The sequence below is a fragment of the Lycium barbarum genome, chromosome 5 (genome assembly GCF_019175385.1).
Source record: "Lycium barbarum isolate Lr01 chromosome 5, ASM1917538v2, whole genome shotgun sequence".
In the NCBI taxonomy this organism is placed as follows: domain Eukaryota; kingdom Viridiplantae; phylum Streptophyta; class Magnoliopsida; order Solanales; family Solanaceae; genus Lycium; species Lycium barbarum.
Window position 1 is genome coordinate 75,515,611 of NC_083341.1, and position 72,089 is coordinate 75,587,699.

Here is a 72,089-nt window from a genome sequence, read left to right on the forward strand (position 1 = left end):
ATGCGCCATGATGATACATGTACTATGTATATATATATATTATTATTTTGACGGCCGAAGGGCTTATGTATATATATATATATAAGAGTACTTATGTTTCCAAATGAAAAGTGGTTATCCTATGATTTGAGTATATAATTAATGAATGTACGTTTAATGAGTATGATGAGTAGTAGAATGAGTGGTGCTCGGTGGTTAGCCCCGGGTACCCGTCATGGCCCCTAGCCGGGTCGTGACAAAAGTGATATCAGAGCAGTTCAGTCCTAGGAAGTGTCTATGAGCCGTGTCTAGTAGAGTCTTGTTTATGGTGTGTTGCGCATCACACTAATAAACAAGAGGGTACAGGGCATTTAGGAAAAATGATCATCTTTCATCTTAAGAGATCGTGCGATAGAGTTGTGTTATAAGATTATCTCCTCTTTAATAGTGTGCTATGATTTCAAAAATGCCGCCAAAGGGAAAAGCTACAGCCGCCCACAAGGGCAAGACTACGATGAAAGGCGGGTAGAAAGAGAGCCGCCAATGAATGTAGAAGAGGGCGAGTCACATAATGTGGCCCCATCTAATACTTCCTCTACCCCGCCCAATGTAGAAGAACAAGGAGGAGCTTCAGCTCCAGTTCCTCCACCGGCTGCTTCGGGTCAACAAGTGATCGAGGCTATCCATTTATTGACGCAGTTAGTTGCCGCCCAGGCACAGCGGTAGAATGCGGGTCCAAGTGATGGGGCAGCTAGTACCAGATCCCGTGATTTCATGAGTTTAAATCCTCCAGAGTTTTTCGGGTCGAAACCGAATGAAGACCCACAATGTTTTATTGATGAAATGTTGCGGACGTTAAAGATTATTCATGCCTCCAAAACTGAATTTGTGGAGTTGGAATCTTTATAGACACCGAGATGTGGCGGTATTATGGTACAATAATTGGATATCATCGAGAAAAGAAGATGCGCCTCTTCCCGTTTGGCAAGAATTTATAGATGCCTTCATCCGCCATTATTTGCCAGGTGAGGTCCGCCGAGCTAGAGCGAATAGATTTTTAAATTTGAAATAAGAAAGTATGAATGCCCGGGAGTATAGCCTTCAGTTTAATTCGTTGGATATCTGCTCCGACTATGGTGGCTGACATGGGAGATAGGGTGCACAGGTTTGTGAGTGGCTTAGGGCCACATTTATTTAAGGATTGCTTGACGGCTTCGTTGCAAGATGGGATGGATATTTCCCGAATTCAAGCCCATGCCCAGAATTTAGAAGGACAACAGCATCCGCAAAGGGGTGATCGTGATATTAATAGAAGGCAAAGCAAGAGGGCCAGATCTATGGGGGCAGGTAGTGATTACAGAGGGGGACGAGGCAAACATATCCCAGACACTCACGCCAGTCGGCGACTAGTGCGCCTCCACGATTTGCAGATAGGATATTTGATCGCTCCCTTCTTTAAGGACAGGGTCAGAGTTCGAGAGCTTCAGGTTCTCAGTTTGGGGGTGATTATAGCCAGAGGAGACCACCAGTGTCGCGATGTAGTCAGTGCGGTAAATTACATTCAGGGCTATGTCGCCAGGGCACAGATGCTTGCTATGTTTGTGGAAAGACTGGGCATTTGAATCGAGATTTTCCCTCGAGGTATGGCAGAGGTGGGGTTCAGCCCACAGGATCAGCAGCTGGTTCCTCCTCAATGCGCCCGGTAGGGCAGACTTCCCAGATTCTAGCAGGTCGAGGTAGAGGTAGAGGGGGAGCATCTACTTCAGGTGCCACTCAGCCCCGTATGTATGCATTAGCCGGACGACAAGATCTTGAGTCCTCTCCGGATGTGGTTACAGGTACATTATCCATATTTTCTTGAGTTTTCTTCGGATATAGTTACAGGTACATTATCCATATTTTCCCACGATGTTTATGCATTGATAGATTCAGGTTCTACCCTATCGTATATTACTCCATATGTTGCTGGTCGTATTGGGGTGAGACCTGAGCCAATAAAACCTTTTGAGGTATCTACTCCGGTTGGTGATCCTGTGATATCTAGCCAAGTGTATAACAATTGTGTAATTGTGATATGCGACCGCCAGACTAAAGCTGATTTAGTTGAGCTGGAAATGTTGGATTTCGATGTAATTATGGGTATGGATTGGTTGGCCTCATGTTATGCTAATGTTGACTGCCGAATGAAAGTGGTTTAATTTCAATTTTCGGGAGAGCCCGTGTTTGAATGGAAGGGTAATACAACCTCTCCAAAAGGTAGGTTTATTTCCTACCTTAAGTCAAGGAAGATGATAGCTAAGGGCTATATGTATCATTTAGTCCGAGTTCATGACACCGAAGCAAAGTTTCCAACTTTCCAATCCGTTCTGGTAGTGAATGAATTTCCGAATGTATTTCCAGATGAACTTCCAGGCCTTCCTCTAGAAAGAGAAATTAATTTTTCCATTGATGTGTTGTCGGACACTAAGCCTATCTCTATCCCTCCTTACCGAATGGCTCCGACAGAATCGAAAAAGCTAAAGGTACAGTTGAACGATTTGCTTGAGAAGGGATTTATTAGACCCAGTTCATCACAGTGGGGAGCACCAGTCTTATTTGTGAGAAAGAAAGATGGCTCCCTACGAATGTGCATCGATTATAGGCAGTTGAATAAGGTGACGATAAAGAACAAATATCCTCTCCCAAGGATTGATGATTTGTTTGATCAACTACAGGGTGCCAAGTGGTTTTCCAAAATAGATTTGAGGTTAGGTTATCACCAAGTGAGAATTAAGGAGGAAGATATTCCCAAAACAGCTTTCAAAACGAGGTATAGCCATTATGAATTCCGGGTGATGTCATTTGGGTTAACTAATGCTCCGGCAGTGTTCATGAATTTGATGAATAACATATTCAGGTCACTCTTGGATTTATTTGTAATAGTATTCATTGACGATATTCTGGTATACTCTCGCACAGAATCAGAACATGCCGATCATTTACGTATTGTTCTTGGAATTCTTCGAACCCGAGAATTGTATGCAAAATTTTCAAAGTGCGAGTTTTGACTGAATTCTGTGACAGTTCTGGGTCATGTTATTTCAGATGATGTCATTCGAGTTGATACTAAAAAAATCGAAGCTGTGAAGACTTGGCCTGGCCTACGACGCCTACAGAAGTTCGTAGTTTTCTGGGATTGGCAGGGTACTATAGAAGGTTCGTAGAGGGATTTTCCTCTATTTCAGCCCCATTGACGAAGCTAACCCAAAAGTCAGCTAAGTTTCAGTGGAGTGATGCTTGTGAACGTAGCTTCCAAGAGTTGAAGGACAGATTAACTTCAGCTCCAGTCTTAACGCTCCCAGAAGGGTCAGACGGCTATGTTGTGCACTGTGATGCTTCTGGTGTTAGGTTAGGATATGTGTTAATGCAACACGGTAAAGTCATTGCTTATGCTTCGAGACAGCTGCGGAAACATGAAAAGAACTACCCAACTTATGATCTCGAATTGGCTGCAGTGATTAATGCATTAAAGATATGGAGACATTACTTGTATGGTGTGCATGTCAATATCTACACAGATCACAAGAGTCTTCAATACATTTTCAAACAGAAGGAGTTAAATCTGCGGCAGAGGCGGTGGTTAGAATTATTGAAAGATTATGATGTGAGTATTTTATACCACCCCGGAAAGGCAAATGTAGTAGCTGATTCGCTTAGCCGCCGATCAATGGGCAGCCTATGTGAAGTTCCTTCGGAAAAGAAAGGATTGATTCATGTGCTCCACCAACTAGCTAATCTTGGAGTACGTGTAATTGATTCGAGTAGTGTAGGGATTCGTATTAATGATCCTACAGTTTCATCCCTGAATATGGAAGTAAAAGAGTGTCAATATGAAGATCCTCAGTTGAGCCATTATAGAGACACACTTCATGGAAAAAAGAAGCCTCCATTTGAAATTTCCACGGATGGAATTCTTAAATACCGAGGCAGGCTATGTGTCCCGAATGTTGTAGAATTGCGCCGTCGAATCTTAGAAGAAGCTCATTATTCTCTGTATTCTATTCACCCAGGTGCAACGAAGATGTATCATAATCTTAAATTGATATATTGGTGGGATGGCATGAAGAGAGACATAGCAGAATTTGTAGCTCAATGTCCAAATTGCCAGCAAGTGAAAATCGAACATCAAAAGCCAAGAGGATTATTGCAAGCAATGGAAATTCCTACTTGGAAATGGGAAGTGATCAATATGGATTTTATTGTGGGGTTACCTCGTTCCCGAGGCAAGTATGATTCCATATGGGTGATTGTGGATAGACTCACGAAAGCGGCTCATTTTCTTCCAGTCAGAACCACGTACTCTGCTGAAGATTATGCAAGGTTGTATCTCAAGGAGATTGTGCGACTTCATGGTATTCCGGTATCCATTATCACAGATAGAGGAGCGCAATTTACAGCCACGTTCTGGAAATCCTTCCAAGAAGGTCTAGGTACTCAAGTGAAGCTTAGGACGGCATTTCATGCAGACTGATGGACAAGCCGAATGTACAATTCAAACCTTGGAGGATATGCTAGGAGCATGTGTTCTAGATTTTGGTGGTAGTTGGGATGACCACTTACCTCTAATCGAGTTTGCATACAACAATAGCTACCATTCGAGTATCCAAATGGCTCCGTATGAAGCTTTATATGGAATGAGGTGCAGATCTCTAATTGGATGGTTTGAAATAGGAGAAGTACAACTAATAGGCCCTGATTTGATTCAGCAAGCGGTAGAAAAAGTTAAGGTGATCCGAGATCAATTATTGACAGCCCAAAGTCGCCAAAAATCTTATGCGGACAACCGCCGGCGAGACTTATAATTTCAAATTGATGACTGGGTATTCTTGAAGGTGTCGCCAATGAAAGGGGTAATGATATTTGGCAAGAAAGGGAAGTTAAGTCCTCGATACATTGGACCTTATAAGATTATCCGCAAGGTGGGTCAAGTAGCTTACGAATTGGACTTGCCTTCAGAGCTTGAATTAGTCCATCCAGTCTTTCATGTCTCAATGCTCCGTAAGTGTGTTGGAGATCCTACGAGGATTGTTCCAATAGATCATCGTTCAAGTGACAGAAAAGCTAGCATATGAAGAAGTGCCCATTGCCATAGTAGACAGGCAAGTACGAAGACTTCGAAATAAGGAAGTAGCTTCAGTCAAAGTCTTGTGGCGAAATAACAACCGAGAGGAAATGACTTGGGAGGCGGAAGAGAAAATGAAATCCACATACCCGCACTTGTTTCAACCCCCAGAAAAGATCCAAGATGAAACACCAAGAGTATGAGGTATGTATGCTTTCTTTTTATGTATATGGGTCGTGTGTGGTAATGTTATTGTGGGTTGTTGTGAAAGCATGGTAGTGCCATATTACAGGGGAAACTCTGGCGAAATTTTCGTAGAATTCCTGAGTGTTTAACATTCAAGGATGAATGTTCCAAGAGGGGGGAAGAATGTTACACGTTGGGAAATTTCCTGTTAACGTACAGTGAATAGGCTAGCGAAGGGCACGACGTGATACAAGACGAGTTGCCTCAAGGACACTTAAAGGACCGTCTCGTAGAGCCAAAGTTTGGATGATATCATGGAGAGGACGGATGGGAGATGGAACAACATTAAAGTGGCCACCGAGCAAGGAAGGCTATACGCAAGAGGCCACATCCGCAAATTCAAGATTTCCATCTCCACAAGACTAGCCAAACAAGGCCCTTGCCTCATTAATGGCATTTATGTAATAATAGGGTCTTCTATTATTTAGTTAGTATAAATACATTGTCTTTCATTTCATTAGGGGACTTTTTTTGACATTTGGATGAATTATGAAAATAGATGAGTGAGTTTGAGAGTTGTCTCTAGAAAGAGAAACTTGTGAGAGAGGCCATGGATGGCTCTTGTTGAACCTTTGATTGTGAGAGGATTGGTTGCTTGGGAATTCAATTCCCTTGAGGTCATCCTAAGAGGTTGGTGCTTGTAATGTTGATTAATTGAGGTCTTTAGGTTTGATACACCTTTAGGTTGCTTTTAATTCCATTTTCTTGTGTCAATCTATCTATCATTTACTTTCCTTGTCATTTTATTGCTTCCGCGTATCCGTTATTGTATCAATTGGTATCAGAGCTTAGTTTAGGTTTGTTCTACCAAATCTAATCTTGGGTTTTGATTCAACAAAAAAAAAAAAAAATCCGAAATTCAAAAAAAAAAAATAATAAAAAAAATCGAATTTTCTTGTTGATTTTGTTGAATCTGGTGTTAGATTAGAGTTTCTTAGTGTTTCTAGAGTCTAAATCTTCAATTTCGAATCCATTGGGAGTTAGGGTTTGTGTTCCACCATTGTTGAGCTTCAAAGCTTCAAGAACTTGAAAGTGGGTCTTGTTGAAGAAGGTGAAGTTGAAGGTTGAAACCTATTGGGCTTTGTTCTCTATATTGAAGAGAACGTAAATCCGAAATTTGAGTCAATTTGGAGTTGATTTGAGGGTAGTTGAAATTTTGAAGTGTTCTTGTGTTCTTGAACACCTTCAAATCTTCATAAGAAAGACGACTCTCCAAAGGGCCATTTGATCCAAAAGTTGTCAAATAAAGTTGTGAAAAAGTGTTAGGGGGCCAAAAACAAAAAAATCAGAAATACTTAGTTCATCAAAAGTGTTTGTGGATCTAAATTTCTGAGTTTTGCAAAAAAAAAAAAAAAAAAAAAAAAAAAAAATGTAAGTCCCAACGTTGGCCCAAATGCGACGCCATATGCGACATCTGCGAGTCGCATGTATCACCCGCGAGTCGCAGGTGAAGTCGCGCCTGGTGACAGAGAGTTGAACGTTTTGGGGTGCCTCATCTGCGAGCCGCGGAACACCATCGCGGGTTGCACCTGCGAGTCGCAGGTGGTGTCGCACCTTGTGACAGAGAATTGACATTTTGGCTGCATCAACCGCGAGCCGCGGATCACTATCGCAGGTTGAACCGCGAGTCGCAGGTGCTGCACAGGCGTCGCGGGTTGCACATTTCAGGTTTTTCAACTTTAATTCTCTTTGATTTCAATTCTCAAAACAAAAAATTTCTTGATCCTTAGTTGATGATATTGTGTCCCTAATCCTTTGGTAGGGAACCAAAAAAAAAAAAAAAAAATTCATTATTTCAAATTGATACCTTGGATCAATTGGGGCTTCCTGGTCGTGTTTTCAAGTTATCACCTACCCGGGCCCGAAATTTTAGTTATTTTCCCGATTTTTGCACTCCATTTTCTTGTGTCTCTTAACTAGTAGCCATTTAGTAGTTGTTCCTACTTGTGTTTGCTAGTTCTTGTGTCCGCATTTCTTTCGTGCCAATTCTTTCGTGCTTTGCTTCGCTTTTGCTTCGTTGTTAATTTCTTGGCTCAAGTGCGTTTGTTTTAATTGAGTCGTCCTCGTTCTTCTTGAGTCTACAAGAATCCATTCCGATCTCGAGTAACAATTGTGCACCTTGCAAGCGACCGAATCCGAATCCAATCGAGAATCAACATCGACCAATCCATTTGAGTGGTAAAAGGCAAGAGTGTGTGAGTTCATTTGAGTGGTGCTAGCCGAGCACAAATGAGTGTAAACACGACTGTGGTGAGGTTTCTTTACTACTAACGTGTTTGCTAAGTGTTCTTTGCAGGTACTTCTCCATGGATTCCGATTCATGTGGTGGTGATAATGACTGTTATGACGATGATGGTTGTAGTTATGAAGGGGAGGACTATGGGAGCTATGAAGAGTGTGACGATGGGGAATATGAGACATATATAGGAAATGGTGATTATGAGGAAATTCGAGGGGAGAATTACTATTTTGAAGGAGAATGTGCAGAGAGTGGTACTCATGTGTCTCCCGAGGAAGATGGGGATGAAGACCCTTGTTGTGATTCACATGGTGAAGATAATGAAGCAGAATATTCTTGTGCTATACATCATGAAGATGAAGACGACTCGAGGTATGACTCTCCTTCGCATGTGTCTTATGAGTCTTATGGTGAAAATCTTTATACAAATAGGACTCGTGGAGGGTATGTCTATGGAGGTAGTGGAAGTGCTAATGTTGATTATGGAAGGACTTCTAGTGGGCATGCATATGCTTCTTCTTGTAGTACTTCCTATCCGAAGCAAAGGGGCATGAGTGGGAATGTGAGTACTAGTTGGAGTCGTCCTATGCAAAAGAAGGTGGTTCCAAAGAGGAGATTCATGGAGACCAAGGTGAACCTTTGTGGTAAAGAGGGAATCCTTGTGCTTGATGACGATTGTTACACCAATTTCATCACCCCTCGTGCGGCTGAAGAGTTAAGGCTACCTTGTGTGATTAGGAGAAATCCTTACTATGACGAGGGAGGGTATTGGGTTGATAAGAGAGTGATGGTATTCATTTCACTTGGTGAGTACCAAGAGGAGGTTTGGTGTGATGTGCTTCCAATGGATACTTGTCACGTATGTTTAGGTGGCCCTTGGTTTCAAAGGCATGAGATCCCATATGAGCAAGAGTGGCATCGATTTGTAGTGGACAAGAATGGAAAATTTCTCTTCCCATGCATACTTTCTAGGAAGAGTCCAAGTACAAAAGTGCGAGATACCTATGTGAAATGGCCTACCTTAGCTAAGGAAGCTAGTGGAGAAGAATATGAGAGATGGGAGTCCATAATAGATGAAATTTTCACTAGCTACAACTATTCGCAAGAAATGAAGATGGACTTAGCCGTCCAAACTTTTGACTCAAAGCTTGTCCAATATTGGGAGTATGTGAAATGTTGTGGGAGACGAGTGAGGAGTCCAATCAAGACTTGGGAGGACATGAAAGGGATATTGAGAGGCCAATATCCCAAGCCTCATGTGAGAAGAAATAAATCTTTGAAGGGTACCTCTTTTGAGAGAACCCCATGCTTAAAGGCAAGGACGGCGGCCCCAACTATTCCTTCCATTGGTCAAAGGAGCTTACGTGAACATCAAGGTAAGATCATTCATCCTTATACTCCTATATCTTTGTGTGATTTTAATGCCGAGTCAAGTATGAAAGTTACCTTATCGTGCGTTAAGCCTAAAGCTTCTTTGTCGTCTATTGGTAATGCCATTATTGAAAGTGTCCCCACACTAGTTGATCCTATTGATGACCGAATTTATCCTTCTTGTAAGGCCGATTTGTGTCCACCTAGTGTTGACATTTGTGCTTTGAATGATAATGCATTATCGAATAAAGATGCTCAAACACTAGTTGATCCTTTAGATGACAAAATTGATTCTTCTTGCAAGATCGATTTGTGTCCATCTAGTGTTGACACTTACGAATTGAATGGTAGTTTGTCATGTGGTCACCATGTTAGTAATTCTTGCGAGATTGACATATTACCAACTATTGTTGAAACTTGTGTTGATCAACTTGTTTGTAATGATAATTCACTACTTGAGGATCCTTGTGACGTGCTTAATGTACCTCTAGTTAGTGATGATGTTGATATAGTTGGTCAATTGAAAGAATATGACATCTCACCCTTGCTTGTTTCGTGTCAAAATGAGTCTCTTGATCGTACTTTAGTGTCATGTGATAAGACTCCAACTTGTAGTGGTGATGTGTGTCATGTAGATAGTCATGTGAGCGAAAATGCATTGAAAGATGACATTGGTTCTTTTGAGAGTGAAAAGACATGCTTTGACTCCTCATTGTTTATGGATTACGCTCTTGTAAAGGATAATGTTTTATTTGAGGATGACATGACTGTTGAGAGTGAAATACCTAGTGGGATGTTTGGTAATGTTGAACGTTTAGTTTCCTTTGGAGGCTATAATGTGATATGTAACCCACTATGGAGTGAAGACACTCTTTCCCATGATGGAGATCTTCCTTTGAGGAATTGTGATCCATTTGTTGGGAAGGAAAGTGTTACAAAGGAAGGTAATTCTTGTCTAGAAATTGCAAATTCTTCCTTTCATGTTCAACTTCATAGTAACCCCTTGGATAATCTTGTCCTTGAACCGTATGGTGAGGTTACATTGGGGAGTGATATTGATGAGGAAGTTATTTTACGTGATACCTTCCTTTATTACTTGTTGGCATATGATGACATTCTTGAGCATATAGGGAGTGCTTCTTATGTGGGAGAAGGCTCTCATGATCTAGCCGATTGTGTTCTTGACCATGCTAGATGGATGTTCGTCCCATTTGATCCAGGTGCCACCTTGTGTGATTTGAAAGCACTATCTTGGGGGAGTCCTTGCTTGAAAAATGAGAGTGTTCTTGTTTGGACATTATGCTACATGTCAAATAGAACCAATGTCGAGTTGCATACTTCGTATTTTGAACCCATTGGTTTTATTACTCCCTTATGTCATGAACCTTGGAGGAATCAACTGCTTGATACCTCATGTGTGCAAATGTTAGTCATGATTGTCATAGATGTGTGGTTGTACCACAAGTTTGTTCATCCTTGGCATGAATATGTGATTATTGCATTGTGTGCTAACCCTCAATCCTTGAGGAGTATGTTTTTGTTTGTCTCCCTTATGGTTTTTCAAGGTTTAGATTCGAGGACGAATCCTTTTCAAGAAGGGGAGAATGATACAAGACGAGTTGCCTCAAGGACACTTAAAGGACCGTCTCGTAGAGCCAAAGTTTGGATGATAGCATGGAGAGGACGGATGAGAGATGGAACAACATTAAAGTGGCCACCGAGCAAGGAAGGCTATACGCAAGAGGCCACATCCGCAAATTCAATATTTCCATCTCCACAAGACTAGCCAAACAAGGCCCTTGCCTCATTAATGGCATTTATGTAATAATAGGGTCTTCTATTATTTAGTTAGTATAAATACATTGTCTTTCATTTCATTAGGGGACTTTTTTTGACATTTGGATGAATTATGAAAATAGATGAGTGAGTTTGAGAGTTGTCTCTAGAAAGAGAAACTTGTGAGAGAGGCCATGGATGGCTCTTGTTGAACCTTTGATTGTGAGAGGATTGGTTGCTTGGGAATTCAATTCCCTTGAGGTCATCCTAAGAGGTTGGTGCTTGTAATGTTGATTAATTGAGGTCTTTAGGTTTGATACACCTTTAGGTTGCTTTTAATTCCATTTTCTTGTGTCAATCTATCTATCATTTACTTTCCTTGTCATTTTATTGCTTCCGCGTATCCGTTATTGTATCACGACGTATACGATGTTTTAATAAGTAAGAAATAGCATTTGATGGTCCTAATCGAGATTCAAAGATATTTGACGTAAGGGAAGAAGGTTGTCAAGGAAAGCAAGGGATATGTTGCGTGTCGGGTAAGAATTATGAGCGACAAGTTAATAATGGCTAAAAGATGTTTTGGAGAAGAGTGATAATGTCCCTTAGATTGGTATTGAGGTGTTAATCAAGTGTCAAGAAGGGTCCATAAGGATTGGAGATCAAACGAGGCAACGAGAATGAGTTCGGATGAACTGGGCATTATACGGCCCAACATACTGGCCGTATAAATTATACTGGTCGTATGTCTGGCCGTATAATCAGCCCAGAATAGCACACCTCACTGGACCAGATCTACGGCCAGACATACGGTCAGTATAATTTATACGGACCGTATGTTGGTCCGTAGAATCTGGTCGGGATAGATTTTAAAACGATATAAGGACTCTCTCTCTCATTAATTCATTTCATTTCCACTCTCCACACTTCAAGAACACTCTAGAATCCTCTACACTCTTCACCCACAAGAACCCAACAGAAATCTATGATCAACTTCATCAAACCCACAAAATCAAGTGTATGAAACATGTCAAAGTTCATCTAAGCCAAGAAATCCCAAGGGAAGTGAGCTAGGGTTTTGGTGCAAGAAGAGAATTTCCACTCAAGGCTTATTCCTCCATTATCTAAGGTGAGTTTTATGATCATTCCATGTTATTTAAGATATTGACAAGTTAAAACACTTGGATTGTAGAAATTGGGTCATGAATGTGGGAATAGTGTCATTGTGGAGTAGTAGTTTGGAGTGAATTATGAATATTGATATGTTGTGATTATAAGTATATAAGTGACATTTATAACATGGGATAAGTATTATATGTGAGAAAACATGATAGCGAACTATGACCACGATTATGGAGGAATCGAAGTGAAATTGTGAAATGTGGATAATGTAGACGAATGATGATTTTTGTTTATAATATTGTGAATGTTGTGATGGATGTTGGGAGTTGATATTTAAAGTGAGGAAAGTTTTATAAACAAAGGAAATTCTGCCCAATTTTCTCTAGAAAGATTAACACGTTCTTATAATCGATTAACTAATGTTGATGTGAATCCTCTTGAAGGTAGAAACGCGAGCATCGAAGGAGAACGATCAAGCGATAAAACTGTTAAACGAAAGAGGTATGTAAGGCTAGTCCCTTCTTTCTAAGACATGAATCCTATGATATGATATTTCCTCCTTCTCCATGAATTTCCTACATTCCGGAAAAACTAAGAGTCTATGCTTATGAGTAGCCATATGAGTTAAGATAAGAGATATGCCACGAGCATGATAATGCTGATGATGAGTTAAGTATAAAGAATCCTATGGTAAAGTAAGATGTCCACGAAGCTAATGATTCTAAGTATGGTTCCATTGATGCTCTTCCTTGTGTACACTCACCTTAAAATGCTAGTTCCTTCAAGGTGAGATATGATGTTGATGATTACTCCATAATAAAATCGGGGGTTCACGACCTTATGTCACCCCGACATAGCCATAGTTGCCTTCAAGTTCTAATGTATGTTTTGATTATAAATGTATAATGATGCTAAGTCATGATATGTCTACGAGATGTACAATAATGTAAGTTTATGATATGCCTATGAGACGAGTAATACTAATGAGTATATGATTGATTGTATGACGATACGATTCCACCGTGCCTAATTGGTCGGGCATGTCACCGCTAAGGCGGGCTGCTTTGTTTACACTGAGCCTAGAGGGCCGGGCATGATCACCACTAGTGGGCGGCATATGATGGTTACCCGGACGCAGGTTAACGATGATGATTGTGATGCGATGATATATGCCCTATGATGATACATGTACTATGATTATATATATATATATATATATATATATATATATATATATGATATATGTGTGAAATGTATTCACCCATAAAACTCACGCAGGCTATATCTTCATCCCATGTCTTATGATTCTTCTATTATGTTCATTTCATTCATGTCTTACATACTCAATAAAATATTCGTCTGTTTTCTTTGGACGCTGTGTTCATGCCCACATGTAGACAGGGAGGTAATCCGGACTCGTAGAAGTTATCAGCAGATTTACAGGAGCACTCCATTATTCCGGAGGTGCTATTTGGTTTATTCTTTTGTGTATATATATGTATATGTATTTTGGGCACGACGGGGTCTTGTCCCGTCCATATGTCTAGTACTCTCGTAGAGGCTCGTAGATACGCATGTGTGGGTAGTATGGTCTCACGATGTTACTATTGTATATACATATTATTATTTTGACGGCCGAAGGGCTTATGTATATATATATAAGAGTAATTATGTTTCCAAATGAATAGTGGTTTTCCTATGATTTGAGTATATAATTAATGAATGTACGTTTAATGGGTATGATGAGTAGTAGAATGAGTGGTGCTCGGTGGTTAGCCCCGGGTACCCATCATGGCCCCTACCCGGGTCATGACATCTATGAACATGACTGAGGTATACAGGTCGGGACAGAGCCCCCAACATACCCTTAACACAGTTCATTTATATATATAGACTCCGACTCGGCAATGCTCTAGGAAGAAGTGGAGCTACCACTTGAGGCCAGTACCTGAAGGCAGTCTACGATGAAAGATCGTCGTCTCGTCTATCTACACCTGCGGGCATGAACACAGCGTCCACAAGAAGGGACGTCAGTACGAGCAATGTACTGAGTATGTAAGGCATGAATAGTAACATAGTAAGAGATACCGAACATGGAAAATAGTATAATGAAAGTATGAAGATAAAGTAATATAAAAGAGATCAATCTATGCCTCTGAATGCCCTTTTAAGGCGAATTTCGTGCATGCTTAGCTTTTAAAAAACTTTTCCATACATATCCATATATAAGATCTTGTCCGGCCGTTAAGGCGCTATAATATATATAGCATCTTGCCCTGCCATTAAGGCACGGTAATATGTATAGGATCCTGCCCCGCCATTAAGGCACGGTAAAATATATAGCATCTTGCCCGGCCATTAAGGCACGGTAATATATATAGCATCTTGCCCGGCCATTAAGGCACGGTGTTATCTTGCCCGGCCATATAGGCGCGGTGTTATCTTACCGACCATGTAGGCTCGGTGTTATACCCAATTGATCAGTGGGATGCAATGCATACATACATACACATAAAAATATATAAATGAAATCAACATCATCATTAGCATTACCATTGTCACTATATCATTCCTTGAAGGGTGAACCATCGTAAGATGAAATTGATAATGTCACGGGAGTCTCGACAATCATGGACTTTGGTAGGCACTGAAAATAGAACCATTATCTTCGCTATATCGCACCTCGAAGGAACGAATGACATGAGGTGAGACCATCAACAATATGTAAGATCAAGCGATTCATGGAATGGCTCAATAATCTCATAATGCTCTCAAATCATAGCCTCGGAGTTTCTAGAAGAGAATCATCATCATCGTCACAATCATCATAGAACATTTTTCATTTAACATCATAAGAAGTTTTAAGAGTCATGAACTTCTAGCTTTTGAAAACAAGGAGGTTATGAAAACATTTATGGGATCATAACTTAGGAATCATGCCTTTAAAAGAAAGGGATGAACCTTAACATACCTTTTTGGTCGCCTTAACTTTAACTACTCAACGCTTGTCCTCCCAGGCTCGTAAATATATATTCAAGAAAATTTATAGTATTGTTAGACTCACCTTTATACGCTTGTCTTAGTCCTTCAAATAAATCTTTCTAGAATCTGTCGAAATTTCGGCAGCATCTCCCCTGTTTATATGCCTAGCCCAAAATCTCAATTCAGCAACCAACAACAACAACAATAATACCAACATCAACAACAATATTATCAACACCAAAATATTTCATAAACATCCCACACGATGTTTTATCCAATTTCTCGGCCCATAAATTCCTTATACGCTCATTTAGTAAATTTTCTTTCGTAGATAAGCTTAAATCAATACTAATAAGGAAAGATTCATACCTTTCACCCGCTAGAATTACAGTATCTTCAATTATCACCTTGAATCCGAGACAAGTTTTGCCGCAATTCGATATTATAAACGCAGCTATGAGTTGTCCAAACTTAAATTCGGGGATTTCACTTAATTTGCGTTAAAATCTAGCGGACGGAAGTTGGGAGAGTTTTCTAGAGAATTTGGGAAATATTTGGAGTGTTCTTGGCTGAGAAATGAGGTTTAGGGTCAGATTTGATCCTTAAATAGTGGGTCAAATTCGGGTCTGGTGACTATAGCAGTACTGTTGCAGTACTGTAGCAAGTGGCTACTGTAGCACGCGTTTCTGCTCTATCAGCTGAAATTGTAACGTCCATAATTCTCTACTCCGATATCGTATCGATGAGCGGTTTTTTGCGCTGGAAACTAGACATGATGAACTTTATTTTAGGCTTTTACTTTGCTTCAAAACTCCTCATCTACTAAAAGATACTCTTTCTCCAAGTTTGGCCAAAATTACCCCTCATATTTTCTTCCAAGTTTTACAAATTTAATTTCCTTAATTCACTTGCCCTTCATAGCTTACTATATGCACTTAAACCCTTATAACCATAAGTTAGATATATATAAGCTCACATACCTCCTGAAAGGTAGCCCGAATCTCAACATACGAAACTACGGGGTGTAACACTTGATGACATGTTGGATGAGCTTTGTGGCTCAAGTGCGTTTTCTAAAATTGATCGTAGGAGTGGCTATCACCAAATTCACATGAATCCGGGTGATGAATAAAAAACGACCTTCAAGACCAAGTTTGGTCTTTATGAGTGGCTTGTTATGCCATTCGGCCTAACCAATGCACCTTGCACTTTCATTCGCTTAATGAACCATGTTTTAAAACCCTTTATCAATAAATTTGTTGTTGTCTATTTAGATTATATTCTTGTGTATAGCAAATATATGAAAGAACACGTGAGCCATTTGAGGCAAGTGTTTGATGTCTTATTGACTGAAAAGTTGTTTGCTAATATCAAGAAGTGTGCTTTTGGGGTTGATAAAGTGGTGTTCTTGGGTTTTGTGGTGAGTGTTAACGGTGTTGAGATTGATGAAGAGAAGGTGGAGTCCATTAGAACTTGGCCAACTCCCAAAAATGCATCCGATGTAAGGAGTTTCCATGGGCTGACAAGTTTTTATAGAAGATTTGTGAAGGGCTTTAGTGCAATTTCCTCCCTAATGACCGAATTTATAAAAAAAAATGTTCCTTTTTTTATGGGGAGATGAGCAAGAAAAGGCATTCCAAGAATTGAAGTCTATGTTGAGTTCGGCACCTTTGTTGCAATTGCCGAATTTTGAAAAGATGTTTGAAGTAGAGTGTGATGCTTCCACGGTTGGCATAGGTGGTGTCTTGATGCAAGAAGGAAAACCATTGGCTTATTTTAGTGAGAAGCTTAATGGGGTGTCATTGAACTACTTAACCTATGACAAAGAGTTGTATGCGCTTGTGAGGGTCTTAACCCATTGGCAACACTACGTGTGGCACAAAGAGTTTGTGATTCGTTCGGATCATGAGTCTTTGAATCATTTGAAAGGCCAATCCAAATTCAACAAAAGACTTGACAAGTAGGTAGAATTGATTGAAGCTTTCCCTTATGTGATCCATTACAAAAAGGGTAAAGAAAATGTGGTGGCGGATGCTTTGTCTAGAAGGTATGTCTTTTCAATACAATGACTTCTAGAATGATGAGTTTTGAAAGCCTCAAGGGATTGTATTGTGAAGATCCTGACTTTAAGGCAATTTGTGAAGAGTTGACCCAAGGGAGTAGGGTTGATAGGTTCCAATTTGTAGATGGGTTCCTATTCAAGGATGGAAGAGTCTGCGTTCCAACGAGCTCATGGAGAGAATTGTTGGTCAAGAAACCACATAGTGGTGGAATGATGGGCCATTTTGGAGTGGCCAAGACATTGGACATTTTGAATGAACAATTCTATTGGCCCAAGATGCGGCATGATGTGGAAATCTATGTGTTCAATGTTTGGAATGCAAGAAAGCCAAGTCCAAGACTCAGCCCCAAGGTATGTATACTCCCCTTCCTACTCTTATTGGTCCTTGGATAGACATTTCTCTGGATTTTGTGTTGGGTCTTCCAAGAACCAAAAGGAGTCATGATAACATTTGTGTTGTGGTAGATAGGTTCTCAAAGATGTCTCATTTTATACCATGCCATAAATGTGATGATGCATCTCATGTAGCATCTTTGTTTGTGAATCATGTGCTTAAATTGCATGGAGTTCCTAGAACTATTGTTAGTGATAGGGATTCTAAATTTCTTAGCCATTTTTTGAAAGAGCCTTTGGGGTGCACTTGGCACGAAGCTCATATTTTCTACTTCTTGCCACCCTTAAATGGATGGGCAAACCGAAGTAGTAAATAGGACTCTTGAAAGCATGCTTAGGTGTATGATCAGAAGAAACCCTACTTCTTGGGAGGATTGTTTTCCTATGATTGAATTTTCTTATACTTCTATTGGCATGACTCCATTTGAAGTTTGCTATGGCTTTAACCCTTTGGTTCCCTTAACCTTAACCCCTTTGTCTAGTGATGTTGTTGTGAGTATAGATGCAAAACAAAGGGTGGCCAGAATGTTGAAAATCCATGCTAAGGTCAAGGAGAACATTGACAAAATCAATACCAAGGTAGCAAAGAGGCAAAATCTGTTACACCTCGTAGTTTGGACGTTGAGTTCCGTAGGTGCCAACTGCTTAATTGCGAACACTGGAGTGATATGCGCCTATTTTATGGTTTTAAGGGTTTATGATCATGTATGAGAAGTATTGGAAGGATTGGAGGTCAAATGGGCGGAAAATGAAAAATTGGGCGAACTAGGTAGAATTGCCCTACGCGTTCGCGATATGGACTCGCGTTCGTGATAGCTATGGAAATTCCAGACCATTGCGTTCGCGAGAGGACCTTGCGTTCGCGAAGGTCAATTATTAATTCAGTTTTCACCGACTTCCACACCCTATATAAGGGGCAAGACCACTCTTTTTCACTCATAATATTTTCCAAAAAGCTCAACAACATAGGGTTGTGTGTATGTGCCATAAAAGTGAGGGATTAGAGTGATTTCGAGTGGCGGAGTATTAATTGAGGCTCGGGTAACGAGTAGTTGTGGTTATAGTATTGTTTTGCGGTGGGGTTGGCTTGGATTCAAAGTAGATATTGAAGGTCTTGTTATCCTAGTAAGAATAAGGTATGAATATTTCCCTTTTGATATTTATTTAGGTTTACTTATGAAGATAGAGTTATTAAATGATCGTATGGGTTGGAAAATTTGATAAAACATAATGTGGGATGTTTCTGGAATATATTGGTATTGATTATATTGTTGTTGATGTTGGTATTGTTGTTGTTGTTGTTGTTGTTGGTTGCTGGACTGGGATTTCGGGCTAGGCATATAAACAGGGGAGATGCAGCCCGAATTTCGGCAGATTCTAAAGGGGATTAATTTAAGGGCTTGAGACAAGTATATAATGATAAGACTAACCATAGTATGAATGGTTTTACATGTAATTTATAAGACTATGAACGATCGTAAATAGATTGCAAGACGGGAGGTAGGTTGGAAGGCTGGAGAGTAAGCTTCCAGGTATGTTAAGGTTAAACCTTTCTTTCAAAAGGCATGATTCCTATGTTTTGATTCCATACATGACATCCATAATATTTTTACTCCTAGAAATGCCAGAAGTTTATAATTCTGAAGATTCTTATAACGACTCAAATCCTAGAGATTTCCAATGTCTAAGGTTCTCGATGATTTCATGACGTGACTGAGCGTGCTAGATAATTCTGGGTTATATTCAGGATCTGTGGCCTCAGCTTATGTCTGAGCATGCTACATAATATGTGGCCTCAGCTTATGTCTGAGCATGCTACATAATATGTGGCCTCAGCTTATGTCTGAGCATGCTACATAATTCTTGATTACCTTCAGGATATGTGGCCTCAGCTTATGTAATGGATCATTTAAATTGAGACATGATAGTGATGATGATTATGGTAGTGATGAAGATCCTTATTATCTGAACGAACCCAGCAAATAAACGAATTTCCAAAGACTCTATTCCTAGACAGTGTAGGGATATTCGTATCCTTGACCTCTTAAGTCCCGAAGGGGCATCCCTAAGTTGTACGATTTCATAAGGATGCGTAACTCCCGAAAGGGACATTCATAAGGTTTCCTTATTCTTATGCATTTCACATTTCATTTTTGAGTCTCGAAGGAGGCAAATGAAAAGGGGAAGAAGTTCCCATTTTTGAAAAAGGGGAAGAAGTTCCCGCTTTGAACTGAAGGTTTCTCCGAAGGGAGTCAACTGGTATACGATGATTATGATGCCCGAAGGGGCTATTATGCTATTATGCCCGAAGGGGCTGCGAGCAGGGTGAAGGCATGCATATATATATATATATATATATATATATATATATATATATATATATATATATGTATGTATGTATGTATGTATGTATATATATGTACACTCATGATGCATTAAAGTTCATATGCACGTACATGACTGTAGTGTTGGCCACAAGTACAGATTGAGTCTGTTACCCTTTTAGCAATCGAGTTTAGATATACTGTTTCAGATCCGCCTTACATACTCGGTACATTATCCGTACTGACTCCCCTATCGTTCGGGGGGCTGCGTTCATTCCCGCAGGTACTGATAGACAGGCAGACGATCCAGCTCGGTAGGACTCCCCCCCCCCCCTAGTTGTTGTCGGTGCTCTCTACTTGATCTGGAGCTACGGTTCATTTTGGGTATGCTATGTGAGACGTTTATGCATATATATCATATAGGGGTATGGCGGGGTCCTGTCCCGTCCTTTCTACAGCTTTCTGATCTGTTAGAGGTCTGTAGACAGTGGTACGTAGTTGGTATGTGATGTAGCGGCCTTATCGGCCCGTACTGTTATTTTCTATATATACATATATGCTTATATACACAGATGATTGATAGTCCCTAAAGTTATCCTGATATGAGTTAGCATGGTTCAGCTTTGAGTCTTATGGATCACTCACTTGTCCAGTAAGGTACAAGTATGAGAGTAGGGGTGTTTGGTCAGTAGTGGCCAGGCACTCGTCACGACTCAGCAGATGGGTCGTGACAAAATCATGGGAGGAAGAAGATAGAATTCCAACCCAATGATTGGGTTTGGATCCATTTTCGAAAGGAAAGATTTCCTCAATTGAGGAAAGGCAAGTTGAGCCCAAGAGGAAATGGTCCCTTCAAAGTCCTTGAGAAGATCAATGATAATGCCTGCAAGATCGACTTACCAAGTGAGTATAATATTTACAATATTTTCAATGTAAGTGATCTTTCTTCTTGTGTTGTAGGTGATCCTTTAGATTCAAGGATGAATCTTCTCCAAGAAGGGGAGGATGATATAACCCCACCTAGCTCAAGACCATTCACTAGGAGCCAAGCAAATAAGCTTCAAAACCTTCAAGCTCTATTCATGAAGAAGGAAGCATTTGAGGAGCTAGAAGAGAAGATCTCAAGAGTTTACAACATTGGAAGGTGGCTTGGGAAGATTTGGAGAAGGCATCTCAAAGTGGCTAAAAGTGCAAGAGGGAAATTTATGCAAACTGTGGGCGTTTGATGCAAATCTTGACCAAGAATGCAATTCAAGGTCAAGAGTACAATTGGAGGCCACATTTTCAAGTTTTAGTCACTGAGATGGTTGAAGATCCATGTTGGGGGTATTTTTGCAAAGAGCCACTTTTGGGCCTTTGTTGTGAGCCCTACACTATAAATAGGAGACTTGTCTCATTTTTCATTCCTTAGCTTGAATATTAATGAAACTTGAGTGTAGTAGATTGTTTAGTAGTTTTTAACCTAATATAGATTGTTTGGCTTGATTAACTAAGTGTGATTTCTTAGTTGTGTTGCTTTCCATTGAATTTTCCTAGGATTGCTCATTTGTGGATTCAAAGTTGAGTCAATTCCTTGAAATTCAAATTACTTAGATTTTTAGAATATCATTCCAATTGAAAGGGATTGGGTTTCATATACCCAATCTTATTCATAGAATCTATTATAGAGGTCTAGTATCTATCCAACTATCCTTCTTCCATCTCTATCTTTCATCCATCCTTTATTTTGTTTTTCTTGTTCTTCAAGTTTTCTTTAGAGTTTCTTAGGTAAATCTTATCATTCATCGACAAAAAATAAATGAGTAATATTAGGGCCTGCCCTGTAAGCTTTTATACCAATCCAATCTTTGTTTAAGTTTTTAGCAAACAAACTCTTCATACATAGAACTAGAGTCGTGAAAATGTATTTGACCCATGGGGCCAAGCCAAACAACTCGTCGAGTGGGTGAGGTTGGGTTGAGAATTTCTAGGATATTTTAAACCAGAGGCTATTAAACCAACCCAAGTCAGCCCTCTAACCTCATGAGCCTGAGCTGGACTGACTCTTAACGCCAATAATTAAACTAAATAAATAATTATTTTAACACAAAAAGTGTAGAATAAAAGAAGATGAAGAAAAATTAAAAAAAAAAACATTTTTTTCACAAGTGAGTGGAAATTCTACAGATGATATATTAAAAAAGATAATGATCAATATACCATCAAGATGTTGGTGCTGTGAGGAGCATCAGGAGGAAACTGCAGGCCATTTATTTCTAACATCTTCCATAGCTGTCAAGTTATGGAAGTTCTTTGCTTCTTGTGCAGGTATCCCCATAGATGGAGTTGGTCTACATCAAATGATCATGGCATAGTGGTCTGCTGAGATAAAGCCAAAATTGTAGCCTATGTATAGAGCGATGCCTGCAGTGATCATGTGGACATTATGGAAGAGAAGAAACTCCATTAAACATGGAGGATCAGTGTCCTTCTACAAACTGAAACAACAAGTACAGCACATACTACATCAACTGACAAGGAAGAGATTCCCATGGCTGCAGAATGTATCTGGTGATTGGGAAACTATACATCACCACCTTAGTAGATATAAACCAAAAGTTTATTATGCTAAGGTGGTTTGGAGAATGCCACTTTCAGGGAGATTAAAATGCAATAAAGAATGGTAAGTAGAGGCAATCCTGGGCTCAGTTCATATGGATTCTGCATCAGAGATAGTAATGGGGATTTGGTCTATGCTGAAGCACAACAAATGGGAATAGCAACAAACATGAAAGCTGAAACTGAGGCTATAAAGCATGCATTGAAGTTCTGTAAAGAACACAACTTTCAACAGGTTCAATTGGAGACTGATTCACTTGTCCTCCTAAACATCTTACAAGATACATGGATCACTCCATGGGAACTGATGAATCAAATTGAACAGATCAAACAGGATATGAGAGCAATGCAGGTACAGATTAATCATATCTTCAGAGAAGGCAACAGTTTGGCAAACTTTCTAGCAAATCAGGCTTTGGATCATGCAGAGATTAAAGTACATGACTTTATACTCATGCCATCAGAAGGAAGAAGAATTCTCAATATGGACAAATTACAATTGCCTCGGCTGAGGATTAGAACAAGGAGGATTCAGCAGTTTGATCATCAACAATGATGCTACATATATGGATAATCATATGGTGTGTGCACAGACATGGGCTATCATCAAAGCTGACTCAACATGATCACAGAGGACATACTAGTTTAGGCATACAGGATAGAACTAGAGAACAGTCTCTTAGTTTTTAAATTTTAGCTAGTTCATATTATAGACATGCTGTAATAGACTGCTTTTTTACATTATTCATTTATCAATAAAAAGTTCTAACAGGCTTGGCCTGGTAGAACACAATTTATAAAAAATAAAAAATAAAAAAGAGTGTAACAAGGTTATAGGATCTTTTGGAATCATTTTTCTCTATTATAAGACTTTAAACTACTATCTAATCCTGCAATCTAACTTTAGGGCTCTTATTCGATCACGTTTGTGCTTTTTATTTAAAAGGTTGGATGTATGCAACTAGCACAACTCTATATATACACTATTTAAACAAACTAGTAATATACAACGACATGAATATCATAATCATTATTTAATATTATGATGAATCAAAATATCTACATTTTTTCTGTGCACCAAATTGTTGTACTTACCTTGAGCTTCTTTGGTAAGTGTGGCAATTGTGTATACACTAAAAATACTAAAATTAATGTATCATCAGAATTTTTAATATTGCAGTATAACTAGAAATCTTTAGGAGGAAATGTAATTGTTACTGTAACACTCCGTAAATTCGGGTTAGGTGTGAATGTGTTAAATGAGTATTAATGTGACATTTTAGCCATATGCAATCCTATATGGATGAGTTTGGTGAAAATAGTCGTTTTAAGATAAAGACAAATAGGGAGGTGCATAAGATTCAATAGAATCGACTAAATTTACGATAGGTCTGACTTCCAGCCCGTATACATGAAAATCTATTGATAATTTAAGAAAACTTAAAACATGAAAGTTTTAACCCTTAAATACCTTTCCAACAATATATGGACCAGATCAATTGGAGTTTTATGTTAACAGTTATGCCCGTTTTACTGAACGCTGTCGGTAGTCGCGACACCGTTGCGTCGCATGGGTGGTGCAAGAAAGCCTGTTTCTGACAGGTTTTTGGCCTTGTGCAATGGGCTAGCGACACAAAGCCACCGCAGGGGAAATTACTATGATTACTACATCAAATAACCATTAACACTAGATCATCCCTTAAACCCTTAGATTCTTGAAAATCGAAGAGAGAGAAATTGAAGGGATGTATGGGATTTCTTAAAAAATATATGACCTTTGATTTTTCTGATGTTATTGAAGGGGTTTAGGCTAGCATAGAGTTTCCTATGGAATTATAATCCACGAATGATCCATAAAGCGTGCAAGAACACTGTCATCACCCAAACTGGAGGGCCGCGACTAACACCCAAGACCCTACTCGGCTGAGTGCCATACTACTATTCCATCCAGGAGTCACAATTTTTTTTGTGAACCTTTAATCAACGAAATGACGCTTCCGTCAAGTAAAAAAAAAACTTTTCAGTAAAACTCTTTTGTCAAATCAGGGACTTCTCCTTTATCGTTAATTCAAAGAAAACCTTTAGTAACAATAAAATCTTTAAAAATAAAGCATAAAAACAATCGACCTATATGGTCGCTTTACACAACTGTCGACATCTCGACGCACTATCCATAAGACACTGTCTGCTAAAGTCTCTAACATACACGAGATACCATAACATAAGTACTCTGACTCGGCAACACTCCGAACTGAGATGGAGCTTACCAATCCAGCTGATAGCCTAGGAACATCCTATAGCCAATGTCTTCTACTCATCTGTATACACCTGCGTGGTATGAAACGCAGCGTCCACAAGAAGGGACGTCAGTACGAACAGTGTACTGAGTATGTAAGGCATGAATAATAACATAATAAGAAATATAGAACATAACAGGGGATAAAGATGACCTGTACATTTGATTGCCTCTTAAGGCGGATACCATACATGCAACTTTAACCTTTTTAAATCAATATGTATATAAAATCATGGAAGACATCTGAGACATTTCAATGAATGTGCGAAGATAAATAAATCATTATGGCTATATCAACAAAACACATATATCTATAGAAATGCCACAACATAGGCCACATCGTCACCCCTAAAAACATCACAACATAGGCCACAACATCTCCCCCTGTCAACTGTGCCTTATATATATAAACATCACATCATAGGCCACAGCGTCACCCCCTGTCAACTGTGCTTTATATATACACATCACAACAAAGGCCACAGCGTCACTCCCTGTCAACTGTGTCTTATATATATATACATCACAACAAAGGCCACAACGTCACCCCCTGTCAACTATGCCTTTTATATGTACATGAAGAATGAGAATGAGTGTAGTGCATGAACAAAATGAAATAATAGAACTTAGTAATGTCACAAAATAACTTTACACACATATTATACTCATAGCATGCATGAGGGTTCAAACATAAGCTACAACTTTAGCGGAGTGACGTAAGGTCGGTAATCTCCGATTTATATTATGGAATACTCATCATCGCTCTATTTCACCTTGAAGGAACAATTATTATAAGTTAAGACCAAAAACAATGAATAAAATCGAGAAAATCATGAAATAGGCTCAATAATCTCATAAAAGCTTTGATCTCATAACTTGAGACTTTTAACCATAAATTTATCATCATCATAATCATCATAGAAAATATTCTCATCTTTGACATCATCATTATCATCGTAAAAAAAACATGTTCATCGCTGTTATCATAAGAGCTCACAGAATCATAAATCTCTCGTTTGGAAAATACAGACATTTTGGAAAACATTTATGGATTATCGGGAAAGGAATCATGCCTTGGAGTCATAAACTTCTATCTTTTGAAAACAAAGAAGTTATGGAAGCATTTATGAAATCGTACCATAGGGACCATGCCTTTGAAAGAAAGGGACGAGCCTTAACATATCTGATTGATCTCCTACGAATTAACGCTTATTCTTCCGAACTTGCAAATCTACACTCAAAAGAAATTATACTACCGTTAGACTTATTGTCATATGCCTATCTCAAGTCCTTAAACCAAACTCTTTTAGAATCTGCCAAAATTCGGGCAACATCTCCCTTGTTTATATGCCCAGCCCGAAATCACAATCCAGCAACCAACAACAACAACAACAATACCAACATAAACAACAATATTATCAATACCAATATATTCCATAAAACATCCCACGCGATGTTATTCAACATACAACAACAATATACACTTCTTTTCTTCCCAATCAAGGAGCAGAATCTCATCAACATACCAACAACATTAGATACCATCTATATACATGTAAATCAGCCTAGACACACGGCCACAACATGCTCAAAACATTGCATAAACATAACAACTACACACGACACTTTATGACCTTTCCTCCATAACTATTTTCACTTTTAAGACTTGCTAAACCTTCAAATCAACTCAACATAAGAGATAGGATGAAGAACATACCATATACTTGAATAAATTCAGCCACACCAACTTTCTTCAAGACTAAACTTACCACAACATCAAGTAGAAGCAAGAACAATCACCTTTCATGGACTAGTTTGGTGTAATCTTGTTAAATTCCTGATTTAATGGGCTATAAATGTTTGGGGGTTGTGTTAAGAAGTTTCTACGACTATTGAGAATGTAAAATTCTGAAAAAAAAAAAGAGTTAATGAGGTATTTATACCCCTCATAAGTCAGTTCCACCGACCTTCTCAAGTGGAACCCGCGGAAGCCATTTGGTAGCTTGGAATCTTTATCTTAAAATGACCTTAATTCTTGATCCTAATATCGTGTGAGGGCCCACAACCTATGGTTGGAAATACCTTTCAATTATCTACAACTTTAATTTTTGGTGCGTTTCCAAATTCCAAATTTATAACAGTGTTTTGGCCCCTCCAAGTCAGATCATCCGAAAACGTATCCTTAAATTATCCTTTTGGAGGGCTTATGCACATATTCGGCTTAAGGGTCCTTCTTAAGACTTGCTCAACTTCTCATGTACTACTCATATCACTTTTCATACGTCCTTTATAAAACCCCGACATGTGGGCCCCACCTTAACCTATGGTTACGAGGGCTATTCATCAAGTAACGTGTTAACTGATTTACTCCATACGGTCTCCAAATGTCATATATATATATATATATATATATATATACTTATACTCAGATCATATAATCTTCATCCCTGATCCTTGTATAACTTTGCCCTCCCTTAAGCTCATACTAAGTCGTCTACAGTCTTGGTAACACGAAATTTTTCGGGGTGTAACAAACACGTTTTGGGGCTTGAAAGTTTTTTAGAATTAAGGATAAAACCCCTAGCATTGAATAAATTTCTAAACTTTATGATTAAAATTGATCGTAGAAATATTGTTGAACGAAGAGGATTACGTTTGCTAGCTTTTAGCGAGAACCATTTTCAAAATGTTTTGATATATTTACATATGCTTTGAAATCATTGTTTGAAACATGTCTACTTTTAAGAATGTTTTGAAATCATGATTTGTTATGAGAATTCTCTTTGGATGTTTGTACAAGCTGAACCCTAGTTTAGTGGTCATTACTTGTTGAACTTATTTTCGAACTATAGATGATATTTGAACAAGGTCATGTGTGTGTAGGGTCAAGCCCGCATCAAACCTCATACAAATTATGCTATGATCGAAACGTGTATTTTCCTATTATGGATGCTTTTGCCTATTTTTGGAAGATCGAAACTTTACACATGTTTTGTTCGTTATATGGGTTTTTTGGAACTTGAATGAAGGATTTGAATAAGATTTTTAAATTGGTTATGACTTAAAATACCTCTATTATGAGAAGATGGCTTAAGAAGTGAATTTGGCTATAAGCCATGATTGATGATTCAGTTAATATGCTATGACTGGTATTTGCTTGTGTTTGGACCTGTATGGGGAAGTTGTGCTAGTCCAGAGGAGGATTAACCGTTATGGATCCTAACGTATCGCTGTTGAGCATTATTGTCTTAGTTCAGACGATGATCGACCTTCGTGGCGTGTATCCCAGTGTATCTATTGTTGTGTTAGTCCAGATGACGATTGACCTCTGAGGCGTGTAGCCCGGTATATCTATTATTGGGCTAGTCTAGAGGACGATTAGCCTCCGTGGGATAATTTCCCGGGTATCGAATGATTGTCGCCCGTGACTTGGCATGTGTTGATATTTTGGTTGCATGTGAGTGACTTATGGTGATCTTGATTTCGTAAGTGAAAGATTTTTTTCGTTAACGTACAGTGAGTAGACTAACGAAGGGCACGACGTACACGATGTTTTAATAAGTAAGAAATGACATTTGATGATTCTAAATGCTCAAAGATATGGAAGGTAGGAGATGAAAGTTGTTAAGGAAAACAAGATATATGTTGTGTACCGGGCAGAATTTATGAGTATCGAATTAATGATGGCTTAATAATATTTTGGAGAAGAGTTATAATATCCCTTAGATTGTTAACGAGGTGTTAAACAAGTATCAAGAAGGTCCCATGAGGATTTGAGATCAAACGAAGTGACGAGAACAAAAATCAGTGAAAGGATGAGTTATACGGTCGATTATACGGTCTGTATAATGTTATACGGTCCGTATAATGGACCGCAGAATCATCACAATGAAGTCCCTCACTGATGGGATTATACGGTCACTTATACGGACCGTATAATGTGCCGTCAAATTGACACATAATGAGATTGTTGATGGAGTGATTTCACGGTCACTTATACGGACCGTATAAAATTATACAGACTGTATAATGTGCCGTCAAATTGACACAGAAAGGGATGCTTGTTGAAGCAGTTTCACGGTCACTTATACGGACCGTATAAGTGTCCGTATAATTACGTCGGGACAAATTTTAAGTTTTTAAATAAGAGACCCAAGTTCATTATTTTCATTTCATTTTCATTCTACACAACTCAAGACTTCTCTAGAAACTTCCACACACTTTATACACAAGAACCCAAGACAAATTGATGATCAACTTCATCAAATCAACAAAACTAAATGTGAGAAACACATCAAAGTTCATCCAAGTTAAGAAAGTCCATGGGAAGTGGAACTAAGGTTTTGCTCAAGTGAAGTATTTCCACTTAAAGTTCATTACCACACCATCTAAGGTAAGTCTTATGGTATTTACATGTTATTTAAGGTGTTGAAAAGTTGAAACACTTGGATTGTGGAAGGGTATAGGAAATGGGTCATGAAAGTGGGAATAGTGTTATTTTTGAGTAGTAGTATGAAATGAATTGTGAATATTGAGATGTTGTGATTGTAATTACGTTATGAATGATGTCAAGAGCATGGTAGAAACATTAGATGAGAATGAATGTAATGTTGTACTATGATCAAGATTATGGATGACCTTGAGAGGAAATTGTGGAGATTGGATAATGATGAATTTGATAAAAGTTATTGATGATGATATTATAAATGTTGTTATTGACGTTTGGGAGTTGATATATGATATGGAGAAAGTAGTATAAATAAAGGAGACACTGCTCAATTTTCTATAGCTTTAGTTCAAACATGCTTATGTTATCGATTATCTAATATGAGTATAAACTCTCTTGAAGGTAGAAACGTGAATATTGGAGAGGAACGTTCAAGCGATAGAGTACCTAAACAAAAAGGTATGTAAGGCTAGTCCCTTCTTCTAAGGCATGATTCTTACGACATGATATTCCCTATCTCTTCATGACTTTCCTACATGCCGAAAATTATGAGTCAATCCTAGTAAAGAGCTTCACAAGAGATAAGATAAGAGATATGTTACAAGTATGATAATGATGAGTCTAAGTCTAAAGAGTCTAAGGCCCATGATACTATGTTTTTACAAAGCTAATGATTCTTATTACGATCCATTGATGTTGTTCATTGTATACACTCACCTTATATGCCAATTCCTTCAAGGTGAGGCAGAATGCTTATGAATGCTCCATAACGGAGTTGGGGGTTCACGACCTTATGTCACCCTGATAGAGTATAGTTGTCTTAAGTCCCCAGTTATGCATTATCATAATAGTATGATGAGAATATGATAAGTCTATGAGATGTACATGATGCTATCACACCGCGCCTACATGGCTGGGCAGACACCGCTAAAGCGGGCAGTGTATACACCATATCTAGATGGCATGGGCAGACACCACTAGTGGGCGGCATGAGATGGTACCCCGGACGCGGTAGGCCTGGACGCAGGCTAATGATTATCACACCATACCTATATGGACGGGCAGCTTATACATATATGCATACATGATATGATGATGATTATGAAGTAAGTTAGCATGCATTATTTTAGTTCTATGTGACAGTCAGTTACAGATTGCTCTTCACTCGATGTCTCTGTATTTCATTGATATATCATTATGTTTTATGCCTTACATACTCAGTATAATATTCGTACTGACGTCCATTTTCTTTGGACGCTGTGTTCATGCCCACAGGTAGACAGGGAGACGGTGCAGATCTATAGGAGCTATCAGCAGATTTACAGGAGCACTCCATTATTCCGGAGGTGCTATTTGGTTTATTCTTTTGTGTACATATACGTATTTTGGGCACGACGGGGTCCTGTCCAGTCCATAGGTCTAGTACTCCAGTAGAGGCTCGTAGATACGCATGTGTGGGTAGTATGGTCTCACAATGGTACTTTTGTGTATATATTATTATTATTTTGATAGCCGAAAGGCTTATGTATATAAAAGTAATTATGTTTCCAAATGAAAAATGGTTTTCCTGTGAATTAAGTATGATGAGTAATAGAATTAGTGGTGCTCAGTGGTTAGCCGCGGATACCCGTCATGGCCCTTAGTCGGGTCGTGACAGACATAATGAGATGAACGGTATAATAAGTTAAAATTGATATATTTATGTGCCTTGACTTTTTACTGGTGATTTTGCTAAGTTTATTGGCTTATTCTATCTCTGGATTTCGAATTGTTCTTCATTGATACTATTTTATTAATTTTACTATATTATTTTGTCAATTTAACTATTACCCCTTTAACACTCAGTGAGTGCCCTTAGGCATATCATTGTTTTTTTTATGGTGTGTCAGGTAACGTTGAAGAGCAAGTTCATGATACGCGTGCATACTAGAACTTGATACTTTCTAGACTTATTGGTGAGCTCACACCCTTGTTCGTGGGACACCCCTATTTATCTAGCTTTATTGTTTTAGTTTTCGGGCTCCGTCCTGATGTGTTAGACTCTGTTTATGTTGCTTAGAAGCTCCATTGTTAGATGTTGTGTTGTGGGTAGATTGTTGAAGGATCGTATGACTTGTTGGTGTGTTTTCCACGTTTTATGACATCTTAGTTCTATTAAACTTCCGCTCATTTTTATAAGTATGACTATGCATTCAGTTAGCCATAAATAAGTGTTTAAAATAAATGTTGAAAGATTGTCAAAAGTGATTACATGTTTATTGATTTTATAAGGTGCTTTCGGTGTTTTTCATGGCATCGGATGCCTGTTGCGCCAGGTTCGGGTTTGGAGTGTGACTGTTACCAATGAGATTAACAACTCAAGTATATAAAATTTTAAACATTTTATTCTTTAAGATTTACCACTTATAAAATAATAAACCTTATTGATATTTAACATTAAAAAACTTCTCGCTCCAAAAAAATTACTATCTCATATTTTTTTAGAAAAATTGCTGCCCGTGGCCCGCTTAGAGCTGAGTTGGACTAGCATTTTCGAGGCCCCTTTTAATAAATGGTTGGGTTGGGTTAAACTTTTGAAGTATCCTTTGGGTTGGTCCAGACTAGCTATGACAAGAAATCAGCCTAAGCTGCGATGACACATATTCATAACCTGTTAGGTGAACCCGCTAACATGCAAAGTCCATTTTCAGTTAAGAAAAGACAAAAATAACTTTTGACCAAGATTTAAATCAAAAACCAAATTATAGAGTCATAAACTGCAGAATTGACATAAACATTTCCCAAAAAAAGGTGATTCATGAGTGGCTAAAAGAATAAATACAATTGGTTTTAAAATACAACATTGTTCAGATGATAGAAACAATAAAATAGAAAATAAAAGGAAACTCCAAGGAATCGCGAAGCGACAATTCACCTCGATAGTCTCCGTACAGCTTCTAAGGCTGGCCATATACTCCACTAGTGAGATATGGTATATCCTAATATTTAGTCCTGGTATCCACATATGTGGTCATCACATCGCATATACATTACCCTCGTATCATAGTATATCACAGTTAAGTAAATCTGGAAAAAATTCCCTCATTAAGGCTAAAGCCTTAACTTACCTCGATGTGAAGTGACTCTAGCCCTCTTGAACTGCCTTTATTTGCCTCGAATCAATGACACATGTTCGATCCATTTAAAACAATATTATACGGGGTTAAATGAGTCCAATAATACTCATATTATAATATTTAACTAAAACAAGGTCAACCAAAAAATTCAAATCTGAGCCCATGATTAAAATCTGAAATTTATTATATTTCTGATTATCCATAGCTAACGAGTCCAAATCTATCACTAGATTTCAAATCCGATGTCAAATTGATCCCTTAATCCCCAATTTTCTTCCTTTAATCTAGGACAAAATCTCCTACTTCTAATTCAAAATCCCATAAACTATGCGTTAAATTAGACAGGAAATCATAATAATTAAAAATCAAGTTAAAATCACTTCCCTAAAATTCGACGATGAAAATCCTCTTTAGAATCATCACAACCCACTACCCCAATGCCCTAAAGTGATGAAATAACCTCAAATCTTGAAATCTGTTACTTATTGATGTGCCGGGAAATTATGGCACATCTAAGGCCTTTTTACGAGAAGTTTTACTTGTTTTTAAGCAAGTTAGTGTCAATTTAATGTTTTTTTAGTGTTTTTCAGGTAATGGAACAATTTTGGGATGAAAACTGTTAAAGTACAGAATTTGGCCTTGATAACAAAATATTGGCCGTATTCTCAAATACAGGCCATATTCCGAGGAGCCAAGTTCTAGCCAAGCTCAGGATCCTGATACACCACCGGAGGGTCGGAAATTAGCCATCCGGACCAAACGATTAGAGAAAGAAAAAACTCAGGCTCTCGGTCAAAGGTTCAAAGGAGTTATATGACCAATGGATGGTCAGGACAAAAAGTGGGGGCAAGCCATAGAGGAACATATTTGAGGACCGGCGGTTGATTTTCGAGGGTATTTCGACATATCCACGGATTGACGAGACCGCCAGGATGTATCAGTTGGATGTCTTCACTCACGAGCCAGGAGAGTATTGTCCTCATGTGGTGAGGGAGTTTTATGCTGCATATGGGGCTGTGATGAATGAGATGAAAAAGTCAAGTCGTGCTTGGAACGAAATTCCTATGTTGGAGACTGTCACCATCCGGAACTCCTGGGTTGATATTTCCTATAAGGCCATCAACAGAGTGTTATTTGGTAATGATTATGTTGCGCCTACCGACTTGAGCATATTCCTAGATAAGAGAAATAGGAAAGACAAGAAGTCTATAAGGCAATGGACTGCAGCTACAATCACATCTCAGCCAGGCAAGCAGAAATGGACAGATGATGGGAGAGTGAAGATTGCTAAAAGTTGCCTGACGACGGAAGCCAAGTTTTGGTGGACGTTGCTTAGGTAGCGGATCACTCCAACTTTGGCTAAAAACACTTTTTTGACCAGTCAGGCAGTCACTATTGCCTCTTTTCTATCAAAGTATCCGATGACTATTAGGGAGATAATTTCTGAGGAGTTGCATGTGAGGGCACACAAGCCCAAGCAATCCATGGTATTCCCGTGTCTTATCACAGAGTTGTGTAAAAGGGCGAGAATATTTGAGCTTCCAGAATGGGAAAACACCATCAAAGTTGTCCATGCGAGAGACTGGAGGAAGAATAAGGTTACGGGTGAGGATGATGATAAGGCAGATCAGTTCGGTGATGACGACGACACTCAGTTCGAGTTGAGTCTGAGCCATGCTTTTGGGACTGATCCAGTCGAGCCTATTTTTGATGCTCCTACCACTGCAACTGATGCCACTGCCGCTGACTCGAGTTCGGTGCCTGTTGAGGCTATAGCTGCAGCTACTGCCATGCCGCCACAACCACCTGCTACTGCGCCTGCAACTTCTGCGGGTGCCACTGCTTCGTCTGTTCCACCACGAGCAGTAGTTTCAGATGTAGAGTTGCTAAATTTCTCCAAAGCCAATTATCATGAGATAGCCTTCAGGACACTAAAGGCGGAGAAGCATATTGGTGTGATTATGGCTTAGATTAAACCTCAGGTGGCAAAACAAATCAGAGAAGCCAAGCAGAAATCAGAGAAGAATATCAATAGTCTCATAAGGTCTTCCAGTCCAGATTAGATGGGTTTGAGACGAGACTTGTTTAGTTAGTGAAGGCCACACCCGGAGGTGGTTCGACAACATTGAGAAATGAATTGGCCAAGTTAAAGGCCGACTTTGAAGCGCTAAAGGCGCAAGAGCGAGTAGAGGAGCTTGTTCTTGTACCACATACTAGCGGGGATATTGATATCCCTATTCAAAACCTGCTTGACTCTGAGGAGAAAGAAGAGGAGTTAGAGAAGGCTCGGGGGAAACGACCACTAGCTGTCGTGGTTGAAGATCCGGGGGAGAGGAACAAGAGGCTGTGCCAAGTGGAGGAGGAGATAGTGCAGGAAGTTGCACTGAACTCTCTGCGCGAGAACTATCCAGACCCATGGATGCGTCAGGCAGCCAGCCCCGAGAGGCAACCTCTGATGTTATTGCGTCTGAGGCAGCACAGGCCCGAGCCGATGAGCATAGCGCCTAGAGCGTCTAGGTATCCCTTCCCTTTTTCTACTTACTGTTGATGCAGTGGGGACACTGCATGATTTTCAGCTGGGGTGGGGGTACTTGATCATGTTAATAGTGTAAATAGGTGTCTAAGTATCGCTTTAACTCTTGCAAAGCTCTTTGACACTCTGGTGTCCAAACGATATCGTTTTTCTTCCTCAATAAGGAGAAGAAACGATGACTCTTATCCGAGGACCTTGATATGAAGCGACTCAACGCCGCTATCCTTCCGGTGAGCCTCTGCACTCCTTTGACATTATTGACTACCTCAATGTCCTCGATGGCCTTGATCTTGTCCGGGTTGATTTCGATCCCCGGGTTTGACACCATGAAACCCAAAAAATTGCCAGACCGGACACCGAAGGCACATTTTTCTGGATTGAGCTTCATGTTATACTTGCGGAGTACATCGAAGGTTTCTTGCAAATGTTTCAAATGGTCCTCTGTTTCCAGGGACTTGACTACCATGTCGTCAATATAAACTTCTATTGTTTTCCCTATTTGTTCTTCGAACAACCCATTAACTAGGCGTTAGTAAGTAGCACCGGCATTTTTAGTCCAAAAGGCATGACATTATAACAGTATGTCCCATATCGGGTAACAAAAGATGTTTTCTCTTGATCCTCCGGGTGCATCTGAATTTGGTTATACCCGGAGTAGGCATCGAGAAAACTTAACATCTTATGCCCGGCCGTCGCATCGATCATTCTATCGATGTGAGGCAACGAAAATGAATCCTTCGGGCATGCTTTGTTTAGATCCTTGTAATCAACACACATTCAAAATTTATTGCCTTTCTTCGGCACCACTACTACGTTAGCTAGCCAGTCCGGGTACTTTACCTCCCGGATAGAGCCTATGTTCAAAAGCTTTGTTACCTCGTCTTTCACGAAGGCGTGTTTTGCTTCTGCCATGGGCCTTCTCTTCTGCTTTACCGGGGGGAACCTCCCGTCCAAACTGAGCTTGTGAGTTGTTACTTCCGGTGGTATACCTGTCATATCTATGTGGGACTAAGCAAAGCAATCAGCATTAGCTCGAAGAAATTCAATTAACTTGTTCCTGAGCTCCGAGGTTAATCCCGTGCCCAGGTATACCTTTCTATCCGGTAAATACTCGAACAAGATGATCTGCTCCAGCTCCTCTACTGTTGACTTGGTTGCATCTGAGTCATCTGGTGACGAATGATCTGCTTACACCAAAATCATCCTCTTCATACCCCGGATCTGACCCCGACTGCTTTGATTGCTATTTGGTGTCCTTTTCCCCAGTTGAATCTTCTTTCTTTTGATCCGATTTTTTGGGCTGAGGTGTCGCTTCGTCGATCGCGAACATCTCCCTTGCAGCGGGTTGTTCACCTCGGATGGTTTTTATCCCTTCCAGAGTCGGGAATTTTAGCAGCTGATGCAATGTCGACGGCACGACCCTCATGCTATGTATCCAGGGTCTTCCCAGTAATGCGTTATACTTCATATCTCCTTCGATTACATAGAACACCGTTTGCTGGATAGTGCCATCGATGTTTACCGGCAATGAGATCTCCCCCTTCATGGTTTCGCTCGCCATGTTGAACCCGCTGAGTACCTGGGCTACCGGGACAATATGATCGAGTAGCCTTAGTTGTTCGACCACTCTCCACCGGATGATGTTGGCCGAGCTACCTGGGTCAATCAAAATACGTTTAATTTGAGTTTTAAAGATGAGAACAAAGATTACCAATGCATCATTGTGCGGTTGAATGATGCCTTCTGCGTCTTCGTTGCTGAAAGAGATGGAACCCTCGGGTATGTAATCCCGGCAGCGTTTTTCACGCACAGCAGAGACCTTGGTTCGTTTCATCACCGGCCCTCGTGGGGTATCGGTGCCCCCAATTATCATGTTTTATTATATGCTGCGGTTCTACTGGCTCGGCCCTTTTAGGGGTCTCCCTTTCCTTGTAGTGACCTTTGGCTCTTTCACTCAGCAATTCTCGGAGATGGCCATTCTTCAGTAACCGAGCTACCTCCTCTCTTAACTGGCGACAATCCTCAGTTCTGTGTCCATGGGTTCCATGATATTCACACATCATGTTCGGGTCCCGCTGGCCCGGATCCGACCTTAGAGATCTCGGCCATTTTACATCCGGAATACGGCCAATGGCCGATACGAGGTCCGAGGTGTTGACGTTGAAGTTGTACTCTGATATCCTCGGTGAATCTTTGTTGCCGGCAGAGCTTCCGGTCTCACTCCTGAATGAGAGACCTCGACTGTTCGACGGGCGCTCGACCCGTTTATCACCCCGACCGGAGAAATGGCTTTGGCCAACCCTGGATGTCTCCGACCTGAAGCTTGGTTTCTCCGAATGAGAATATGGCCGATACCTTTCCCTCGATGACCTCGCCTCCGGTTCGTAATTTTTTCTTAGTCTCTCAAAATTTTTACTCATGTTTACTGGCCCAGAGGGAAGCTCGAGTTGGTCATCCTCCACCCGAATCTTCGACTCGTATTGGTTATGGACATCTGCCCATGTCACAGCCTCGTATTCCAGCAAGCTTTCCTTTAATTCGAACGAAGCCGTCGAGCTCCGAACATTGAGCCCCTTTGTGAAAGCTTGTGCAGCCCATTCCTCCGGAACCGGGGGGAGCTCCATTCGTTCCCTTTGGAACCGGTTGAAAAATTCACACAGTAACTCATCGTCTCTTTGGGCTATACGGAAAATATCCGCCTTCGGAGCCTGCACCTTTTTGGCTCCGGCGTGTGCTTTTATGAACGCATCGGCGAGCATTTCGAAAGAAGTGATTGAATGCTCGGGCAGATGGTCATACCAAGTCAATGCCTTTTTTGACAGAGTTTCCCCGAACTTTTTCAGCAACACGGATTCGATTTCATCCTCTTCCATATCATTGCCTTTTATAGCGCAGGCGTATGAGGTCACGTGTTCGTGAGGGTCCGTTGTGCTATCATATTTTTGGATATCCGGCATTTTGAACCTCTTCGGGATCAATTTCGGAGCCGCACTCGGAGGAAAAGGCCTTTGGATGTACCTCTTTGAATCCGACCCTTTAAAAATAGGCGGAGCCCCCGGGATTTGATCCACCCGAGAGTTGTAGGTCTCCACCCTTTTTTCGATCGAGTCTACCCGCTTCGCCAACGTTTCGAGCATTCTCAGGACCTCGGTGGATGAACCAACTCCGGACCTGTTGCTTTCAACCATCCGTGCCTCTTCTCTTCTAGGTTCAGCAACACCCTTCGCCTTCTCCGGGGTCGTTTTATCTCTTCCGTTTTGCAACTGGGCTATTGCGATTCCCTGTTCGGCAATCGCCGCTCTCTGTCCCTACGATATTTCAAAAATTAAACGTAAGTTAATATTATCATTCGGGGTATCCGGTTCTTTCCGGCCCTACGTCCAGGACAAAGTAATTGAATTGTGAGTATTTAAAGGGTCAGTGGCCGGCTGGGCGGCATTCTCCTGGTCCACGGTGTTTTGTCGGTTGAGGCCCTCCCACGAATTAACGGGGTTAGGGTCAGCGGGGTTTGGTAATCCTCGTGGCCTGCTGTCTTCATTTTCGGCTACGATCTCGTTATTGTTGACGTGACCAGATTGCCCACTGTTAGCCATTTGGTCCGTTTTTTCAGAGACGAATAGAGGATGTTTTTGGTTTTGAAGGGTAAGGTAGAGATCAAGATCAAAGACCACTATTATCCTAGCCCCACGGTGGGCGCCAAACTGTTTACCCCGAATTTGGATAATCAATTAAATTTATGAGTGAGGTATAGGATATGTGGTTGTGCCGTAATCTATTTGATAGAGAAAAGAAATATACAAATATGCTATGAAGGAGCAACTGATAATTTGCGGTGTACTATAGGCTTTGTATCTACTAATATATGAATATTGTTTGATCAAGCGGATTTAAAAGATGAACACGATGATCTGAGCCAAAATCAGATGTTAGAGAGAGAAATTTTATATATCTTGCTATTACAAAATGTTCTTGGTATGAGAAAAACCAACCCCTCAAAAGTAGGGCAATGAGCCCTATTTATAGTATTGCCCCATGGGCTTCATACAACATGAGAAACTAAAAAATAAAGAAAAAACTCTGAAATGGGTTAGGTTGGGTTAGGTTGGCCGTACGGTCTGACACTCGTACGATTGACAGTTGAGCATGGCAGGACGTTATCGACGCGTGGCAACCGCGTAACGGATCTCCCGGCCCAACGGCCACGATCAAACGGACTAACGGCCACGATCAAACGGACTAACGGCCACGATCAAACGGAGGAACGGCCATGATCAACTTGGCTATGGGAAAATCGGACCAAACAATGTTCTTCCCTTTTCTCGGTTCGAGCACTCCTCCGATCCAGAAAGTAAATCTCCATACCCGTGTTGATCTCTTTCTTTTCTCGGTCACCGGTCTCACCGGTCTAACATATATTCGATTCTTACCGTATACAAATATAGCCTTCACTTGGACAACAACAGTTGAAATAAATCAACCTCATAATTAAAAGTGCTAGACAACAATATAATTATCCTAATGGCTGGGAGAAGTTAACGGGATAAAGACACATTGCAAGTGTAAAAGTCAAATGTATTTCAGGAATGAGTGACTAAGTGGTAACTAGTGTCAGAAGTGATCTTAAAATCGAGTAAGAAAATACAACAAGATAGTGCATATGAATCGAGTAAGAAAATATAACAAGATAGTGCATATGAAATGGAGTACTGTTTAAGAAGGTATCAAAATTCATTCTAGTTTCCTGTTTTGGGAAGAGAACACTAGTTTTGGTAAGCCACAAAAAGGACAAAATGTCCTTTCTTTTACTTTTAGTTAAGTGATCTGAAGGGAACGAGACAAAAATCTGTTTGATTGAGCTCTCTTTTAATTTTATGTCATTTTTTATTTCTTTCTTCTTTTGTATTCCTATTTTGCCCTCATGGTAAATTTATAAAACAAAATGTGGTTTTATTGTTTTGCAAAAGATTGAAGAGGTTAGGGTGCAAGTTATATAAACAAAATAAGATAGGGTGCAAGTCACAAAAGAGGGCACACATTAAGGGTACAAAATGCAATAGACTCGATTTTTCCTAAACTCTATAAATAAATAAAGCAACTCTCATAGAAAATAACACTGTCATAAATAGTATTTTTTTTTAGATGATTGTGTCTGAAACTGATATGACAGAGATTTTCATTGCTCTTACACTTTTTGCCATTCTCCTTCTTTGAATGTATAAAGAAAAGTCAGTGCAAATATTAGTTGAGGTCAGTAAGGAGTAATAGATCCGGAGATTGATGATGAGGTAAATGAAGATTTCATTTTAAAGATTATCTAGGCTATTAACATTTTTTGTGTTGGTACCTTTCTCAAATAATATTTATAATAATTCTTTTTATATTATTGGTAATTTATTACAGAATTCTAGTGAAAACTTTACCTTTGCTTATTTTTTAGTAATAAAATTATAAAATTGAAGATACATGTGACATACACCCCGTAGATCCATGAGACTTACACCCCGTGTCTCGAGACTTACGCCTCGCCCCGTACTGCGTAAACCGCCTCGCGTTACACCCCCGCCTCTTAAAACACTGCTTCCCGCAAGTCCTTTTAGATTCAGGTAGAGGCATCCAAAGCCCCATAAGGTGAAGGATGCCTACTGCTTGCTGAACTTTTGTGATAGTAATACTACATAACTTCTGGGAATTGCCCATTGTTGTTGATTCTGTTGGCAAATCTCGGCCTCCATTCAGTCATTCCCTTCACAACATCTTCACCGCTCTCCAGTCTAAGCAAATGCTGACACTCAACGTTGCTGGAGTTGGCCAAATCACTATCTGCATTTTGCAGTACGGAAGTGAGAGCTTGCAGCACACTCTCCCTTCTGCACTCCCGTCGGTACTCCAATGTCATCCCAGCAAGCTCATAACCCTCCAGTATTTGAATGGGTACGCTCTGCAACAAAACACATTGTCCCAAAATCTGAATGACAATAATCATAAGAACAAAAGATATGTCAACAAGATTCTAACAACTACAGATAGTATTTCTTTGTATATTCACTTAATGACACGTGAAATAAACAACCTAGTTGACACAGTAATCTGGAATTCTCACCAACTATAATCATTTTTTTCAATGGATCAGAACTAGAAAACTGAGAAAAAAATTATTACAGAAATGGAGTACTCTGTTTAATCTCTCTCACCTTTCCTGTTTGATTCAGACCTCCTAGAATTATGACTTGGATTAATAAAACTTTCATATTTTAGGTGAATGATGAATGATCAAAGAGCAGAGTCATACACAACACTGACATAACTCTTTTTTTGAGGCAAAATGGGGGATGCGTGAAAAGATTGAAGTGCTGAAGGTCTAGCTTGTGAAATTCCTTGCAAATCCAGTGGAGTTCAAAAAATTACAAGGATATTTACGTAATCCAGTTGCGCCATCAAGTCAGTGGAAGGTGTTTCACTTACTAGACTTGACTATCATAGGACATAACCAAAATTAGATAGACATTTTTATTATTTTGATAACCGAGAAATCCATGAGGGATGGGCACACAGTTCGAAGCTTTGTGGATAATGGGTTCATCTCTCTACCCTTGTCTGCATAAATATGTCTGCGGAACCTATCCGAGGCGTGCGCCAGACATTTTTATTTACCAGCAGGAAGATAATAAAGTTAATCATTGAGCTCAGGAAAATGACAAACCCAACATAATTCAGCCACAAACACATGAGTGATGAGCCACAACATGCCCAAAATCACAAAAGGGTCAAAATCCAGTCAAGAAGCTACTTGATATAAAACTTAAAGAATCTCAAGCAATCTGTTCTTAGTGAGCATTAGTCATAACTTGGTGAAAAATTATCCAAGAGACTATCACGTGAGAAAGTACAAGAAGCAAAGTTTTTGCAACAACATTTATCCAGTTATCTTACCTACTTTTATCCTAAATGCACACAAGTCAAAAGAGAAATGAAGGATACCCTGCTACCTGTGCAGATGTATATGTGTAATACTCTACCACTCATTATGTAAGGAAAAGCTCATTCCTCCATATATTTGAAGTATATATTGCTGGTTTGAAACCTAGCAATCTCTAATACCAGCAAAAACTTTGTTGGATTTTTGTCTTTCATTTTACTTTTCTTTTTTCATTTTACCTCCTTCCCAAGATGGTTTAAAAGATGTCTATTACAGTACTTACTCGCGATCTAAATGCAAACTATCATAATTCACTATCAATACCATGTAAAAGGAAAAATAGGTTTTAAATAAAAGTAAGGGGGAAAAGAAAAGGAAGATGTACCTCAAGAATCCAGCCAATGTACTTGACATTATTAACGTGCTGGTTCACATCTAAATCGCTCCATCCTGGCTATGAATTTAAAAAATCGGTAAGTTATTAAAAATGTCACTAGAAAGCCATGAAATCATTCATGTAGGATCTTTTTACTCACAGATAAACCAGTACGAGTGTTGTCTGCTGTCGTCTCATCAAGTTTTGGTAACTTCCTGCTGTCCCCATCAAGAAGCGGAGGCGAATCCACAAAAACACCTTCAATTTCAGTTCGAACCTTATCTGGCATTTTAGATAATTTCCTCGTTTCTTTATTCATCATCACCCATAAGCTGCAACCAACGGAGGCAAAAACAGCCCAAATTATTAAGTGCTTAGATGTTTTCCATATATGGGAAACATACTAGAGACAACAACAGATTGTATCATTTTCCATAAAAAACAGAACCAAAAGTGAAGGCCTCCATCAACAGAGAGTCGAACCTACATGGCTATGATAAGATCCTTCTATTTAAAGACAACCCATAAGCTTCTGAAAGTAAATACAGTCAAAATAAATTCTTCAAACTGTGGGCAGCCAAACAGAAATTAAGCTTAGATGTTTTCCATATTTGCCTACTAAACATACTAGAGACAATAACAGAATTATAGCATTGGCCATTATAAGAAAGATGAATTCAAAGTGAAGGCTTCTATCAACGGAGAGCCAATACATGGTAGCGACACGATACTTTTATTATTTAAAACATCCTCCCTCCGTCGCAATTTAAGTGTCTTACTTTGCTTTTTGGTCTGTCCTAAAAAGAATGTTTCTTTCTATATTTAGTAAGTTGACAATTCAAACATCATGCATGACAAATTTATAATCACAAGATTCAAATGATATTTTAGTACATTATACACATCTTTAATTTAGGGCCATAGGATTAAAAAAATCTCTCTTTATCTCTTAAACTCCATGCCTAGTCAAACTAAGACACTTAAAGTGGGACCAAGGGAGTAACAAAGAAATAAGCTTCAGAATGAACTCAAAATATAATCAAAGTGTGTGGGAAGTCAAAAACTAGTCTCTATGTCTACCTGGAAGCTCTCATCAATATATCCCCAGTATTACTATCACAGACAAGCCAATCACGCCGCATACCATTCTTCCCTGAAGCAGTTACCCAAGTGTCTATTTGAACAACATCGCCCCTGAGCAAAAGAAACCAAAGCAAGAAGACGGATCCCCATGATTAATTTTCTTCGCGATGGAAAAGGAAAATGTGAAATTAGTCTGCGAGGCACAGATCTAGAGATCTGCAGAAACTAGCATAAGACAAATAATCATCATATTCGACTGAGGGCATACATAAGCTATTGCACAAAACATTGTCATAACTTGAAGTACAAAATATAACAAGGCCCTCAATATTTCTCTTCTGAATAGTCAGCACAGATGTGACATAGCAACAGAGGGAGAAACAAAATGTTTATTGATGTTCCTTGGAAGAATATGGATATAGGATCCTACCAGAAAAATAGATAAGCAAAGTTTGTAAAATCTTTATAGAAACTTTACGACTAGAACAGAAAACAGATTTGCAGAATTAAAGCCAAGTGTTGGATGAAGCTTTATTAAGTATTTAACTGCGGTTCAGGATTATCACCCACAGCTTCAAGTTGCATTAGCTAACGATCAACGGGCACAGTTTCCAGAACTGATGTGCTTTGCCTTTGACCAATTAATTTATGCGCAAAGCAGAAATGCTTGAACTTTATCAGATACACTACTTCACCTTGTTATTGGTGTAAAAAGAGGAAGAGAGGAAGTTTAAAGGAGGATGATTATGTGTTGAGTTGTTAGGTAAAGATGTAGTGGAGGCGAACGATACATCTCACATTATCTTAAGGAACTAAAACCGTCAACTCAAGAGCAGAAAAATACCAAGTAGGATAGCGATCCACCAAAACCTGCATCTTTGCTACAACCCAAATCAAATTTCTCTTGGACATTTCTGGAGTTGAACCAAATCCAGCATCCATGAGTACTATACACTTTGCGTGGCTTAGAGCGGTTTCCTGCAGAACCCACTCAACTGAGTTCATCAAGTCAAGTATAAGACACATCACAGCTTCAAGACAATTTCAAAAAGTACCTGCAAATGATTCATCATGGTTTGTATAGATGCGGCCCTATCAGGTCCTACTTCATAAGACCTGATGATGAAACTTTGACGAAAAACAAAGCCATCTTGGATGAGCTTTCCCAGTCCAAAAGTGTCATTGTGCTTGTGCTTCCAATCAAGCATCATCCGTTGCGCCAAAGAAGCTGTAGTGATGGCAGTGCTCCAATCAGGTAACTGATTCAGAACTGTCCTCCGAGGAGAATTGGAGTTAACTTGTAAGCTACCAAAAGAAGACTTCTTAGAATTGACTCCTCGTGATTCAGGTGAATGATTTGCAACAGAGAAAAATGCACCTGTAGCAGCAGTTACCAACATCATCTAAGATTACAAACTTCTCCAAATTTTCAACAGATCAACAAAATACATCAAAACAGGACTACCTCTCTCTGCACTCCTGTAAAAGCAACAAATCAATATATTTCCAAGTTAGTCTTCAAATTTTCACTGATAATTACAGAAAAACCCGTCTTAATATTTCTTCAAGTCAAAGGGCTAAAGAAAATTTTAACGCTTTAAAACTAGACTAAACTTAAATAGAGAGGGTCCATAGGCTAGTTTGACATTGAGACATATAGTTGACAGTAGTACACAATAAAATCAAACGGAAAAACAATTCCGCTTTGATTGCCATTAAAACAGAATCTTTAATTCTCGACATTCCTCTTACCATTTACAATAAAGAAACAAGTTTCCCTCTCCGGTATTCGTATTTATTTCACTGAATTAACACAACATTGTCGATAGAGAAAACTGGAAAATGGAAGAATGTAAGAAAAAATGTCTTACATACTTTCTTAGCAAGCTCAGAATTACGAACAGGACAAATGTAAAACACTGATATATTCAAACAGTATTACTAAGGAGTTCAGTTTGGATCGGATAACCGTTAAACACTGAATTTTCTGTTTTTTGGAGAGAAGGGACGCAGATGATTTTGGTCTTTGGAATTCGGTATCCTTTTTATACTAACTAACCGTGCCCCCCCCCCCCCCCCCCTCCTAGCGTTTAACTTCGCCTAATCGCCTACGGATTATTTACACAACTGCCCCGCTCTCTCTTAAATGTTCTCCTTTTTGTGTTTGTTTCTTCTTTTCTGTTTGCCTAAATACATTAATTGGTACCTTTACTAGTACGATTCTGTAAAGTCAATCACTTAACTTTATTATTTTCAACTAAATACCTTAAGTTGATTAAGGTACATGTTTAGCGTTGACCATACTTATGTGACACTAGTTTGGTTGAGTTGGACAAATTGATTGCAAATCACGTCGCTAAAGAGGTAAATGTGCAAGAAATACCATCTCACGATAAAAAAGAAGAATTAAAATGATCTTCGTAATTTCTTCTTAGTTTTTTCCTCTATTTATGAAGTTCAAGATCTTTGATTTTTCTTCGCCATCGTTGATCTCAACTAGAACACTCTCTAAAACATTTTCCACAAAGGAATTTCCCACAAACTGTTAAAATCGAGACAGACCACTTGATAAGAATCAGGTTACTTGAATAAAAACAAAAAAAATTAGTGCGAAAGCGAAAATACAAAGATTAAAGAAGGAATCTAAAGATATGCGAAATTTGAGAATAAAATTTCAAATTTCAAGATTAAGTGATAAGAATCTTAATTGATCTTAGTATTCAAAATAGCGCATTAAGACTAATTACGTTACTAGTAGAGACAATTCAAGAACTTACAATAAATGGTGATCTAGACCCCTATTGAGTCAACGGACATCCTGCCCAGTCTGAATCGCACCATCCGTATAACTGGATATCACAATCTTTTCTCATCACAATGCCTTGTCCTGGGTTCTTCTTCAAATGGCGCACCATATGAAAAGTCGCTGTCCAGTGTGCTTCCTTCGATTGTTGCATGATTTGGACTGAACATGCACGCAATATGAAAACTCAGGTCGCGAAAAACTAAGCCACATCGTTCTACCGACCAGACGTCGGTATGGTTCCGGATCTCCAAATTTACTCCTTCAGCCAAGCCAAACCGTGATTCTGTTCCATGGGAATATTGATTAGTTTAGCTCCCAGTAATTCAGATTATATCCAAGGCGTATTTTTGTTGACAGAGAAATAACCCACTTGGTCCACGTGCAACTTCAACTGCTAGACAATACTTCAGAGGGCCCAAATCCTTCATGTGAAATATGCACGGAGATAGTCTTTGAATCATTCAATGGCACTGTGGCCGTTTTCGGAGATAATCAAGTCATCCACATAGAATATGTCACGACCCGACTAGGGGCCGCGACGGGCACCCAGTGCCATCCCACCCGGGCACCCCTTATCATACACTTACTCTTACATCTAGGTGAGCCACATGATAAAACATATATTTCTATTCAAACATCATACTAGTCCCATTGGACAACAACATCTTCATACCATCATAGGCATCCATGCCATATCAACGTATATGAGCCGACAAGGCTAAACAAATTGATATAAAAAATATAGGCCGACAAGGCTAAACATATCTAGCCATATACATATGTCTACGAGCCTCTAAAGAGAGTATAACATATCATATAGGCGGGACAGGACCCACTATGCCCATAATTATGTACACAAAAGAATAAGTACCCAAAAGGTATAGCTCCGAATAAAATGGAGCTCTGCTATGTAGTCCTTGAGAATGTGTCTATGGATCAAGTCTGTCTCCCTGTGCACCTGCGGGCATGACGCAGCGTCCACAAACAAAAGGACGTCAGTACGAAGAATGTACTGAGTATGTAAAGCATGATCAATATCAACATAGAAGCATAATATACGACATAAGAAATAGTATAAGATGGGAGGTAGTAATATCATCGTCATAGGCACTTACTTGCCTTTCATAGGAACTTCCCATTTCGATTGTGTGATTGGGTACATACATCCGTATCCGTATCCATATTCATATCCGCACTTATTTACGTATCTTTATTCATATTCACATCATGTACATATTCTATTTCGTAATCATATCATATTCGTATTCATACTTATGTCTATTTCATATATCTATCCATAGCATATACATATTCATATCATACACATATCATTTACATAGCATACCCGACCGCGAAGGTTCGGTGTTTCACGTACCCAACCATGCTAGGCTCGGTGATCATACATACCTGGCCAACCAAGGCTTAGTGTTACACATACCTGGCTAAGACCAAGGCTCAGTGTTGTCCGTACCCAACTGCAGTGGTGCGCGCATGTTCATACATGCATATTCTACCCGGCCTTATAAGCTCGGGGTTTCATAATAGTCATACATAGACACATATACATAATAGCTCATAATCATCTTTACCATTATCATCTCTATCATCATCGTCATCGCTATTACCATTATAGTCATCATCAATATCATTATCACTATTATCGTCATTCATTACATCTATCTTTATAGGCTTACTCGTCATATGAGGAACTTAGTACAATCGTAATACGTATCGAGGATCATGAGCTCAATAGCTCGAAAGATAGAATCATTTGAAGGATATCATAGTCTTATAGAAGATTTAGATGGTTGTCCAAAGAACCATGCCTTATGAAAGAAGGGTTAACCTTACATACCTTTCCGTTACTATTTACCACTTTCACGTTCTCCTTCGAAGCTCACGTTTCTACCTTCATTAAAGTCATACTATCATTAGAAATCGATAGCTAGCATACATAACTAAAACTAGAGAAAATCGGACAACATCTCCTTTATTCATACGACATTCCTCCATAGCGTATATCAACTCCCAAACGTCAATAATACATTCACTATATCATAATAATAGTCCTTATTCTTCCACATTATCCACATTTCTCAATTCACTTTCAATCACCCATATCCATGGTCATAACTGTCACGACCCAGCTAGGGGCCACGACGGGTACCCGGAACTAGTTACCGAGCACCACTCACTCTACTACTTATCTTGCTCATTTAATACTTTTTTTTTATTAATTTTACATACCAATTGTAGGAAAATCATATTTAATCGAAACATAAATACTTTATATATATTTGCCTCTCGGCCATCAAAATAATATACATACATATGAAAACCTCTTGTGAGACCATCTAACCCACACTGCGTATCTACGAGCCTCTACTAACATAATGAATACATGGACGGAACAAGACTCCGTCATGCCCAAAATATGCATGTGTGAATGTACATCAAAAGAATAGTCATAAGCACCTCCGAACAATGGAGTGCTATCTATCAGCTGGCAGCTACTGAGGACCTGGGCCAAGCTCTCCTCCCTGTCTACCTGTGGGCATGAACACAGCGTCCGAAGAAAGGACGTCAGTACGAATATTGTACCGAGTATGAGAGGCATACATAATGAAAAGAAACATCAATAATATGAGGATAACATCAACATGAGACATCTGGATCTGACTGATAATCATAAATGAAGTAATGCATGCTATCTTACTCGTACTCATCATCATTGTTATAGCCCGTATATTGTGCGTTTGGAAATTCTAAAGTCGCCGTGGAAAGTTGAGGACGAGACTATCTTCAAAAAGGGTTGTAATGTGCAAATTGGTTATAAATATTATTCATGAATATTATTGCATGGAAATGTTGAGAAGGGTTGAGGGTGAAAAAGGAAATTCGTAAAATGGTTTATGGAAATATTGCGGAAAGAATAAGGGCAAAAGGAGAAAATCTGCAAAACGATCAATGGAAATAATGTGGGAACTTAGGGGCAACATGGTAATTTCACAAGGCATGCATAAAAGGCCACATTGGCCGAAAATGGAAGGGAAATTGTGCATGTGGTCAAAGCTTGCATGGCAAGACTAATTAAGTCATCTTTTTTAAAAAAAAAATTCAAGAAAGCTCTAGAACAAAAAAATGGAAAAAGAAGAGAAAACTCTAGAGAGGGGCATGTGCCCCTCACATGCCTCTATAATTATATATATATATATATATATATATACATGTAAGTCTTGAAAGAACAAGACAATCCATCATTTTAAGCTCTAGAAAATTCAAGAGAAAAGGAGAGCATAAGAGAGGGAGAGAAACGGCCAAGAGGGGCTGGCCGAGCCAGCCCCTAGTTGTGATCATTGAGAAATTATTTTCTTCATGCTTTCATACTAATTGGAGGGTCCTCTTCGACGTGGAGTAGTTGTTGGAGTGAGAAAACCATTCGTTTTGCAAAGAGATGCTCCTAGCCGTATGGAAGAATAGAGTGGAGAAGGTAAGATTCAATCCTTTCTTGTATGTTTTATGGGTGTTGAAACATGTTGTTATGTGTTGGAATAGATGAAACTCATGAAAATAAGGATGTTATGTGTGTTGGCCGAATGCATGGGAATATGTAGAAAGATGAAATGATTTTTACTTAGTAGTTTGATTATTGTTGTGTGCAAAGTAGAGAAATGGATGAACTATATGAAAGTATGTGTGTTGGATGTGTGGCCGTGAAATATATATAGTTTATGGCCGTGTATGGTATGTGTAATGTTGTGTGGAAGATTGAATTAATGTAGCATGTTGTTGTTGTTATAATGTGTAGAGATGGATGAAATTGTATGAAAATATGTAAGAAGTTGTTGTGGCCGAGAATGGCATTGTTTGGTAAGTTGTAGTAAATTGATGTAATTTGATATTATGGTTGCCGTTGCTATAGATTATGCGACCTAGAATGAATGGTGTGGTTGAAGTTAAAGGTTTCGGATGAAATAGTATGTTGATTAAGTCGTTGGAATATTGTGTGAAATAAATTGAATGTTGGAATGTATGTCGAATGGAATGTTAATGTTGTTGATAAGAATTGTTGGTATTGTTGATAGTTTGGCCGGGTTGAATTCCTGGGATTGTTGTTGATTAGAATTGGCCATGTTGAACTTGGTGGGATGGCATATTTACAGGGGAAATGCTGCCGAAATTTCGGCAGACAAAGTGTTACTTCAAAGAATTTACTTCTAAAGGCTCGAATCAAGTTTTGGTAAACATGACCAATTTGTAGATTTTGGCGGATTTGGAACGTGAATTTGGAGTCGCATAAGAAGCAGAAAAGGTATGTAAGGCTTCACCCTTCCTTCTATGGCATGTCTTAGACGTAATATGTTGGATAAGAACCTCGGGGACTCTTCTACCCTCCAGAATCCGCACTTAAAGTTTCCCCTTTTTCCTTCAGTAGGATTGAATTGAAAATGTTACCAAATGTTTGAAAACTCCCTAACAGCTAGAAATTGCACCAATGAGACCCGACTACCATAAAACCCTCACAAGTAACGCCATGACATGTAATATATGTAAATTTGGTACGCCGCCTCATTTGATCCGAGGTGGGCCCACGGTTTCCCGGATTTACCTTTTTACTCCGCTTGACTTACTTTGATGCTGAAACCAAAAGAAACCTTCGATCCTTATTCCATTACCAAACGACAAGTACTGTACAGCCCAACGAGACTACTTCCATGATAATAATGATAACGATGATGTCAGAAAGGAGGATATGTCTAAGATAAGTACGACAATAATGATCCCACGACTAAGAGTCTTGAGCTAAGAATCCAATGTGAATATGGAAGTGTTATACTAGTTTCTAAAAGACTTCAAAGCATATGGATTAATGGTTATAATGCCTATGATCTTGTTCTATGTCTCCTCTTAAAGCTATTTTCCGTTGGTAGTCTCGCCTCAATTATCGTTCTTTCAAGGTGAGACAAGTGACCCGATTATTCCATAATGTAATTGGAGGATTTCGACCTTACGTCACTCCGATGGACACACGACTTTCTTTGGGATCTCATGCATGCCAATTGTATGATATATGAATATGAATGTGAATATGTATATATGTATATGCATATGTATATGGGGAAGGGGAAGGGCCACTGTTATATATCACCACCTGATTCAGCTGGATTTCATCCCGGACGCGGGATTATGGGAGAGCCGGATACGGCGTCTGTATTTGTGATATATATATAATATGTTGGGACACTGTTGGGGAGGGGGGTGGGAGAGCCGATGTACTCGGCGTCTGTGAATGTAAATAAAGGACACCGTTTTCTGAAATGTTCTGTTTTCTGTAAATGTAACTAAGAAGCACCGTTTTTCTGAAAGAAAAAAAAAACTAAGCATGCATGGCATCCGCAGAAAGGCATTCATTTGTACAGGTTACTTCTGTTCCAAGATAAGCTCCATATGTCTATTCCGTTATTATTCATACTGCATATTCCTTTATTATGTCACTATTCATGCCTTACATACTCAGTACATTACTCGTACTGACCCCTCTTCTTCGGGGGCTGCGTTCATGCCGCGCAGGTACACCAGATGAGCCACAGCTATCATAGAAGATGTTCTAGCGGAGTTGGCAGGCTCCACTTGTTCTGGAGTGCTGCCGAGTCAGAGTATCCGAGCCATGATGTTTGTTTGATGTTAGAGACTTTGCAGACAGAGTCGTGGGTATAGAGTGTCGATAATATGTTATATCATAAAGTCCATGTGATTACAGATTCTGTTTGATTTGAATACGATGGAAAAAAAAAAGAAAAAAAAATCTCTTGAAAGTTTTACTATGTTTTCCATTTTTATTGATATAAGAGTCTAAGGAAGTTAAGTATGTAACAAGAGTCAGCGGGTTCGCTCGGCTCCGGATATGGGGTCGGGTGCCCATCACACCCTAGTAAAGTCGGGGTGTGACAAAGTGGTATCAGAGCAGGTCGGTCTAAGGGTTGTCTGCAAAGTCGTGTCCAGTAGAGTCCTGTTTATGGGTGTGAAGCCGGCCACATTTATAAACAGGAGGCTGCGGGGCATCTAGGAAATGTTGACCTTCTTTCTGTCTCAGATCGTGCGATAGAGCCAAGCCATAGGAAATGAGATTCCTGGTACTAATCGTTAATTTTCGCAGATGCCCAATAGCGACGGAAAAAGGCGAATGGCGCTATGGTAAGACACAGAGGTAAGTTGGGGTATTTGTTCTGTTACTTGGGACAGGAAGTTCTGAATGGCTGGAATTTGTCATACAACCGTATGTTCTGTAAAGTATCATCGATAATTGTTACGTACAGCCCGTGAAGAGTAGGAATGGTAAAGGAGATTCCGTAAGAATGGATACACCTGACAGGAAGGCGCGTGGAAAGGAAATATTGCAAACCGGCAACAGGTGAGATGCGTTGTTCCAGAAAGGTCATGGATTTGGTATGGCAATGGAGGTGTGAACGTTACTATTGGGAGTCTGGAGGTCCAGGACAGGGGGTAGCCATACACACGGGCGGAAGATGAACATCGGAAGCCAAAAGGGTAAAACGATAATTATAAAAGAAAGGACGTGTTACGAAAATGTTTCGGAGCCTGTAAGACTTCGACTTGCCCCAGAACAGGTAATAGAGGTCATGTGAGGGAGCTGACGCGAAAATATCAGCATTAAGACAACAGATTCCAGCAAAGTTTTTGGGTTAAGCGTGCTCAGGTGGGAGCAATTCCATGATGAGTGTGACCCCCTGGGAAGTTTATAAGGAATTTTACATATTCTGACATAAAAGACAAATGGAAAGCTAGAATAGCCTAAATGAAACTACGGCACATAAGATGGCTGGAGACTATAAGAAGACACGTAGAACAGGGCAGACTAGCCCGGTAAAGAGACAGAAAAGGCATCATAGCCCTGGAATTAGGATAGGCTTGAACAGCGCCTGGAAGTAAGTTGTGGGCTAGTTGATAGTAAAAATATATGTATATGTATAAAGGCGTAGTGTGTCCTATATATGATTGTATAAGTGGGCATGTGAGCTTCAGCAACCGAAGCTGCGGTATAAAAAGTGTTAATAGAGTAAAGGAATCGAAGCTCGAGGGATAGCAAGAGTAAATGGTACAAGTGCGGCGTGTGAGCCGTTATTATTTTACTATAGGTTGAGGTCGAAAATTTTAGCATAACGATACTCGGAAAAGAAATAAAGTGTGAGTAAATGGAAGATAGGAAGCTTAAATGTTGGAAAAGGGTGAAAGTTAAGAAAACCTTAGTGGGTGAAACCCCCTCAAGAAATTAATGGTAAAAGTACGAGACCACTAGGATGAAGATTCAATAAGGCATGTGAGACGAGATAGAGTGAGGAAAAAGGAAACAAGGAGGAATGTGGAGAGGTTGAGAGCTGATTTCAATAAGTAGGTCTAAGAGAATGGTGACCAGGGTAGAGGAATGTGAAGTAAGAGAAGGAATACTCAGGATGGTGACAGTGTCAAGGTGAAAGATCTGAAAAAGGACAAGTATGTAGCTATAGTAATATGCTTAGAGGTTTAAGAAAGTAACGGGGCGCTGAAGAAATATGGACGCACGGTTACCTCACGAACATGTAGTTAAGAAAGAATTACGAGCAAGAGAGCTAAGCAAGTGAAAGGACGAATAAAGGATAGAAAGGTATGGACATGAGGACAAATGAGGACCTAGACAGAAAGTAAAAGAAAAGCTTAAGATAAGAAGTTTTGATATGTTAGGCACAAAGCTGGAAAAGAAGGTGAGGGATAAAGGTAAGCAAAGACTTCATAAAGGACTATGAGCATATAAGGAACCCCTTAAAGGGGGGGGGGGGGGGGGGGGAGGGGGGAGGCCATATTAGGCTTACAAGGAATGACGATAAACGAAACGAGCACCAACACATGAAGTCAAAGACAAGTGTACCTGTATTGAGGGATACGAAAAGAGATTAAAGAAAAGTTGTAGTAAGAATCTAAAGGTGTGGCTTTTGTTAAGATATGGTCACGAAACAGTAACAAGAAAAGAGATGATCTGAGGAAGACAAGGATAATACGTTGGCCCTACAAAGTAGAAAGCCCAAGACACGGGGAGAAGATTCATGTAAAAACCGAGAAGTTCGATTATAAAAGAAATGAGGTAAAGGACAAGAAGTGAGCATGAAGGAAAGGACAACTACAAAGGGATCCTCCCGAAGTGTTATAAGACCCTATAAGGTCAGTTGAACATTCGAGGGCGAATGTTCTAAAGGGGGGGGAGGATGTTATAGCCCGTATATTGTGCGTTTGGAAATTCTAAAGTCGCCGTGGAAAGTTGAGGACGAGACTATCTTCAAAAAGGGTTGTAATGGGAAAATTGGTTATAAATATTATTCATGAATATTATTGCATGGAAATGTTGAGAAGGGTTGAGGGTGAAAAAGGAAATTCGTAAAATGGTTTATGGAAATATTGCGGAAAGAATAAGGGCAAAAGGAGAAAATCCGCAAAACGATCAATGGAAATAATGTGGGGGGCTGGCCGAACCAGCCCCTAGTTGTGATCATGGAGAAATTATTTTCTTCATGCTTTCATACTAATTAGAGGGTCCTCTTCGACGTGGAGTAGTTGTTGGAGTGAGAAAACCATTCGTTTTGCAAAGAGATGCTCCTAGCCGTATGGAAGAATAGAGTGGAGAAGGTAAGATTCAATTCTTTCTTGTATGTTTTATGGGTGTTGAAACATGTTGTTATATGTTGGAATAGATGAAACTCATGAAAATAAGGATGTTATGTGTGTTGGCCGAATGCATGGGAATATGTAGAAAGATGAAATGATTTTTACTTAATAGTTTGATTATTGTTGTGTGCAAAGTAGAGAAATGGATGAACTATATGAATGTGTGTTGGATGTGTAGCCGTGAAATATATATAGTTTATGGCCGTGTATGGTATGTGTAATGTTGTGTGGAATATTGAATTAATGTAGCATGTTGTTGTTGTTATAATGTGTAGAGATGGAAGAAATTGTATGAAAATATGTAAGAAGTTGTTGTGGCCGAGAATGGCATTGTTTGGTAAGTTGTAGTAAATTGATGTAATTTGATATTATGGTTGCCGTTGCTATAGATTATGCGACCTAGAATGAATGGTGTGGTTGAAGTTAAAGGTTTCGGATGAAATAGTATGTTGATTAAGTTGTTGGAATATTGTGTGAAATAAATTGAATGTTGGAATGTATGTCGAATGGAATGTTAATGTTGTTGATAAGAATTGTTGGTATTATTGATAGTTTGGCCGGGTTGAATTCCCGGGATTGCTGTTGATTAGAATTGGCCAAGTTGAACTTGGTGGGATGGCATATTTACAGGGGAAATGCTGCCGAAATTTCGGCAGACAAAGTGTTACTTCAAAGAATTTACTTCTAAAGGCTCTAATCAAGTTTTGGTAAACATGACCAATTTGTAGATTTTGGCGGATTTGGAACGTGAATTTGGAGTCGCATAAGAAGCAGAAAAGGTATGTAAGGCTTCGCCCTTCCTTCTATGGCATGTCTTAGACGTAATATGTTGGATAAGAACCTCGGGGACTCTTCTACCTTCCAGAATCCGCACTTAAAGTTTCCCCTTTTTCCTTCAGTAGGATTGAATTGAAAATGTTACCAAATGTTTGAAAACTCCCTAACAGCTAGAAATTGCACCAATGAGACCCGACTACCATAAAACCCTCACAAGTAACGCCATGTAATATATGTAAATTTGGTACGCCGCCTCATTTGATCCGAGGTGGGCCCACGGTTTCCCGGATTTACCTTTTTACTCCGCTTGACTTACTTTGATGCTGAAACCAAAAGAAACCTTCGATCCTTATTCCATTACCAAACGACAAGTACTGTACAGCCCAACGAGACTACTTCCATGATAATAATGATAACGATGATGTCAGAAAGGAGGATATGTCTAAGATAAGTACGACAAGAATGATCCCACGACTAAGAGTCTTGAGCTAAGAATCCAATGTGAATATGGAAGTGTTATACTAGTTTCTAAAAGACTTCAAAGCATATGGATTAATGGTTATAATGCCTATGATCTTGTTCTATGTCTCCTCTTAAAGCTATTTTCCGTTGGTAGTCTCGCCTCAATTATCGTTCCTTCAAGGTGAGACAAGTGACCCGATTATTCCATAATGTAATCGGAGGATTTCGACCTTACGTCACTCCGATGGACAGACGACTTTCTTTGGGCTCTCATGCATGCTAATTGTATGATATATGAATATGAATGTGAATATGTATATATGTATATGCATATGTATATGGGGAAGGGGAAGGGCCACTGTTATATCACCACCTGATTCAGCTGGATTTCATCCCGGACGCGGGATGCCCGGACGCGGGATTATGGAAGAGCCGGATACGGCGTCTGTATTTGTGATATATATATATATAATATGTTGGGACACTGTTGGGGAGGGGGTGGGAGAGCCGATGTACTCGGCGTCTGTGAATGTAAATAAAGGACACCATTTTCTGAAATGTTCTGTTTTCTGTACATGTAACTAAGAAGCACCGTTTTTCTGGAAAAAAAAAACAAAGCATGCATGGCATCCGCAGAAAGGCATTCATATGTACAGGTTACTTCTGTTCCAAGATAAGCTCCATATGTCTATTCCGTTATTATTCATACTGCATATTCCTTTATTATGTCACTATTCATTCCTTACATACTCAGTACATTACTCGTACTGACCCCTCTTCTTCGAGGGCTGCGTTCATGCCGCGCAGGTACACCAGATGAGCCACAGCTATCATAGAAGATGTTCCAGCGGAGTTGGCAGGCTCCACTTGTTCTGGAGTGTTGCCGAGTCAGAGTATCCGAGCCATGATGTTTGTTTGATGTTAGAGACTTTGCAGACAGAGTCGTGGGTATAGAGTGTCGATAATATGTTATATCATAAAGTCCATGTGATTACAGATTCTGTTTGATTTGAATACGATGGAAAAAAAAAGAAAAAAAAAATCTCTTGAAAGTTTTACTATGTTTTCCATTTTTATTGATATAAGAGTCTAAGGAAGTTAAGTATGTAACAAGAGTCAGCGGGTTCGCTCGGCTCCGGATATGGGGTCGGGTGCCCATCACACCCTAGTAAAGTCGGGGTGTGACGATCATGACATGTATGCATCATATGCAAGCTGCCCGTCCTTGTCGGAACGGTGTGATAATCAATAATATTAGCCCGCGTCCAGGCCTCGCGCGTCCGGGGTACCATCTCATGCCGCCCACTAGTGGTGTCTGCCCATGCCCGTAGGTCGTGGTGTATCCATATCGCCGCCCGCCGAAGCGGTGTCTGCCCGGCCAACTAGGCCCGGTGTGAAATGCTCATGACATGCTCAATGTAAATGCTCATAGTAATATGCTTATCATAAAATACTTATCGTATCATAATGCGTATATATGACTCATGATCAACTTTACTCTATCGGGGTGACGTAAGGTCGTGATCCCCCGATTACATTATGGAACCATCATGGACATTCTGCCTCACCTTGAGACTAGTACATAAGGTAAGTGTAGGCAAGGAATAACATCATCATCATTCTAGTGTCATCATATCGTATAATTTATCTCATATAGACATTCATAGGCATAAGCTTTTAACTTCTTAGAATGTAAGAACTCATGGAAGGAATAGAGATTCAAGCTAAAAGATTCATGCCATTAGAAAGAAGGACTAGCCTCACATACCTTGTTGCTTAGCTACGTTATCGATCACTTGTCTTCCTTCAAGGTCACGTCGTTACCTTCACGAGAGAATTGGACTAACATTAGTTAATCGACTACAAGAACGCATCGTTAATTCTAGGAAAAATTGGGCAGCACTCCCTTTGTTTATACTACTTCTCCCATGTTCTATATCAACTCCCAACATTCACAATACTACTCACAATGTCACAATCAACAATCATCATTTATGTATATTTAGCAAAATCCACTATTTTCCTCCAATTTTCCCATATTTCTCCTTATAACTTATCTTTGTGTTTTCACGCGTTTAATACTTATTTCATGATATAAACATCATTATAACGTATTCATAATCACAACTCTTCAACTTTCATGATTCAATTCCACTATCATTCAATTATGTCACTATTCACTCAGTAATGACCCACTTTCTATGTTCTTCTACATTTCAAGTATCTAAGCCTCCCAATACCTTAAACAACATGAAATGATCATGAAACTTACCTTGGATGATGGTTGAACAAGTCTTGAGTTGAAATACTCCACTTAGACAAAACCCTAGTTCCACCTTCTTTGGAGTTCCTTGACTTAGATGAACTATGAGGAGTCTCACACTCTTGATTTCATGAATTTGGGTGTTATTGATCTTGAATTTCACTTGAATTCTTGGTTTGGAGTGTTTGGAAGCTTCTAGAGAGAGAGATTGGGTCGTGTAGTGAGAAGAGGAAATGAGAAAATGAAACTTGGATCATATTTTTATAAATACAAAACCAGTCCCGATGCCATTATACGGTCCGTATAATTGACCGTAAAACTGACTCAGTGATCACCCCTTTATGTGTCAACTTGACGGTTCATTTGACGGGCCGTATAATTTTATACGGTCCGTATAATCTACCGTAAAACCCACTTTTCCTCAACTTCTTTCTGTGACACTTTAACGGTTCATTATACGGCCGTAAAACCATTATACAGTCCGTATAACCTACCGTATAATTCGCCAGTTCACTGAGTCCTATTTTGTCACTTCGTTTTATCTCCGATCCTTACGGGACCTTCTTAACAGTTGTTCAACACCTCGATATCAATCAAATGAACGTTATCACTCGTCTCCACAAAATCGTATACACTATATCCTTGTTAGCTTATTCACTGTACGCTTAACGGGAAAATTTCCGGGGTGTAACATTCTTACCCCTTTTGGAACATTCATCCTCGAATGTTAAACACTCGGGATTCTATAAAACTTTCGCCAGAGTTTCCCCTGTAATCTGGCACTACTGGGCTTTCACAGCAACCCATAATATCATCGCCTCACAGGGCTACATCACAATATCAACACATCTATGGCCACACACGACCAAAAACATAAAAAAAAATAAAGCATACATACCTTATGTCGTCGACATTTCATCTTGAATCTCTTCCGGGGATTGGAACAAATGGGGGTACATAGATTTCATCTTCTCCTCTGCTTCCCAAGTCATTTCTTCCCGATTGTTGTTCCGCCATAGAATTTTGACTGAAGCAACCTCTTTATTCCGAAGCCTTCATACTTGTCTATCTAAAATAGCAATAGGCACTTCTTCGTATGTTAGCTTCTCTGTCACTTGCACATCGTCAACCGGAACTATTCTTGTTGGGTCCCCAATACACTTGCGGAGCATCGAAACATGGAATACTGGATGCACGGATTCGAGCTCTGAAGGCAAGTCCAATTTATAGGCTACTCGACTCACCTTACGAATGATTTGGTAGGGTCCGATATATCTGGGACTTAGCTTTCCCTTCTTGCCAAATCTCATCACTCCCTTCATCGGCGATACCTTCAGGAACACCCAATCGCCCACTTGAAATTCCAAGCCTCGTCGGCGATTATCTGCATAAGACTTTTGGCGACTTTGAGCTGTTAACAGTCGGTCTCGAATCACTTTAACCTTTTCAACTGCTTGTTGGATCAAGTCGGGGCCTATCAATTGTACTTCTCCGGTTTCAAACCATCCAATTGGAGATCTGCATTTTCTTCCATATAAGGCTTCATACGGGGCCATTTGAATGCTGGAATGATAGCTGTTATTATAGGCAAATTCAATGAGAGGCAAATGCTCATCCCAACTACCACCAAAGTCCAGCACACACGCTCGTAACATATCTTCCAAGGTCTGAATAGTATGCTCGGCTTGTCTGTCGGTCTGCGGATGGAATGCCGTGCTGAGCTACCTTCGTGAAAGGACTTCCAGAACTTGGCTGTGAACTGTGCCCCTCTGTCTGTGATAATGGCCAAAGGAATACCGTGAAGTCGCACAATCTCTTTGAGATACAATTTAGCATAATCTTCCGCTGTATATGTGATTCTAACGAGGAGAAAATGATCTGCTTTCGTGAGTCTATCCACGATCACCCATATAGAATCATACTTCCCTCGCGTACGGGGTAACCCTACCACAAAATCCATGTTAATTTCGTCCCATTTTCACGTAGGAATTTCTATTGCTTGCTATTAATAAGCCTCCTGGCTTTTGATGCTCGGCCTTCACTTGCTGGCAATTTGGGCACTGTGTTACAAATTTTGCTATGCCTCGCTTCATGCCATCCCACCAGTATATCGATTTAAGATCATGGTACATCTTGGTTGCACCTGGATGAATAGAATACCGGGAATAATGTGCTTCCTCTAAAATCCGTTGGCGCAAGTTTGCCACATTCGGTACACATAGCCGGCCTCGATATCTAAGAACCCCTTCTAGGGAAACTTCGAATGGAGACTCTTCCTTTTCCTGAGATAGATCTCGATAGTGGCTTAACTGAGGATCTTCATATTGTCGTTCCTTCACTTCTAGATTCAATGATGAAACTGTGGGGTCATGGATGCTAACACTTGCATCTCCTGAATCAATGGGCCGTATGCCGAGACTTGCTAACCGATGGACTTCACGAACTATTTCTCACTTTTTCGAAGGAACTCCACATAAACTACCCATCGATCGGCGGCTAAGTGCATCTGCTACTACATTCACCTTCCCTGGGTGATATAGAATGTTCACATCATAATCCTTCAGTAATTCTAACCATCTTCTTTGCTGCAGGTTCAACTCCTTCTGTTTGAAAATATATTGAAGGCTTTTGTGATCCGTATAGATGTCCACGTGCACGCCATATAAGTAGTGTCTCCATATTTTCAATGCATAGATTATCGCAGCTAGCTCAAGATCATGAGTGGGATAATTCTGTCATGTTTTCGCAGCTGCCTCGAAGCATATGCAATAACTTTCCCATTCTGCATTAATACACATCCTAATCCCACACCGGAGGCGTCACAATACACTACATAGCCATCTGATCCTTCTGGAAGTGTTAGCACTGGCGCTGAGGTCAACCTGTTTTTCAGCTCTTGGAAGCTACGCTCACAGGCATCACTCCATTGGAATTTAGCCGACTTCTGGGTTAACTTTGTCAATGGGGCTGAAATAGATGAGAAGCCCTCTACAAATCTTCTATAGTATCCTGCTAACCCAAGGAAACTACGAACTTCTGTAGGCGTCGCAGGTCTTGGCCAAGTCTTCACAGCTTCTATTTTTTGAGTGTCGACTCGGATGCCATCATCTGAAATAACATGGCCTAGAAATGCCACTGAGTTTAGTCAAAACTCGCACTTCGAAAACTTTGCATACAATTCCCGATCTCGAAGAATGCCAAGAACAATTCTTAGATGATCTGCATGTTCTGACTCTGTGCGAGAGTACACCAAAATATCGTCGATGAACACTATCACAAAGAGATCCAAAAATGGCCTGAACACATTATTCATTAAATTCATGAACACCGCCGGGGCATTCGTCAACCCGAATGACATTACTCGAAACTCGTAGTGACCATATCTTGTCCTGAAGGCAGTCTTGGGAATATCTGCTTCCTTAATTCTCACCTGATGATAACCCGATCTCAGATCTATCTTAGAGAACCATTTAGCACCTTGCAATTTATCGAACAAGTCTTCAATTCTAGGAAGAGGGTATTTATTCTTTATTGTCACCTTGTTCAACTGCCTGTAATCAATACACATTCGTAACGAACCGTCTTTCTTCCTTACGAACAGGACTGGTGCTCCCCATGGCGAGGAACTAGGCCTTATAAACCCCTTCTCAAGTAAATCTTTTAGCTGTGCTTTTAGCTCTTTCAGTTCTGCTGGAGCCATTCGATATGAAGGAATAGAAATAGGCTCGGTGTCTGGTAGTACATCAATAGCAAAGTCGATCTCCCTATCTGGAGGAAGGCCTAGTAACTCGTTGGGAAACACATCTGGGAATTCATTCACTACCAGGACAGACTGGAAAGTTGGCACTTCCGCTTCCGTGTCATGAACCCGAACTAGATGACAAATATAACCTTTGGCTATCATCTTTCTCGCCTTAAGGTAGGAAATAAACCTACCCTTTGGGGAAGCTATATTACCCTTCCACTCAAGTATGGGCTCTCCCGGAAATTGGAATCGAACTACCTTTGTTCGGCAACAAACATTAGCATAGCACGATGCCAACCAGTTCATACCCATAATTACGTCAAAATCTATCATCTCAAGTTCAATCAAATCAGCCCTTGTCTGACGATCACATATAATGACTACACAATCCTTATATACTTGCCTCGCTATTACAGGATCACCAACCGGAGTGAATACCTCGAAGGGTTTAATTGGCTCAGGTCTTACCCCAACACAATCAGTGATATACGGAGTAATATATGAGAAAGTAGAACCTGGATCAATCAGAGCATATACGTCACGGGAAAATATAGTCAAGGTACCTGTGACAACATCTGGGGAAGACTCAAGATCCTGTCGCCCACCTAAAGCATACACACGGGGCTGAACAACACCTGAAGTGGATGCTCCCCCTCTACCTCTGCCCCTACCTGCTGTAGTCTGAGGAGTCTGTGCTGTCGGGCGTGCTGAAGAAGAACCCGCTGCTGAACCTGTAGGCTGAGTCCCAGCTCTATCTCTCGCTGAAGGGCAATCTCTCATCATATGACCAACCTGCCCGCAAGCATAACAAGCATCTGAACCCTGACGACACTGTCCAGAATGTAATTTGCCACACTAGCTACATCGCGGTACTGGAGGTCTCCTCTGGCTAAAGTCTCCCCTAGACTGCGAATCTTAGGCCCTCGAACTCTGCCCCTGGCCTGACTGAAAAGAACGGTCAACCCTCCTATCTGAGAATCTAGGAAGTGCACTAGTCACTGAGTGCCTAGAATATGTCTGTCTTGGTCCCCCTCGGTACTCACTGCTCTCCCCCATAGATCTAGCCCTCTTACCTTGTCTTCTGTCACCATCACGATCACTTCTCTGCTGTCGTTGTCGTTCCTTGAGGTTCTGAGCATGGTCCTGTATCCGGGAAATATCCATCCCGTCTTGCAAAGAGGCTGTCAGACAATCTCTGAACAAATGTGGTCCTAAACCACTCACAAATCTAAAGACTCGGTCTCCCATGTCAGCCACCATAGTCGGAGCATACCGGGCCAATGAGTTAAATTTCATACTATACTCTCGGGCACTCATGCTTCCTTGTTTCAAATTCAAGAACCTGTCCGCTCGACCTCGGCGGACTTCAGGTGGCAAGTAGTGACGAATAAAGGCATCTACAAACTCTTGCCACACGGGAGGTGGTGCATTCTCCCCTCTTGTTATCACCCAATTCTTATACCATAGTACCGCCACGTCGCGAAGTCTATATGAGGCCAACTCTACAGATTCAGTCTCAGAAGCATGCATAAGTGTTAACGTCCTCAGCATTTCATCGATAAAACCTTGTGGGTCCTCATCCGGCTTCGACCCGAAAAATTCTGGAGGATTTAGAGTAAGGAAATCACGGGCTCTTGTACTAGCTGAACGATCACTTGGGCCCGCATTCTGTCGTTGTGCCTGAGCGGCAACCAACTGCGTCAATAAATGTATGGCCTCGGACACTTGTTGACCCGAAGCACCCGGTGGAGGAATCGGAGCTGAGGCTCCTCCCTGCTCTTCTACATTGGGCACGGCCTCACTTTGCGATTCACTTTCCTCTACATTTGCCGGAGGCTCTCTTTCCGCCTGCCTCTTTGTCGAAGCTTTGCCTTTCTGGGCAGCTGTAGCTTTTCCTTTCGGCGGCATTTTCTGAAACCATAACGCACTTTTAGGAAGAACATAATCCTAGACATGGCTCTATCGCACGATCTCATGAGAAGAAAGATGGTCATTTTCCTAAATGCCCTGTAGCCTCTTGTTTATTAGCGTGGCGCGCAACACACCATAAACAAGACTCTACTAGACACGGCTCGTAGACACTTCCTAGGACGAACTGCTCTGATACCACTTCTGTCACGACCCAGCTAGGGGCCACGACGGGTACCCGGAGCTAGTTACCGAGCACCGCTCACTCTACTACTTATCTTGCTCATTTAATACTTTTTTTTTATCAATTTTACATACCAATTGTGGGAAAATCATATTTAATCGAAACATAAATACTTTATATACATTTGCCTCTCGGCCATCAAAATAATATACATACATATGAAAACCTTTTGTGAGACCATCTAACCCACACTGCGTATCTACGAGCCTCTACTAACATAATGAATACATGGACGGAACAAGACTCCGTCATGCCCAAAATATGCATGTGTGAATGTACATCAAAAGAATAGTCATAAGCACCTCCGAACAATGGAGTGCTATCTATCAGCTGGCAGCTACTGAGGACCTGGGCCAAGCTCTCCTCCCTGTCTACCTGTGGGCATGAACACAGCGTCCGAAGAAAGGACGACAGTACGAATATTGTACCGAGTATGAGAGGCATACATAATGAAAAGAAACATCAATAATATGAGGATAACATCAACATGAGACATCTCGATCTGACTGATAATCATAAATGAAGTAATGCATGCTATCTTACTCGTACTCATCATCATGACATGTATGCATCGTATGCAAGCTGCCCGACCTTGTCGGAAAGGTGTGATAATCAATAATATTAGCCCGCGTCCAGGCCTCCCGCGTCCGGGGTACCATCTCATGCCGCCCACTAGTGGTGTCTGCCCAGGCCCGTAGGTCGTGGTGTATCCATATCGCCGCCCGCCGAAGCGGTGTCTGCCCGACCAACTAGGCCCGGTGTGAAATGCTCATGACATGCTCAATGTAAATGCTCATAGTAATATGCTTATCATAAAATACTTATCGTATCATAATGCGTATATATGACTCATGATCAACTTTACTCTATCGGGGTGACGTAAGGTCGTGATCCCCCGATTACATTATGGAACCATCATGGACATTCTGCCTCACCTTGAAAGGACTAGTACATAAGGTAAGTGTAGGCAAGGAATAACATCATCATCATTCTAGTGTCATTATATCGTATAATTTATCTCATATAGACATTCATAGGCATAAGCTTTTAACTTCTTAGAATGTAAGAACTCATGGAAGGAATAGGGATTCAAGCTAAAAGATTCATGCCATTAGAAAGAAGGACTAGCCTCACATGCCTTGTTGCTTAGCTACGTTATCGATCACTTGTCTTCCTTCAAGGTCACGTCGTTACCTTCACGAGAGAATTGGACTAACATTAGTTAATCGACTACAAGAACGCATCGTTAATTCTAGGAAAAATTGGGCAGCACTCCCTTTGTTTATACTACTTCTCCCATGTTCTATATCAACTCCCAACATTCACAATACTACTCACAATGTCACAATCAACAATCATCATTTATGTATATTTAGCAAAATCCACCATTTTCCTCTAATTTTCCCATATTTCTCCTTATAACTTATCTTTGTGTTTTCACGCGTTTAATACTTGTTTCATGATATAAACATCATTATAACGTATTCATAATCACAACTCTTCAACTTTCATGATTCAATTCCACTATCATTCAATTATGTCACTATTCACTCAGTAATGACCCACTTTCTATGTTCTTCTACATTTCAAGTATCTAAGCCTCCCAATACCTTAAACAACATGAAATGATCATGAAACTTACCTTGGATGATGGTTGAACAAGTCTTGAGTTGAAATACTCCACTTAGACAAAACCCTAGTTCCACCTTCTTTGGAGTTCCTTGACTTAGATGAACTATGAGGAGTCTCACACTCTTGATTTCATGAATTTGGGTGTTATTGATCTTGATTTTCACTTGAATTCTTAGTTTGGAGTGTTTGGAAGCTTCTAGAGAGAGAGATTGGGTCGTGTAGTGAGAAGAGGAAATGAGAAAATGAAACTTGGATCATATTTTTATAAATACAAAACCAGTCCCGATGCAATTATACGGTCCGTATAAATTTATACGGTCCGTATAATTGACCGTAAAACTGACTCAGTGATCACCCCTTTCTGTGTCAACTTGACGGTTCATTTGACGGGCCGTATAATTTTATACGGTCCGTATAATCTACCATAAAACCCATTTTTCCTCAACTTCTTTCTGTGACACTTTAACGGTTCATTTTACGGCCGTAAAACCATTATACGGTCCGTATAACCTACCGTATAATTCGCCAGTTCACTGAGTCCTATTTTGTCACTTCGTTTTATCTCCGATCCTTACGGGACCTTCTTAACAGTTGTTCAACACCTCGATACCAATCAAATGAACGTTATCACTCGTCTTCACAACATCGTATACACTATATCCTTGTTAGCCTATTCACTGTACGCTTAACGGGAAAATTTCCGGGGTGTAACAATAACAGACGACTACATTCATTCACATACATTGCCTATCCCGTGTTCTTCAACGTCATTTACAATATATTTATATCACAATACATTAAGAAGCATGACTCAATTCAAGCTATTACTCAAAATGGTACTATTCCACATTCATGACCCATTTTTCTATACCCTTCTACAATCCAAGTATTTCAACTCTCAAATACCTTAAACAACATAGAAATATCATAAATATTACCTTAGATGTAGTAGGAACAAGCTTTGGTGAGTAATACTCCACTTGAGCAAAAACCCTAGTTCATCTCCAATGAGATTTCTTGACTTGAATGATCTTTAATGGGTTTTCTTACACTTGATGCACTTGATTTATGTTGTTGATCACTAATAACCCTTGAATTCTTGTGAAATAAATGTAGAGAGATGTTTTAGAGAGAAGGGGTGAAATGTGGAAATGAAATAATGAACTTGGTCCCCTTTTTAATAACCCAAAAATCTGATCTGTCGGGGCATTATACCGTCTATTATACGGGCCGTATAAATTTATACGGTCCGTATAAGGAACCGTGAAATGGACCTTTCATCGACTTGCTTTTGTGACTATTATACGGTCCATTATACGGGCCGTATAATTTTATACGGTCCGTATAACTGACCGTATAATCTCTCCAGTGAGTGATCTTCACTGTGATGGTTCTGCGGTCCATTATACGGTCCGTATAACATTATACGGTCCATATAATGAGCCGTATAAACCATCAGTTCACTGAACTTGTTCTCGCTACTTTGTCTGATCTCCAATCCTTATGGGATCTTCTTCACACTTGTTCAACACTTCATTAACAATCTAAGGGACGTTATAACTTTTCCCCAAAACATCATTAAGCCGCCATCAACTTGTTACCCATAATTCTCGTCCGATACCTATCGTATGCCTTGCCTTCTCTTGGCAACTTTCTTGTCTAACATCGGATGTCTTTGCAATCTTACTTAGGGTCATCAAATGTCATTATTTACTTCTTGGAATACCATGCACTTCTCGTAAGAATCGATCAGCCCGTGCCCGCCGTAACTCTGGGGGCAAAACGTGGCGGGTGAATGCTGTCACAAACTGATCCCAAGTGGCTGGAGGGGCACCCTCTCCTCTGGACAGCTCCCAAGTCTCGTACCAGTGGGTAGCCACATCTCGAAGCCTGTGCGAAGCCAGCTCAACCGACTCGGTCTCTGAAGCCCTGACCAAGTCCAGTGAGCGTCGCATCCCCCGAATAAAGTCATGGGGGTCCTCGTCGGGCTTAGACCCGAAGAACTCTGGAGGGCCACATAACAAAAACTCCCGAACTCTCAGGCTGTCCCGCCTGTCATCGTCATCATCATCCCTCCGCCCGCGTCTGCGAGCCTGCCCTGCCACCAATGTGGTCAACAACTGTACAGCCTCTCTCAAGGTCCTATCCTCCGCCCCTGGCTGAGGAGCTGGAGTCTCAGGTGCGGGTACACGGACCTCTGGAGCTGCGGAAGGTCCTGCTCCAGGCTGTACTAGTGGGGGTGTAGCAGACCCCTCAGAATGAGGCACATCCTCAGGCAAATCATAAGCACGAGCCCGGGTAGCTCGTTGTGCCTGGCTAGTCTCTCCCATCCTCGCTTTGCCCTTCTGGGCCGCCGTTGCCTTCTTCGGAGGCATCACTGCAAACACAAAGGCGAGTCAGATCAAAATCATCCTAATAGCACAGCTCTATCGCACGATCTAAGATTCCAAAGAAAGTAACATCCTAAATGCCCTGTAGCTTCCTGTTTATAGGTGTGGTGCACAACACATCGATAAACAAGACTCTACGAGACACGGACTGTAGACATTCCGAGGACAAACTGCTCTGATACCACTTTTGTCACGACCCAGCCCCGTGGGCCGCGACTGGCACCCTACCTGGGTACCCAGACCGAATCGCACATTCATTATCAAATCCAAACTTATTTCAGAATTTTACGAAATCATATCAAACATAATTTATATCAAAATATGTCTTAAGCGGTCGCACCAAATTAAAATGCCATATCAAATACAAACTGAGCGGCGGAATAGACATCGCCGGTCAAAAGTGCAAACATAAGCATAAGGGCCATTTGGGGCCATCATAACAAACAGACCGCTTTAAGACCAGAAAACGAAATCAAACCAACATATACAGGACCCTCATCCCACGTATATGACTACAGGCCTCTACGAGTTCAAAACAAAGACATATGGCGAGACAGGGCCCCGCCGTACCGAAATAGTCAAATGTACAGAATATATACAAAGCAAAAGGAGTCTGTAGCAAAAGTGGACTCCGGATCAAAGAGGAGTACTCCGGAATGGCAAAGAGTGAAGCCTACTGTGGAGGATCACCAATGTCTGCACCTGCGGGCATAAAACGCAGCCCCCGGAGAAAGGGGGTCAGTACGAAATATGTACTGAGTATGTAAAGCACGGAGTACAGAAATATGGATCAAAACCGAAAGCAAACCAGATGTCAAAGTGGAGTACAAATCGGTATGTCAAAATCATATACGTATACATAATGCAAACGAAATCATGCAAACGCTTAGGAACGTGGTCGCCACTCCGACGCTGGCGCCACACACAGCATAACACCAGAAGGTTTCAAATCTCCGTACATCCCCGAACACAAACATAATCATAGGTGAGCGTATCGCATCACGAGCCATATCACAGCATAACTCCAAACGGAACCCGACCCTATGGCGAAGCCTCGGGAACCGTAACACAGCATACAGCCGAATTATCATAAAGCGCACGAATCAAAACCGGCCCGAGAACCGGTGAACGAAGTCATAACAAGGCACGAGCGGAGTCGTGAGCAGACAAATGCAAGTAGTATTTCAAAATAGTCTTCCAAAACATAATAATCTCAAAAATCATTTCATAATACAAAATAATCGCATACTTAGTCGATATAAAGTTTCATTTCACCAAACATTTCCAAAATAGTACGTATAGCTCAAAACGTTATTTAGCATATCGTAATAGTCCAAACATATCCCGTAGGAGGAAATTCCAAAATCGAAAGTACTATTTCAAACTTTATTCAGAAGGACAGCCCAATAAGACAAATAGGGCGTCTCGGGGTTAGCGGGCCCACTTCGAGTCGAATTGAGGTGGCGAACATATTTACCGAACGTTTATAGGCCAAAGGTCATACATAATCATTTCTAAGTTACCCGACCACATTTCGATAGGTTTCAGACGAGTGGTGGCATTCTAGCCAAAATAGAGCCCTTAGGCTTCAATTGGATTGAATGAATAGTAACTTTCCTGTGGATCGGGTTTCGAGGAGCAGAAATGCTCCGGAAGTTCTCATATTCGCCTATCATACTAAGATATGCCAAACGAAGGAGTGGGAAACTTTACATACCTTACAGACGTCGTATGCTCTCCCAAAAGTCAAGTCCCGTTTTGTTTGAAATCTGCAAATGGTCAAAGTTACCAATTGAGATTCTTAGGCTTAAAAATGCCTTTAACTTCATTTTTGCCTACCGAAATTTCGGCAACATTTCCCCTATAACTCTAACATCCCTGAGACTTAGCTCGGCTCAAAATACATCAATACAACAGCCCACACATCATCAAACAACACAAGTAATAATCAAACCACTCTAGCTTCAAAGTTCTACTTTGTTACCTAAGTTGGCAACTTTCATTCAAACTTCCAAAACTCCAACTCTACATCTACATAATTGTATTAATTTCCTCATTCAAACTTATACAATCACATCCCAAATACAATCCAAGCCATACACGAAATTGCCCCAAAATCCATTACTTTCCATAATTCTTCAAAACATTGAAAATTCACGACGAACATTCTAACTTACGTCGTTTCATTCCGAATTCATTAATATCAACTATAACTCATATTTAAAGTCTTTAGCACCCTAAATATACAATGATATACACAATTATACCAAAGGTATACACTTTCCGATAATGTCCGAAATCATTTTCCAACGTCAATTTAATTCATCAATCAATCATTTACGACATAAAGATCACAACAACACATTATACAAACTAAACAAGATCAATTCACATCACTTTCTTCTTCCTAGGGCTCACGGCCAACATGCAATATACACACACACCCACGACTTTCTATATACACCAAAGTTACGGGATTCTCGTCTATTCCCAATCCTTAACACATTCATATCAATTCTATAACATTAGAGGGGCAAAATTCTTACCTTTTCTTGAATTTCCGACTTGTCGCAAACGAGGTTCTCGTGCCAAACTAATTATACCCCGTTGAAGAGGGTATTGAGTACTTCACAACTATGTAGAAACTAAGATTTTTGGATCAACAACAAAGCTTGGGAAATTTTTTTCTCTTCTTTTCTAACTCTCGGCCGAATGCCCTTTTTGAGGTGTTCTTTGATTTTTGTTCTTTGTTCTTGATAATCACTAAGTGTGAATTGATATATATCCACATAATTGATCATGTGCTATCAATCACTAAGTGTGAATTGATATATATCCACATAATTGATCATGTGCATAGCACATGATCACTAAGGAAGAGGCTTGGGCCTTGGACATGGCCGGCCACTTCACAAGTTTTTGGGCCTCAACTTTGTGTCAAATATTTCTTGGCCCAATTCATAAAACGTCCCGTTTTGTAATTCCCGAAACTAATTTCCGAAATTCCAAATTTACCCTCGGCCTTCCCCGAAGTCTTAACATTAATGATTCCATAACCAACATAGTCATATTCACTAAAATCAAATTATTTCCTTTTAACACACAAATCGTAATTATTTCTCGATTTCCAATTATACGAAAACACGGGACATAACATTCTCCCCCCCTTAAGGACATTCGTCCCCGAATGTTAAATAAATCTTATGAAGGCTCACAAGCATAACGGGAAAACCATTTTATATATATATAGCACACATGGTCCATCCGTTCATTGGTACAACAAATACAACAGTCTAGATTACAAGAGGCGTAGGGAATAAATGGGGGAATCTCTTCTTCATCTCATCCTCCGCCTCCCAAGTCATCTCTTCCCGGTTATTATTGCGCCACAGAACTTTGACAGAAGGCACCTCCTTAGTGCGCAATCTCCTCACCTGACGATCCAGAATAGACACAGGCTGCTCGTCATAAGACAACTGCTCCATCACCTGAAGATCATCTACTGGGAATATCCTGGAAGGGTCACCAATACACTTCCGCAGCATAGACACATGAAACACCGGGTGCACGGCCTCCAAATCGGATGGTAAGTCTAGCTCGTAGGCGACTGCGCCTATCCTCCGAACAATCTGGTATGGCCCGATGTACCGCGGGCTCAACTTACCCTTCTTGCCAAATCTCATAACGCCCTTCATGGGCGACACCTTCAGGAATACCCAGTCGCCAATATGGAACTCTAACGGTCGACGTCGTCTATCAGCATAAGCTTTCTGTCGACTCTGAGCAGCCAATAGTCGCTCCCGAATAAGCTTCACCTTATCTACAGCTTCCTGGATCACATCTGGTCCAATCAACTTAGTCTCGCCCACGTCAAACCAGCCAATAGGAGATCTGCATCTCCTGCCATAAAGGGCCTCGTACGGAGCCATCTGAATACTGGAGTGATAACTGTTATTGTAAGCAAACTCTATAAGCGGAAAATGATCATCCCAGCTGCCCCTGAAATCAATAACGCAGGCCCGCAACATATCCTCGAGCGTCTGAATAGTGCGCTCGGCCTGCCCATCGGTCTGAGGATGAAAAGCTGTACTGAGGCTCACCTGAGTCCCTAATCCCTCCTGAAATGACCTCCAGAAATTAGCTGTAAACTGGGCACCTCGGTCAGTAATAATAGATACAGGGACCCC

At 40.2% G+C, this 72,089-nt stretch overlaps 2 protein-coding genes across 9 annotated transcripts; one reads left to right on the forward strand and one right to left on the reverse strand.

The window, feature by feature from the left end:
* The first annotated feature begins 22,254 nt into the window (after positions 1-22,254).
* On the forward strand, positions 22,255-22,749 carry LOC132639486 (uncharacterized). The gene has a single exon (XM_060355932.1). The coding sequence runs from the start codon at positions 22,255-22,257 to the stop codon at positions 22,747-22,749; it is 495 nt and encodes a 164-aa protein (XP_060211915.1).
* A 16,981-nt stretch (positions 22,750-39,730) lies between these two features.
* LOC132640966 (palmitoyl-acyl carrier protein thioesterase, chloroplastic-like) lies at positions 39,731-45,016 on the reverse strand. 8 transcript variants are annotated; one of them, XM_060357780.1, is made up of 8 exons: positions 44,713-45,014; positions 44,339-44,439; positions 44,016-44,265; positions 43,805-43,938; positions 42,958-43,071; positions 42,038-42,209; positions 41,887-41,955; positions 39,816-40,550 (listed from the first exon to the last, which is right to left on the reverse strand). In XM_060357780.1, exons 3-8 carry the CDS (start codon positions 44,169-44,171, stop codon positions 40,257-40,259), a joined length of 939 nt encoding a protein of 312 aa, XP_060213763.1. In that variant the 5' UTR covers positions 44,172-44,265; positions 44,339-44,439; positions 44,713-45,014; the 3' UTR covers positions 39,816-40,256. The 8 variants fall into 8 exon arrangements, with proteins under 8 accessions (XP_060213755.1, XP_060213756.1, XP_060213763.1 ...); XM_060357779.1 differs by having other exon boundaries at positions 39,817-40,550; positions 44,016-44,338; positions 44,426-44,439; positions 44,836-45,014; XM_060357778.1 differs by having other exon boundaries at positions 39,817-40,550; positions 44,016-44,338; positions 44,426-44,439.
* Between the last annotated feature and the right edge of the window lie 27,073 nt (positions 45,017-72,089).

Excerpts from the sequence above, each read along its gene's own strand:
- LOC132639486 (XM_060355932.1), top strand. The coding sequence starts at position 22,255 with ATGGTAAGTAGAGGCAATCCTGGGCTCAGTTCATATGGATTCTGCATC.
- LOC132640966 (XM_060357772.1), bottom strand. The coding sequence starts at position 44,363 with ATGATGTTGGTAACTGCTGCTACAGGTGCATTTTTCTCTGTTGCAAAT. Across the intron at positions 43,939-44,015 it reads CCATGATGAATCATTTGCAG|GAAACCGCTCTAAGCCACGC; the intron begins GTACTTTTTGAA and ends TGGGTTCTGCAG. Across the intron at positions 43,072-43,804 it reads GTGGATCGCTATCCTACTTG|GGGCGATGTTGTTCAAATAG; the intron begins GTATTTTTCTGC and ends TCTTTTGCTCAG.